The following is a 72089-nucleotide window of genomic DNA, read 5'->3' on the forward strand; positions in this document are numbered from 1 at the left end:
GAAGTGTGTGCGTCATACATGTGTTGACAGTATTTCTATAATATTCTCTACACCAATATCCCAACACAGTACATGTTCCACAGATGTACTAGTATTCATAGCTAACCTCGATAAACAACAAACAAGCACTTTATAGAACTCACAATGTTTATTAAAGAATAACAATAACAACACATGACATTTTCACACAATACGTCAACAACAAAATGCAACTTACATTCTAGTAGTGCCTCTCACTCGCTCACATCAGAAAACCTCCACATTTACGGTACATTTACTTATATAACATAACACACGGCAATTCTGACTAAATTTCAGAATATGCTATTCAATACTACACTACATATCATTCAATTCTCGGGCTGGTAGGGCTGTATTATGTTTGTTGTAAATGCCTTGTATATTCTTCAAAAAAGTAGGGGATAATGAATTTTCAATTGGGATAGGAAGTGCAAACGTTAAGAAACGTTTCAAGGACAGACACGTTATGAACGCATCACCATTTCCCTCTATTACCACCCCTAAACACAACGCACGATATACACGTGCACAACGTAGCATCCCCACACACGTGCATGGGGTCCCATTTTTTATTCTGACGTTTTTCCAAGGTCGGGAAATCATTTAGAACATTAATTTTGACACTGATCTTGCATCACACATTTCTTAGTGTTTGTTTCTAGTCGTTTGTTTTAAATGAAAATCGTATATACATGAAAATTACATACCATACACCAGTCATCTTTCCATAGCGGCTACATTCTAAATAACTATGGTTGTAAGGAAGTGCAATTGTTGATACACTCTTAAAACATTCAATAATATCATGTCAACATTGATTGACCTTCGATAAGTCTCTTAAATATTTTTAATCGTAAATTAAAAAGTGAAGATCCCCTACTTTTTTTGAAGAGCATATTTGGGTATGTGGGATACATTCTATTTACAGTGTATAGTTCCAGGTTGGCCTGTGGGATCGTGAAAGTGTGAGTTGGGGAGAACCAGTAACGCAATCGATGAGTCGGCCATTGCTGCATCCATCGGTCATTCAAAATCCATCAAATACCATATTTCCTCCACTGAACGCCCTGGTCAGTAAACATAAGTCGTAAACATTACAACAGTGATATACACAGGCAGTTTGATGGAGGAAATACGGTAAACTGTTTCATACTGGAAGATTTTAGATATTGGATGAGCGTGGTATTCCAATTTCTATAATTATCCTGATGATAAAAGATCTAGTCATTTCCTGACATAATCCTCATATTAGTACACTCTGTCTATGCTGCAACCATACATGGTTTTATATTTACAATATAAATACACTATGCTGGTAAGACTGCTGAATATACAAAAGAAACTCACATATTAACAGTGTGTTCTAAGTATGTATGTCGTAGAAATACAAAAATAACTGCATGATCACTAAATATTGCATAGTTACAGGATGCGAAACAGAAAAAAACACATTAAATAATACAATCGATTGTTTCAGTGTATCTTTCAAACAAGCAAACCTCTTATTCGTTGCATGTTTATTCGGAAGACATTTTCAATTCATGCTTATAATTTCTCCACCCTTCCCCTTTACACAAGATTCGGTCTATGACAACCACCTCGTAATATCTCAAGGGTAGAGTTATCTCCCTTGGAAGGGTGACGTGCCCTTGCCGCTCAGTGGCAATATGGGGAATAATTACAATAACATTTATAACAGTTACTTTATCGTCACGAGACGATCGGATTGTCGATTCCAGAAAATCAATAAATATATACATTAATTCTGGTAGACATGACTTCTAAGCTGCTAAAACAATTTAATATACACATGATTGCAAACACTGGACAAACCAATCAGACCCGTAATTATCAATGAAAAGCCTGGCAAACTACAGGCAACCATTCTCTTGTCCAGACAAGAGAATCCATTTAGGTATTGGAGAAATACCTTGGCGTCATGGAAACGACAGCTTTAAATGTAAATATGCAAATTCACAATACATAAAAATTACGTCAACTCATAGATAATGTTGGATTGTCAGATCAATATGTTAAAGTGTGTGGACGTGTGATAAATTAATTGCTAGAGAATACTTTTGATTGTCAGATCTTTGAATGACAACTTGTCATGATTTTTAACACACCTTGACTTGAATTATGTTAACGTCAAAACACACTTTTTTCTGTAATTACGCACACAAATAATCCACTTGACAGGCGCTTCAATGTCCATCTGCAACGCACCTCCCTACCCTTACCGCGTGAACGCAATTCTTTTTTCACCTCTAACAGAGAAGAATGACTTCTTGCGGCTACGTGTTTTTCCATACTCCCTTCCCTCCACATCCCCTCCCGGAACCTGAAAAGCTCGGTTCTTAAGTATTGTAATCGCTACGCCTGTGTCGGACGAGGGCTGTGACAGATGAGTCATGCCGAATCAAGGTGCTGTGACTAGGTATGACACAACCTGACATATCGGGGTACTTAAACTGATAAGAATATTACAACCTATCCAAAAATAATTTTTTGTGAAAGAATTGGTCGTAAAGATCATAATAGAGTGAGTTGAGATTAAGGTCACTTTGAACATTATTTAATTTCTGTCACGGTGTGTCAGTTTAACGTGGGAAGGAAATGATTCAGGCATGCGGGGTTTATTAGTTGGGGGAAATCCAGGAGGATTGTATAGAGCAGAAAAAGCATGAACGTCTATCAGGGCGAACCTCTTTTTAGAAACCAATACCCCAGGAGAGTGACACTGTACATGAATTTCAGCGTTTTAAATGACTTCGTCAAATAAAGTTTTGCTACAGATATTTTTTTCTTTAATGTTTAGTGTTCAATGCTTGTTTTAGAAACAATATAATGTGATAATTATCAAATGGAATTCGAATTAATCAGGATTTTCGAAACATTCGTGGACATATTTTTTGCAGTTTCACAAGTCCATATTGATTTGAACTTGCACTTAGTACAGTTATTCCTTATAGATCCTGGAATTTCAGGAGAAGAATCTTTCCTTAAAAGGTTCATGTAACATGGTTTTTGTTGAACCTCTCTGTTAAGCTATATTTCAGGGACAAGGATTATGGAAACATTCAACACAGACACTAAAGCATATACCTACACATCGTTGCCACACATATACACATTCACGCGTACTACACATCATACTGTACATTAAGTACTGATGAATTTGACAACACGTACTATTAATACTGATATCACGTATAGGCATCACTTAAAGCATAGTATTAATGTTTACAGAGATGGAAGCATAGTTGGCCGACAACTTAGGACAAGATGAATAACGATAACCCGTTGTTTGTAAGCAAACTCCTAATAAAACTAGTTAAAAGTCTTATTATCACAGACGGGACATCTTAGCATTTCAGGCAATGATGTACAAGTACTCATGCCTTGTTTTACTGAGCTATTTAAAATATAAATATTAAATGTTTGATATTTTAATATTTTATCCGTATGTTGGTTTTAGTTTATATAAAAAAGTAATAACGATATGTCCTAAAATATTCTCCTAAAATCCCTGAAATCCTGGAATGACCATTGTTATGCTAAGTTAGAGAGGACGTGTTTCATTGTAATGGTCAGTATGCTACAAAAAGCATGTATCTGACTGGGAAATTTGTAAAGGTGATTGTGGTAATATTTGAACAATCTTGAACAATCTATTTTTATGCCAGAATGTACTCGACAAACTCGCCATCAAACAAATGCTAGAAAAAAATCCAAAAATATTTTGGCATATTTCCGAATGGAAATCATATGCATGCTACCATGCTGAAAACGACATTGTCTCAATAAACTGAACTCTATTATTAGCAAGACGATAGTTTTATTTACTGGAAACGTTATGTTTCGTGTCTACCAGGAGCCTATACACTCACGGATTTCAAGGTACACACATGACTTAATTGCTGACCTTTTGATTTCTAATACTCAGAACGACATGATACAGTCAAACGATCTCCACATGTGTAGAACATTAAGGAAGACAAATGCCACTGGTTTTTGAGATAATTACTCACACACGTCAAAATAAATTCAGTGATGGTGTTGAAAATGAATTAACCTTATTTTTATCAGCACTGGGAAAAGTACACCGAGAGAAATTGGGCGTTTTATATGGAATGACAATGATGGATTTTAGCTACACCCGAAGTGTGACATTCTCTGAGATTTGAAATACTTTAGGGTTACACATACTAGTAATTCACAGAAATGATGTAAGATGCAGCATGTCCCCTTTCTTCAATTAGGACACTGGTTATGCAACTGTTGAATTTTATAGACTATTTACCGCAAATATCGACATCTCTCAGGTTAGAGAAACCACGCAATCACTTTTATAACATTCGAAAACATCATTAAAATTGTTTTTACAAGAAGGATAATTTAGCTATCTATCTATCTATCTAGACATAGACATGACATTTTGAATCAAAGTCATGAGCTACTTAATAATGACACCTTGCTAATGAAGAATACATACATTAAAAAAACACTGTAAAATCTAGCTCAGTAAAGTCCTGAGTGAGCCTAATCCCCTTGGGTGAGATTAGTTTTATGCCGCTCTCAGCAATATTTCAGTATCACGGTGGCCTAATCCGTTTGAACTGTTAACTGCTGGAAAGACTTCAGATGATGAATGTTGCCTGTGACAAACTTTGCCCCTGGGTGAATTTCCATGTCATCTTTTGTCTCTTCGCAAGGGACTTTAAAGTAGATTGACGTCTTAAGACACAGATCCATTTCGCTTGACTGACATATCCATTGTGTTAGCAATCAGCGGGGCCGGTATTGACGTTTAGACATTGTAAATGACTGAAGGGAACATCCTTTGAAGGGAGAAGCCATTATGGGTCTCAGTCAAATGTGTCATCAAGTTTGGTAGTCATATCATTTACATTCATGTAACGGTAATTAGATCACATCACAGCTATGGGAAGTTTTCTTTACTTTCGACCCCGATTACTTACTCGAATTTAATGTCAGTGTAGGGTTTATTTAGTTATGTTTAGTTCATATTGTTACTATATTTTCAGGTAGGGATTAACTCGTGTTTTTGTCCATTCAATACATATTCGTTGTATTTGTAAAACTTAAACTAAAATAACAATGAAAAAGCATTTCATTATCTGAACAACCGGTACCTGGAGAAATACACTATAGTTTGATAATCTCAAGGTTGTCCCTATTTCATTGATAAAGATCAATATATTGTTTAGCTAGTTATCAGTAGCTAACCAAAACAGTAGAGATGCATTTTTGCCTGTACACGTTGCTCTTGCCCTTGCTCAAAACGTCAGTCTATCACAATGCAACTTTCTGCAACAAATACTCAGTTACTGAACCTGAAAGCAGTATGAGAAAAAAGATCAACTGGATTCAGAGTCAGTGTAAGCGGTGAAAGTATCACCTGGAATATTAGTTTCCTCACAACTTGGTGTTCAGAGCGACTTCATCGTAAGTCGGCGGCATTGGGTCTTCGTTGTCAAATACGGGGTTGTCAAGGCCGCAGGGTTCAGTTCCGGCGCTAGGATTCATATTAAAAGAAAGGTCACTTCCTATGCTACCAATACTGCCATTAGAGACTGTATGGATGACAGGCGTACGGCCATTCTGTCGGGAACTGTCCAGTGAGTTGTCGTCATCCGAATCTTCAAGAGCGAGGCTAGGATGGCTTCCAAGCGCGCTGGAGAGGGCGATGGCAGCGAAGCTCTCAAGACCCGGATATAAACTGCTTCGTCGGCGTTTGCCTTTAAAGAGAAATGGACATGTTTTCAAAGCTTGTGTTTGATCATAGTATGCAATAGAAATACATTGTCGCCTTAATTTACATAATGTCCCGTTTTCGTTAAATGTTCACATCTGTGCACGTCAGAATCACAGTCAGAATGGATAACGTGGTGGTGGTGGTGGTGGATAGAGTGAGTGAGTGAGTGAGTTTAGTTTTATATTCAGCAAAGTCAAGGCGAGGGACTCCAGAAATGGGCTTCACACATTGTACCCTCACGGGCAATCGAAGCAGTGCCTTCGGCACTCTATCCACTAGGCTACCCCTTAAGTGAGTTTAGAAATGAAGAGTGTGTCTTAACTTTGGTCAACCAAAATGAATCAGGTATAGTCTTGTAATGGAGACACTAAATATCACCTGTTGGTCGGTTTGTATCCTCATGCTTAGATAAGTCTTTCCTTAATCCGACAATGCTTTTCTCGAATTTCTGGTCAAGTATACCCTAGACGATAACTAATAACATAGCCAGTGTAGTCTGACACCATCGGTTTGACGTTGACCTTAGTGTTACTGCAATGTACATACCCCCTGGTCCACACATGTTGATTTCACTCTCCGTAGCACCATGCTTCCGACAGAGACCCTGTAGCTGTTTCAGTTCTATCTGTAGAACATAATCATTGTCACTGAAGAACGATTCTCAGCTTTATCAGCAAAACAATGCCAACACCAAGGTCGGCAGGGGATACATCACCCAAAGTGAGATAATAGATCAACGAAAAACAGAAGTAATTATCATGAAACTGCATATCCGTTCGCAAATTTATATTCCCAAGGGGAAGCATAGTTTTATGTGATTAATAAAGATATGATTTCTCTCTTGTTAAAATTCGGTTCGTTCAGTAGTCCAAGGAACCGCAATCCTCACAGGTATCAGAAAGTTATGATCTTGGCTTCAAATCCCAAATACGCCAATGTAATTTTTATTCCGGTGAGTTTCGTGTTCAGAGAGACGTTAAACAAGTTTGTTCGATTTTTAGACTTATTTTTGTACTGATTTATCCTTGTTTACCTTGTATGATGAGGACTTGTCGTTAAGATCTTTTGATTTCTTGACGGACAGCCTCAGCTTCTGTTTGACAATCTTAAGCTGCACGTGGTCTTTTTCTTGGATCACCAAAACAAAGCCTGCAAACACACACGTTCATGTAATTAGTCTTGAAGCACGTAAATATTACTTGGCTATAAATTCTAAAGGTGGGAGGTGAACATGGATTGATAATTAAGTTATAGGGTAAAGTTGGTATTACACAGAATAACCTTCCCGAGATTTAATACTGCAAGGGCCAAAATCGTGGATCTTCCTCCAATATTGTTATTGTTTTCAAGCAGCATACACGCGCTCGTTGATTCCACGAAGTCATAGTTTGGGCCTCGCGTTTAATTTAAGCTGACAGAAACCGACGAGATATTTAAAAAAAAACAGTAATCATTATGCAGTAATTAAGGTTTAACCTGTCCACATCCATCAATCATTCTAAAGAGTCTTACTGTTTACTATCCTGACAACTCTCCAGGGGAGGATGAAGATGAGGATTGTAGCAGCTTCAGTACCCGGATGTGCCCAGATACCCTCGTAAAAGGCGACGTCAAGACACCAGGACACCGTGACGACAAACACGTCGAAACACTGTCATAAAAAGACCCGGAAACAATAAGCACGCAATATATTGTTTAATGTTTTCTTTCCGTACACTTCCCTAAAGCTGTTTAACAATGTGTGAAGTTGACTTATGACTAGATTAACGCTCTCATCCATTCACCGATCCAACCAGCTCACTAGTCCTTTAATTCACTCACCCACTCTGTGAGATCTAAATGACGGTTAAACAGATAAACTTTAGATATTTCAGCCGCATAGCCTCAATGTAACATTGTCATACTTGATGTTCAGCAGACAACATCACGTAAGACATGGTCAAAGTGGTCTTTTCAATGGAATTTTTCAAAATCAAGGTACTTTGACTGCCAACTTGCCGTTTCAGACAACACTGGCCTTGGGCACTTACCTCTAGTTTGTGATGCAACAGCTTTCTGCCCATGGCAAAAGACTTCAGTAAAGTCTGCAATGAAAACATGCCAACATGTAAACATGTTACATCATCGCCAGAGAATCTCGGTTATCTGCCAGCACCTCAGGGGAAATAGCCAACAGACTTAGATTTGAGGAAGAACGATACAAATTATGTCGAATACACATTACATAAAATACACTGAAACCTAAGAAGTCCAAACGCCTTAGGGTGGTCGAGACAAAGGAACGCCCGGTGTGACAGAAATTCATTAATCGGACAGTTTCACTGGGAACAGTATCACTGTATGTCTTCGCCTAACCTTTGCAGTAGAGGCACCACCTGTGTGATGTAATAAAGAGAACGTCTCCGTAGTGAACGGAAGGCGTAGGTTCTATCCCGGGTCAGTGTCTTATCGATCCGCGATACTTGTTGTTACCATTCCTGGTGCTAAAAGGGTAAGACAAGAACTTCTCTCAGGACAAACACTCTACCATTAGAGCACAAGGATTGCCATACAATTAAGTGAGTGAGTTTTACACCGCATTCAGCAATATTCCAGCAAAATCACAGCGGGGCACAGCAGTAATGGACTTCACACACTGTACCCATGTGGGGACTCGAACCCGGCGGCCATATAAAAATAATAAAACGAATATAAAAAGATGACATACCTCCAACAGCAGCATAGAGAGAATAGCCATACTCCCCAGATGGAAGGCGTGTGTGAGTTCATGCAGTAGAGTATGGCCGTGTCCGTCGTCTCCGTCAGAACCCCCCGCGGCTCTCTTAGCCCTTCTGTGTATTATTCCCGATTTCAAAAACGGATTAGCCATGTTCACCTTCAGCGGCTCACCAGAAGAATTTTGTTGCGGTACTGTACCGGAAGTGGTCGTATGTGCCGGCACTGTGGTTGTTGAGACAATAGGTAGTCCACTCTCTAAATTGGTCACAGGAAGGCTTGGTGCTGAAGTGTCCGTGAAATGCGTGAATGGAGCCGTATGGACCTCGTGTCCACCTTCATTACCATAGTTACTGAGTTTTTCATAAATCTTTTCCAAATTTATATCGTCGGGATTAGTCCCGTTTAAGAGGGGAACATGTTTCACTAACACAACCGTGAGATCCTCGTCCAGAACTTGCCAGTGATGCAAGTCCTCTGAAATAACAAGGCATTATGTTAGTGACCATATCTTCATTATTACTTCCGGTAGCATCTTTCCAGTGCCATCGCAGGTAATGTTGCTTCATTACTGACCTGCGTTTGACGCAATGGTTATAACTGTTAGAAAGACCCATGGATATAGAAAAAAAACCCACCAATTTCGCTTCAGCACCACGTAGCTGTTGAGTGTTTTATTGCCACATTAACAAACTCAGTCATTCCGATAGATCTGGATAAATTGGACAGATGTTAGCCTGTAACAGTAAGAGCTTCGTAGCAACTCTTCATCATGTGTCATGCCTTGTCATGTTGGGTCATGTCCTGTCATGTATACACACGCCACTGGAAATAAAATCTGTCATATTGCTGACCACAGCATTAAGTAGTACTTACTTTCCCACCAACATGTAAGGGGGTTGTGGTCACATGCGGTTGTCAGTCATTTTATGTACACTGTTTCCACACCGTACATTCGTGTGTTTCTCAACATTAGAATGTGTTTGAAGGATGGACTTGTCATAATTGTACATGGCTATGAAACATATAGGGAAATAGACAAAAAAAAACCCCAAAAAAACAACCAAAAAGCAAAAACAAAAAAACCCAAAACAACAACAACAAAAAACAAAACCCAAAACCAAAACAAACAGGGATAAAACCAAATCTATGGCATTTTGTATTTCGTCCGTTCCTTAAAGTGCAGGCAACCTCAGGGCTACTTTTTGTTAAATTGTTCGACTATTTCAGTCTTACTTATGAGCTGTATCCGAGGATATGAATGATGTCATCTGGGGTCAAGACCACTTTGAACGGTATCGCAATTATATAACGGGGTCAAATGGTGGAAGACGTTCACTTCGAAGCAAGTTAAAAGCATAGTTCCAGGTGGGCTTCGCCTCGACAAAGATATGTTTCTTGTTTAACGCCGCACTCAGCAATATTCCAGCCACATGACACCAAATGAGTGACATCATGACCATCGGCGTTTGCAACTGGGACACTGGGTCCATGTCACCCGAGTCTCCGGGCCTGATGATAATCACGGCGGATCTGGTTCTCATCTGGGATCTACGATCACACGTTTCGTGTCCCGATCCATAAAGCGTTCGTATCGCTACGACATTCGTAAGTCTATGATAAACTATAGAGTTACGAAAGGTCGTAACGTAACGAATGCTTCGTGGATCGGGTCCCTGGGCCCCGTTTCACAAGCGACCGTACAGCTACGATTGTCGTAGATCGATGTTAAAGCATGGGAGTTACGATCAACCTAGCGATACGATCGTTTTGAGAAACTCGACTCTGTCACGTAGTAGGGAGAAAACAGTGGGTTGAGGCGCACAGGATAAAATTACCTTTCATAATAAGAATATCACAGATGATTTGGCCGATGACACACGCTGCATCCAGCGCCGCCAGGGAGCACACCAGTATCAAACACACGTGAGTGTGCAGGTAAGTGGAGAGTCTTTTCCTTGCCCTGAAAACAAGAGAGGGTTTGGATGAAACAGGTTCATATCTTGGATACCTACGATGATTGTCTTTCCCAGACCTCGAAGGAGCATGCTCATTAAGTGTTATCGAGCACTTCATCTCGTCATCTGAGGACACATTGGTTGTACGTCTCAATTATAATATGTTATTTCTAAAAGGGATATATTATCGTTTGAACTGCTCGGAAGCACCTTTGAAAAAGTGGTCAGTTTATTTTTCAACGTAGGCTAAAACACACTGTCAAAACATGAATAGGGAGAAACAAGCAGGGGTCCAGTTTTCGTTATTAGAAAGCGAGGCAATGTCACACAATGCGGTCACGCTCCAAGCTTAAGAGACGCATCGTGTCTGATCTGTACAAATACAAAGATTTCAAATCCCTTTCTCTGAACACTATTTTTTCCATGTCAAGAGAAACATAAATAACGATGTTTGCCGAGATAGTCACATATATGATTTAACAAGAGCTGTGTTTATTTCAAAACAAGACGTTGGGAACATCTTAAGCAAACAAGTTGCGTATGAGGTGTTTCAGTGGCGATGAGTATCAGCAGCTGGTTGCTGGACACACACCGCAAATGTAACGTGTTGACAAACAAATCTAGACAAACACATAGTTGACTGTGAAGGCATGACTTGGGCAATGCACTTGTGACAAACATGCATAGATGTTTACAGAGTGACCGCAAACATGTTAAAAGCGTTGCTTTTATGTAATATTAATTTTTAACACTGTCACTTCGAAGATAATTGCAGAAAACATTAACTGACGTCGTACAGTTCGCAAGGATAATGAATCTGGGTAGTATGAAAGCTTCTGATAATATTTTAAACTGAAGTTGCAGCGAAAAAGTTGTTTCTCATATGTACCAAGAGCTAAGAGCTTAAGCTTATAAACAATAGTTAAGTGGCAAATTTAGGAGAGAAGTCATCACTATCAATACAGTCAGAGGGTATTGCTGTTTACTAACTGTATAGCGAGTGACGGCAACTATAATGATATACTGACCACTTGTAGGTTGTATTCCACTTTATGTTCCTTGTATCGTAAATCAAGGGCGCTGATCTACTAGGGACATGTTATATGATGTTGGTTTACATTTTCAAGATGAAATCCTTAAGTGTTTGTGACAAGAGGTTGTTACGAGTTGCCATATTTGATGCTGAATGAGTGAGTTATTTTACGTCTTTTTAACATTATTTTAGTACTTTCTTGACATTGAATGTAAGATAAAAGTCAAAGGAACAAAACCGTTTTCATAATCTTGATGAAAACCAGGCCATAAGATTCCGAATGTATCATAAGTATGTGCTGGCTACCAGATGAAGTGCTTTTCATCTGTATCCGAAACGTTGGGACGAACGTGACGTCAGTTAATACAGCCCACGTGGTCATTGGAGGGACGATTACTTTTGACTCAAACATTCCAGCCGTTCGAACAGATTTCTCAAAAAATACTTGGGACCCGCGAAGATTAATATTGATCTTTTATCCTTGTAAGAGGCGACCAACGGGACTGGGTAGTCAACTCGCTGGCATGGTTGACACATGATATTGTATCTCAATTGCGTCGATGCTCATGCTGTTGATCACTAGGCTGTCTGGTCCAGACTCGAATATTTGCAGACCGCTGCCATATAGCCGGAATATTGCTGGGTGTCGAGTTATTCAGCAAAATATTTAAAAATTTCATTCCATGGATATATACTACTCAGGTTTTGACAGGGATTTATTTTATGTCAGTGTACTTGAGAATTAGTAACATTATTATAAGAATAGGTAATGTGGAAACATAAACATCCCAGTCAATAGCAGACACATATATAACGGCATTTTTTCATAAAAATTATGAATGAAGAATGGAATTCAGACTATGCGTTGAATGTGACTGTTGCATTCAACGATATCCACGGTATGCCACAATGCCGTTCATCACATCCTTAAATCCGCGTGAGATCCGACCTTCACCTTGTCTAGTAACAGGGCGCAATGCCCTCCGACCTGTAGAGAATGACGTCGATAGTATGGGTGTCTTATGTCCATGCGTCCGTATCAGTTATGTTGGTGTTCAGCTAAACGTGTTATTTTTCTGAAACTCGACCCGGTTGAGTGACATGTGGCTGACACACGACATAAACAAGTTGACATATTGACCACAAGGCTCCTTGGAACAACAAGTTCATTACACCTAAAGTTAAAATTTCACAGCGCCCAAGCGCTCTTTTTCACTCTTTATTCTTGTGTGGACATTTACTCTTCGCAAGTGGCATTATTACTATTACTACACCTAGTTTTCTGAAACATCTTTTCGTTTGTCTGCTTTGCCTGGTGAAGTAAATTGGCTCCTTAATAATTACATTGTTTAAAGCATGAATGGCGACCGGTACCACCAGTTTACAGCTGCAGTGTATTAGTGGAATAACAGTATGATTTATACATAGGTATATATCTCACAATAATGCTGCCTTCTGGTCTAAACACTTGTATCGAAATGTTGCGAAATATATTTATAACTAAAAAGGCAATTTATTCTTCATGGTTTTTACCTCCTTTGGGTTCTAAAAAAAGTTAACAAAAGACATAGTGAGAGGTACTGGAGATGTAAAAGTCGTGCATATATTTGTTCGTGTAAACTTGATTGCAGTCATAAAAAAGTACTATATGCTTGATTGGTCATTCTAGTCAAAACTAACAACGCTAGGTCGTTAAAACCTTGCTCACGATATAAGACAACAATAGTTCTGTTCACTGATTATATAAGAGTATAACCATTCGTAATGCTGGCCGTCAAACAGACAGTTGACCACAACGAATATAGCAGCAACTTTAACTACCAGAACGTGCCACCGGACAAAAACAGAAACATCTAAATTAAACACGCACCTTAATCCCAAGAAGCATACAACTAAACCATAACACTCTCCCATACACTGTAGACAGAGATGGTTAATCGGTGGTTTGGTTAAGCTCAAGACAACCTAGAAGGTCACGGATATATGTTTACTAACTCGCATAGCATTCATGTTTAACTTCCGGAGGACTATCTTAATTTACTTCATTGATGGAGATGAAGCATGCACTCAGCAGCTTTATTTTGAATTCTAACACAAAAAATACGTTTCCAACGTAAGCAAACACATAAGTAACAATGTGCTTATATTAGCTTACACGTGGGTGTGGCAAACGGTTTGTGACAAAAATAGAACACGCTGTATTGTTTTATCAAAATGAAACCATATGACCTTGGAAGAATTAAAACGGCATTATAATTCCGTTTTATTATTCAGATGCTCCCAAAACGCTTTGCAATGTTGTTCTAGAAGCTTTGGGACGACTAATATGAATAGAAACAGGCTTTGCATGCCTTAGCAGTTCTTAAGGCCTGTCATGTATGTTTACTGAGTACGTTGAATTAACTAATATATCTGCAGCATGTTATACTTTCAACACACTCGAGAAAAGCGTAAGAGGATCTTGAGGAATATGTTGACGATTTTTCTTCGGCATCAGAGGAAGATATACTTTCATGATTTTTATAACTTTTTCCCTTATTTACCTGAATGTGCAGCTTTACCTTACACGAGTTTAAAACTCAACAGTTTAGCAATAATTTTAAATAGTTGTTTGTTGTATAACGCCACAACTGAATATCACCGCTGTGTGGAATCATTCTGTAGATCAGATAGTCTACCCAGAGAAAAACAGTAATCTGCACATAATGATGAAAATTTGTACCCCTAATGCTACAAAACGCGATATAGTTATAAAGTTCATTTCATTGTATGAAACGAGTAGCATGCAAAGATTAAAAGAAGCAATTTTAAATTGGCACACGCATCTTTCATAATTGCTCAGATGGATGCAATAACACAGCACTCGTTTGTTACCTTTTCACCAATGGAACCTTTTGAGGCGCCGCTACTGGCTGTTGGCTCTCATTTTGAGGTCGACCCCGAAGCTGCCTCTTTCCCTTAACTTTACTCTTTATATAGAGTGCCATCGACACTGACCACGAAACATTGTCCACTTTAACTGTCAGTTCACATTTATATCTCTAATTAAATAAAAAACGATACGGCTGATGAAACACATTCATCCTTTTCACAGCAAGGATAGGCAAACTGAATATATTTAGCTCATCAAAGAAAACATTTGCACACTAGCTTTGTGAACAAGTTAGCCTCGATAACTTGATGCATGATTCGAGCAACTGCTGATGCAAATGTACGGTAGGTGGACATGCGAATATGAAACGAAAGTAATGACTGATGCAATCACTACAAGAAGGTCACACACGTGTTTGTATTGTTGAAATTATTACATAAACATCTGATAAGTGATATTTTTCATATAATTGTATGATGTAGCTGTACCGAGCTGTCAACACGTTCATGTGTCGTCATCAGAACATTTTTCATAAACACAGTCAGTGTCTTACGACGTGAACCTTGGTCAATGTCCAGTCAGATAATCAAGCGTCACACGTCAGTATTGTTTCCGGTGACATCTGACCTAAGTCACCAAGTGTGGTTTGTTGTTTTTCAAGGTCTCCAGTCACATGTTGATGTTTCATCTTCTTTTTTTGAAATAAACATTGTTGTGTTTGAGGATGTATCCTGATTGCATGTTGTTTTCAACGCAGGTTCACCATTGAAGGATGCAGCTTTACTTGTCAGTTAACCAAAGCTGATTACGGGATGAATGCAACTAATTCATGGATTAAAGCCACGCTTTCTTTGGGGGAAATGTGACTGTATTACTGACCAAAACCTATGTTTTTACATGCTTTAAGGTAATATTCACGTCACAGTCTAATTTCTTTTCGTTATGGAAACATTTCAATTACGACAAGATTATGAATGTATTCATAAGGAAACATGACACGCTACGTCCCAATAAATTGTTCTCATACTCTACAACTAGCCCTAAAGGAACGTGAAGTATGTGTGAGAAATATTCATAGGTCAAATAGGTGTATGTATGTATGTATGTATGTATGTATGTATGTATGTATGTATGTATGTATGTATGTATGTATGTATGTATGTATGTATGTATGTATGTATGTATGTATGTATGTATGTATGTATGTATGTATGTATGTATGCATGGATGTATGCATGGATGTGCTAAAATGACAGAAGATACCCAACTAAAGTGACGATTATATGTGGAAATAGTTCCACATGCCAGTATGACGAAAATAGCGATAACAGATATATAAATGGATTATCACAAATTAGTGATGGTACCAGGTGTGTGCTAAAAGGTGAATACCGGGGTAATATGGTTTTAGGCCGCTTTCAGCAGCATTTCAGCAATATCACGGCGGGGGACACCAGAAATGCGCGTCACACATTGTACCTATGTGGGGAAACGAACCGTGTCTTCAACGAGGCAAGCGGACGCTCTAACCACTAGGCTACTCCCGCACCCGTGGACATTAGAAACTGTATTACTAACATAATTAAACTCGACATTCAAATGAAGAATACTAAGTAAAACGTCATACCAAAACAGATGAAACTCTCTAACAGAATGAATTAAAACAATGGCGTAAAACTACCAAACGAAACAGATACCAGACTCGCAAATCCACTCTCCTACCATAAGGTTTCATCCAATGAAGCAGTATTTATGTCCAATATATACTTTATCTGCGGAAATCATACGCAAAAAAATATATCCTTTTTCTTGAGTTCAACTACGGTGGATGAGAAACAGTACAAACGCATAAACCAAAATGTACAGTAAAGAGACAGCACAATAGCCATGGGTACGGAATGAGGCTAAAAGAGAATCGTTAGTTAAAATGTCACACGGGATCTCCAGAGTACATTGTCGTAACTTAACTTTATGAGAAAAGTTCATTTTCTAGGACTGTTTCCTCCTCACGAATCCAGCAATGATGGTGACTACCTCCTTCTTTAACAGGCTACATGACGTACCATGTTCTGTCCATACTAACCCTGTTGCTTTTTTACGTTATTCATTGATGATTACATGCATAGGTCGTGTCATAGGTCACTAAATCTCTCTGTACTTAAGTCTACAAGTTGGGACGTCCGGTTAAGGGATCACAGATGTCTTCTCAGTATCCATTCAGCGTTGTTGTCATTGTTGACATTGTTGTAGACCGAATCTCATTATTTTTTCGCCACCATCTATCTATCTATCTATCTATCTATCTATCTATCTATCTATCTATCTATCTATCTATCTATCTATCTATATACATATACATATACATGCACACACGCACGCACACACACACGCACAAACACAAGCAAATCCGAGCAAGAAAGAAATCATTATACTCATTACACAACACTTTCCAATTCAGTAGTATGTACATGTATAAACATTCTGACAAATTTCGCAATAGGCCTTTTTTAAAAACTTTAAAATAATTCATGACATCAATATTGATACTTTGACCAAATGTCGAACAGTTCACTGAAATAAAACTTTATAATCATGTGTTACAACACTCACATATTCGCCAGTATGACATTCCTAATTTAAATATGATAATGAAAATGAAACAAAAGTGTTTCGTCCCACAAGGTTCAGGTTACTGTACCTTCTGATTAATGGCTTTGGTTGAGGGTCGAAGAAGTCTTGAACTTTGGTAGGATCCCTGGACTTTTGATCACTTATTCTCACTTCACCGGTTTTGGAGTATCGTCCCATCTTTACTCACTGTCTACTCGCAAATGGCACAATCACGTTGTCAAGATACTATCAAGATGACAATAAATCAACCATATCGCCATTTATCCATCTATTTGCTTAGACACTTGGATGTGTCGAGTTTTTGCAGTGGCCTACAGCCGCTCCTGATACGTCAAAACGTATATATGATAACTGGCCTTAACGTTACCCAACACACGAGCAACAGCAAGTTTGCATCCAACGCGGTTAAAGAACACGATTGACACTAGCTCTAGAATTTGATCCATTTTGTTTGTTTAAAAAGGTTCCCAGCACGATGTGTCCTATTTTCGGCAAAATCACAGGCACCATGCCTGCATACTAGGAGGCACCGATGTTTAAAAATAACACACCACAACTAAAACTGGTTCAAAACGCCCAGCAACCAATCACTACTACAATGGGTGTCGCTTAGATAAGCAAGCTTCTTCTGACAGTATCCAACAGGGTTTGTCCCGTAGTGACAGATGAAGAACCTGTGAGGAGCACAAGCCACAAAATCCAGCCACACCAAAACACATAAATTCACCAGTCATATAAATCCATATTCATCAGATTACAGATAGACCAACTCCGTCTTGTGTAAAAAACATTTGCTCACTTGACAGTTGTAAAAAAACGTCTTTGCTTCGTGTTGTTTAACTTTGATGTATACGTGCAACCAAAACAAACCTTTACCTAACCATTTCACTTAATCCAAGTCCTGAACATGACCCCACGAAGGAAAATTTCTAAAAATCCGATTAAAGCTAGAAGCAAGACCCTGTTGGACATGGCCCACTACTGTGCAGTCAGTAACCTGTTTGACTGAGGCATATTTTTTTCGCCGGCAGAAGCTGTTTGCCAGCATCTCTAATGCGGGAAGCGGCGGGCCAGGGCCCCACTCGCTACGTTGTCAATACTTGCCTTGTTTTCCGGCTGTTAGCAAAACAGCTATTGATAACTCATTGGTGTTTTTAATTAGTTAGGTTAATCTTAAGTCATTCTGTTAAATTATTAATTGAATAAACTATAAACTAAGTTAATAAGGAACACGCATGTAATGAAGTGACGGATGTAAAGAACTATTTTACTCCTGACAACTTGATGTATATTTTAAAAGTAACGAACAACCATTATAACGAACTACATTAAAGTTAGTGGTCTCTTTAAGTCTTTGAGTTCGTTATAACCGTAAAGTTACTGTAGTTTAATGATCAGGTGTCCTTCAGTAACAGTTACAGTATGAAGGCGATCACAACACAGACGATAAATTGAATTCTAACCCAGTACACCGGAGAGGTTGGCAAAGATTTTATTATCCACCATTTACCTCCATACGCATTACTCAAGCATTGTGTAACATGTGACCGACAGGTGTAGCGTGGACGTCCCCCCCCCCCCCCTCCCCGACACTTTCAAGTACAACGTACCTTGGTATTATGGACTCTTGTTTGAGGACAAGTGTTCTAAGATATTCAAGGACAGCCGATATTGACCGTACAAACTTATTTTTTGTCCTGGCTTTATCTGAAAGACCATGGTGACATCTTTGGTTTTAAGGGTCAGATCGACAAATGTTTTACCTTACGATGAACTTGCGGTCAAACATAAAAGCCTACTGTATAACCTTCAAACGAACGTAACTGAACGAGAAAGGTGTTAAAACTTGAAATACCTTGTTTTACTATAACATAATACTTTGTCCCATACGCAGATTCAGCATACATCGTATAAATAACATCCATACGTAACTTGAGTATATATGATATGAAATGATACGCTATTGGTAACTTGTGACTACATCATATAAACTGGTATCCCGTACGTACGTTGAGCATCATATAAACGTGTACCCTACAAGTACCTATTGTTAAATCGCAATCACTACCGACCCAGGTACTCCAGTTTCAAAACGACATTAATGGGTTCACTATTCAAAATTTGACATAAGTTGAATTACTTGAGTTGCTGCAACACACCAATCATTTACATCAGTATCCAATGGAATGTGCGCACGTCCACATGAAACCCATGTGCGTGTAAACTGATAATTTATACGTAAGATATACATTGACTATTTGAACCAAGTGCCCCTTTGATGCTGATCGCTGTTCCCAGTATCAATCACTGGATTGTCTAGTCCAGACTCTGTGAATACACAAAGCCATTTAGAAAGCCGACAAATATAACGTACATTTTTGGGAGTACACTTTCTCAGTAACCTACAGATTCTAGTACTTTTGTTGGGTTGAGTCTCATCCGGGATTCAAACCCACACCCTGAGAGTTCGAATCCCGGATGGGACTCAGACCAACAAATGTGCTAGAATCTGTACTTTACGAAGAAAGCGTAATCGATAATATAACATATAAAACATTTTTCTCGATTAGATACTTGCTACCAACATACAGCTGGCATGGTACTGAGTTCGGTATTGAAAAATAACTAACAAACAAGCAAAACAACGAACAAAAGCGCTGACGACACTACGCTAACAAACTAAGCGTATATATCCCGTGTGTTAAGCTTCTTATTCAAGTGCGAAACAGTGCAAATCATATTCATATTTGTGAATCGGCAGACCATCACTGGGTAATGATATCGACATGACACTATCTGCGTGACATCTTTGAAGATTTATCAATCACAGATGTACGAAGGTTCATTTTTGAACAAAGTCTTCCTCAAGTGGTTTTTTTAAGGAAATGAACTCTAGTGAAACAAAAAACATATTGAACTATGTTGAATATTCCTTTGATTTTGGTATTTTGTTGTTTAAACATCCTCCAAATATGAAGAATGAACTATATGTCGTACATACACACCGGGGAGATATGATATAAACTATAATCTGGATTATCCGTGATAACTATTTCTTTGATAGGATGATTCTTTAAAGTAATACAGCAGATATCCTGGTTGATAACTGCATTACCACACGGACAACAATGCGCAAACATTTGAGTAATTCAATAACTATTGAAGATTGTTAAATATTCATCTCACTGAACTAATATGGATTAGTAGTAATAATAATACTAAATAATAAATGGTGAATAATAAATGGAGGGGGCAAACTCTAAACGTCATTACGTGAGATGATTACGATATCTTACAACTGGTGCTATTACAATTCAAGTTATGCGACGTACAACCTTTACACGTATCCTCACGCTGTGAAACAGAAACGAGACCCCTGACGTCATGTGTAGCTACGTCACAGTGATGTCATCACTGACGTCATATTGAAGTAAAGTTTTGTTCAAGTTCTATACACGTATGTGTAACATTTGTCAAATTATTTGAAGAAATATGAATCAATTAAACTTAAAATTGATTATATTGTCCTGTGTTTTTTTTAAATATTGTGTGCAAGTGATCGTGTACAACTTATGGACGTTTATGGAACAGGACAGTGGCCATCCTGACATAAGTCCTTGGTTATCGCGGTCAGGCGATCTTTGTAACTGATAAATCACATAGCACCAAATCTTGCACCTGCTTTTCGGGCAAACAGTAGTTCGGATGATTTACTGTTACAGAACTGTATCGCCTTGTATCAGTTTTATAACCCTCCTCTGAGAACCATAAAATTTGGTTGCACGTTCTCTTCTTGTTCCGCCATGACGGGGCTTATAGTTCAATATGCTCAACCGTCTGCGTATGACTTTTTGAAGAGTGAGAAATTATACACACTCATGCATTTGTCAAAACACATGTGAGAGATTTATTGACTTATTATGTATATATCTTTGCATCCATTTAATCTATATTTTGTTGTGATTTGATTATCACTGAATTGTATAAATGTCTTGCGGAGCACAGTCTAGTGTTTGATTTCATGCAATATATCTTCAACGACTGACGTTTTCATTTCGATTGCTGTCGCATTTAGGCACAGATGTCCTTCATATGCCAACAACAACGTATATGTGTTTTCCCTTCACTCATGGCAAATACGTGATGCAACATCTCAATAGTATGTTCTTCCTATATCAGTTCAGAGAGACGAGACTTGATACTGTGTTGTAATCTCTTTTTATGTACGTTCATATTAAACGAAAACGACCAAATCCTTTCGGTAAAAACCGTAATTGACTGTTAAACTATTGGCTTTTCTCTGATAACACTAATCTGGTCAGTTGTATGAGATCATACTTCGTCAGAGGTCAACGTATACCCCACATTGTCTTTTCTATGCAGTACCAGCGTCGTCCATTGTCCAGAGGTTGACCACTTGGTGACAGCACTACAGGTAAGGACCTCCTCCTGTGTTTGGTATTTCGGGGTCGGTGGGATTGTCATTTATCAAATATGTCATTCACAGTATCTGGTCAAGCTGTGATAGTCTTAAAAGGGTCACTACGCTAAGGTCAGTGATCAGTCCGTGCCCGATTCTAATCTTGCAAATAACATTAAATGTACGCCCAGTTATTAGCTTACATAAGGGCAGTGAGGTAGCCTAGTGCTTAACGCGTTCTCTTATCACGCTGGAGACCCGGGTTCGATTCCCTACACATACTCATTCACTACAGCCTACATAGACACTATTGTCGGGACCTAGATAGCACTAATGTCAATTAACACAGACAATACAAAGATTACACATTAAGTTACTCATCTTGATATATGGCGGCGGTTTGTAAAATAATCGAATCTGGACCAGACAATCCAGTGATCAACAACATGAGCATCCATCTGCGCAACTGGGAACCGATAACATGTGTCAACCAAGTCAGCGAGCCTGACCACCCGATCCCGTTAGTCGTCTCTTACGACAAGCATAGTCGTCTTTCATGGCAAGCATAGTCGCTTCTTATGGCAAGCATGGGTTGCTGATGACCTATTCTATCCAGGATCCAACCTTGAGAAACAGTTAATAGAACATCATTATGGTTTTGGACAAGCTGGGGTCCCAGTTATCCAAGCCTTCTTAAATGGAGAAAACCCCATGCATGTGCTCCGTTGCATGTGATATTTTGACATATACGCTCAGATATCTCAAGGAATTATAACATAATCCATCAATGATTGGCTATCATAACTGTTTCCGTTGTTTGTCCAGATACTGGACAGACCCTGCTGTAGTGGTCAGAGGGTCTTGACCGGGGAGGGGAAGGTCGTTGTCTTGATGACCGGTCGAGTCATTCCAACAGAAGTGGAAAGGTGGTATTTGTACTCAACCTGGCTGACAATTAACATTAAGGTTATAAAAGGACTGATCGACAAAGTCACTAAAACCCTCGTCAGTTCTGATACCAACTGATTTGAAGTAGAATTATCGATCTTAATTCATCTCAGTCCACGGATAGGACAAATGATGAGCGTTGACTCTACTATATCATTTTCAAAGATGACTAAAAAACCGTAGAAATATCAGGTACAGTTCTTCCAAGGGATAAAAAACGTGTTAATATATATGTATTGTGCTTCTTTGCCAGACAGTGAGATATTCTCCCGCAGGGTGGAACGTCAACTAGTTTGATTATAAATGTACTAGGTTACATACATGTGGCACTGAGCTCAGCTGGTAGTCACATGTACAACTAACCGCTACTGATTTGGACATATACATGGGTAAACTGGTTAAATGCCTGTTGTCAGGGATGTAGGATGTTCGACTGGGAAACATGGAAACATCGACCCGTATGCAATTTGAGTGAGTGAATCTAGTTCTACACAGCTTACAGTAATATTCCAGCAATATCATGGCTGGGGGCCCACAAATGGGCTTCACATACTGGGGAATTGAACCCGTGTCTTTGGCGTGACGCTTTAACCTCTAGGCTACCCCGCCGTCGCGGAAGGCAGTTTGGACTGTATGAATCAAATAAAATATATGGCCGGGTTCGTTTCACAACTGACGGAGCAATATGACCATATATATGCTGGCAGAGCAATATAGACTGTACACATCACTTGACTGGAACAGCAATATGATCTGTTAGAATTAAACAATTCGCAGAGAAACATGGACATAGAGATTCAGTCACGTACAGAGCAATGGGAATAGCGAGTCTGTGAAATTTACCATGTATTCACTAAAAAATTTGGACCTTTAGAATTCCTGGGAAATATTATTTGTCACCGCCATTAAGGCACGGTGGTGGTGGTTGCCGCTGACACCAAAACACTAGGATCTTTAAGAAGGTCACGTCACACCGCGAGACCTTAGTACTTCCGTTGACATACAACGTTCATGTACACTGTGTACACTGGTTGTACACTTTGTCCGGTCTAGTAAAGTGATACTTGGTGTTCGTACAATTTGGAACCAGAACTGATTTTTAATATAAGTTTGTCACCGGAAATCTGGTACCGGTAATAGGTTGGGCCGGCCTCGAATAACGCAAGATGGCGCGCGCAAAGGGGGTCGGGAACCAGCTTGGTCCCGGTAGTAGTGCCTCTGGACTTACAGGCAGTAAAAGCATAAAATTCACCTGGTGTAAAAATGCAAGTTCTTATTCAAGAAGCCTCGCGTGACTTACAAGGACATTAAGCACTAACTCCCACTGATGTAAAATGCATGTTCTTATTTAAGAAAAAAAACCCATGATGTAATTAATTCATGTTCAGTATAATATACAAAAGGACAAACCATACCATAGGAACCACGATAAAATACCACTTAATTAATTACCCGTGGAATATGTATACGCTATGTCTGAACATTTAGCATGTAAAAACATATGCAGCGTTGATATATAGAGACACGTGTCAGCATCTGGCCTAGAAAAATGTAACACGAAAATACATTTCACAGTTAAGGTGACAAATTGCTTCCATGGGAAGCATAAATATTCAACCAAAAAAGTAAGACATACTTTCCTCTCGTATCCGTGATGAATGTTAAAAGAGAAGTTTACATTTATGGTTAGGAATCGTGATTCTTGGTTCAGTACTACTAGGGCTAGGACAAGTTGGATAGCGGCATAAATCACTGTAGCCTTGCTCCTTCGCTGGTGTTTGCTGTTCCACGCTGTTCAAGTCACAATATTTCCTGGATGTCCTTCTGGAGAGGCTACTGTATGTCCAGTCCTTATCTCAAGTGCAGCGTGTAAACGGTGCAGAGGGAAAATGTTCCATGTGATAAATTGCACTCTTAAATTGTTTTTCGCCAATGTTTTGAGTGAGAGAAGTAAGCAACATGGTTGTGGAACATCGTTTCCTGAACTAAATGAACGTGAAATCCTTGCAACCTTGTAGTGTTTTCGGATTTTTAGTGTTTATTAATAAGTGCTTTCCAGGAAGAAGATGTTTTTTCGGCGTTTGTTGTACTTTATTCATCTTAATACATACATGCACCGATAAACCAGTGAGGGAGTGACTACGTGAGAATTCTAACGAACGTGTCTTTCTTTAGTTATTTGTTTAGGCAGCAATAACATTACTCTCTTATATCAACAGTTTCAAGCTAATGACAGGGGATATGTTTGTTTTAGTTAGTATGTTTTTTTCCTACATATTATGTGCTATATATTGTCCACTAAGTACATCAAAATGTAATGCTAATCATCATTATCGAAAAATATTTTGAAATACATTCTTTTCAGGAGACACTTTCAAATTACAAAACAATAAGAGAAAAACAGTGCGCATATTCTTTTCGATAGGTTAAAACAATAACTTTAAAATGGTAATTTAGGTTAATCGGTTGCATAATTAGTCACACGAAAATGTAAAGCATTTTTTTCTCAGTTCATATATCATAGAATGAACTGATAATTGGATCTTGCTTAAGGTTCTATTCAAATGCAAAAGATATTCCATGCTATACTGTTTATCCCGTTTCCTCCAGAATGCCGTTGGAACAGTGTTAACGCTAAGACCAGCATTGAGTCCAGACAATGTTAAGGAATTATCATTTGCGGGCTGAGGTTGCTTCGTACAATAGTAGCCGTGAGAAATCGCGTAGCGATACAGTATAACCTGTAAACCGTACACTGACCGATCCCTCCGCATATAGTCCGCACAGGCAGGCACGTTTGAGGTGAGATGTTTTCGACATTAATAGATCTAGGTATACAGTTTGATAGCGAACAAAATTACCCTCACTATCATTTCTGTTCTAATGGTATCACAAGATGGTCAAGCGAACAAGCCTCAGCAGAGAGTCCAGGTCCAAACTGGATGCCTCCATATCGGCATTCGTAACTACACGAGTAGTTACGAATGTCCATACCGGCCGTGTTGAACTATGGGATTGAGGCGATCCGATTGGGAGCTGACACTGTGAAGAAGCGTCGATAAAATATTCATTGACGATACGCATTGAACGCCCTTTCTATGTATAATATTTCGCGCGGTGACAGATCTGTGCCGCAGGCTGTACAAGTCAGGAAGACTTAAACACATATACTGCAACATTGTAACAATAGCTAAAAAGCAGAAAAATACAGCCACATATTTTACGGCTCTATAACTATTATTTGTGCACGTACCTATATAAACTTTCTTTCAAAAGTGATTTAAACCGGTCTTGTAATTAATTGAAAAGTGACAATGTGTTTTTTAAAAAAATAATGTTGTGCTCTACAGTGTTTATGGGTCTATTCGGAATATGAAATGGCACATGTAGTGAAACTTTGTAGATATAACGCAGCTTTTAGACAAATCAGCAAAGAGCCTAATCACAACGCTTCCCCCATAAATGTATATATATATATATATATATATATATACATAAGTATATATCAGTAGTTCACAGCGACGTTGAATTGGTTTGGTTGTGATAGCATTATTTTTACAATAGAAGTCTATGGAAAACAATAGGCTGTGTATAACTTGCGGAGAGTAATATTTTGCGACAATGATTGAAATGCTATCACAACCAAACCGGTTCAACGTCGCTGTGAAGTACTGGTTCTGTCGGAAGTAAACGCGGCACAGACTCTAGGACATGCTGCGTCGATCTATCATACAGGTAGCTGGACGCGTGTTGTTCATTAAACTCAAAAGTGTCTCGCCCCTTGTTCGTCCTCTGAAACCCTGCCAAGAGATTGCGACTCACATCCACGAATCCTGACAAGGTGTCCAGACAACAAGTCCGCACAGTCGCCCCGGGAAGCCCCGCAAACCGTGTACTTCAAGTGTCTGTTAAAATATTGTCAACTGAGGAAGGAGATATTTAGATGTTTCCTGACAAAATGACAAGCGCGACATGGGGACGTCTCGGCCATTTTACACCTATTAGTATCATCCTTCAAATCTGATGCCTTTCCACAGTTATCACAGTAAAGTTGCTCATAATCATGATCATAATCATAATCCCACTTCCGGATAGTTTTTGTTACCATGGCACTGTTCCAAATTCCAACCAGTAACAGAACGTTTTGTTTCTAAGGATTCTAATATATACAAAAAAACAATGTAAGGTACGTGTTAATGCCTTATTATAAACTGTGGAACACCTAGCTTTGACGAGAAATATGTTTATCAGATGAACCTCAGAAGAGCTTAAAATGAATTTTGATGGGAAAATAGATGCTGTGCCTTTAAAACGTGAATATATATTTTGTATTGGAACAGAATAATGTGATGAAAGTCAGCCAACCAATGTCACGTGATATGGCAAAGATGATATCAGTTGTGTTAACATTTGCCCAAGGGCGCGAAATCTGGTCGATATACAACCAAGAGTTACCTCCCCTTGAGCAATATTCCCATTCGCCGCTAATCTGTTTGAGGTGAGGCAACTCGAGCACTCATGCAACAATATCTGTACGAATCATATTCTACTGATACCTATGTATATCTTATGAGATTAGGTTTTACAACGACATCATAACGGAAACAGTGACAACCTTCCACCAGGCCACACAGGTGTCTTCCATAACATTGCGTGACGCGTCAGAGGCCGCATGTCTGATCGTAGATCAGGGAGCGTGATGGTTGCGCAAGGACTGCTTTACAAATGTTTTGGGTGTCTGTCACATGATGAAGAGCCTTTGTTCGCCGATCAAGACCATTGTCATCGCACCAGTGTAAAAACAGATACATCATTGCTACCCTCAGGCGAATACGGCTACTAGCTAAACAGTAGCATACTTGTACGTTACTAGCCTCGAGGTGTGTGTTTATTTGTGTTCGTGCATGCGTGTGCGTATGTTTTAGAGATAAGTGAGTCACCATTAGTGAAATGTCTATACACTTTCAAACTAATTAATTGTTGCAAGAATAATTTTCAAATACTGAGTAGAGGTTCTTTTTTGATAGTTTGCCAACATAATTTTCTTTCCTCTTTCCGTTGATTAGTTATTGCAAGACACCTGATTAAGCTCCATGTATAAGCTCAACTTATAATCTATCCCACAGACAACCTTGTTAAACCTGATTGGTATATCTAATATATGTTGTTCAAATAGTTGCAGTTTTCTTAATAATTATCGGAAATTGAATGGAAATTAAGACAAAGTAGCTGAGATGATTTCCCAGCTGGTAAATAAGTATTGAAAACAATACGACCGAAACTAAATTTATGAAAATTATCTTTGCAAGAGTTTGTCAACCTGCAAGTCCATTGGAATTTCACTAATGATGTCTCAGTTACGACCAACTACTGTATGCTTGTCAGGTTGTTATAGACCACTGAACGACCATATCGCAACCAGTTGAACCGGCTGAACGTGGTTTAAATGCCATGGATATAGATGGTAATGTCAAGCACAAGCACAAGCACAAGCACAAGCACATAACGTCCGTGGACCTCAGACCGCCACCTTCAGACGCTTTAGCTCTCGACCTACTACTGATGGGAAACTATTGATATGAACAGGTAGGATTCGAACCTTCAATCAGAAATAAACAGCATTGGTAACACTGACCTGGGCCCACTTGCACAAAGCGATCTTAGCGCTACAATGATTGTAACTCCCATTCTCCAATACAAGATTGAGATAGTCGTAGAGCTAAGATCGCTTTGTGCAAGTGGGCACTGACTAGTGGTTAAAGTGTTCGCTCGTCACACCGAAACGCCGGGTTCGATTACCCACATGGGTACAATATGTGAAGCCCATTTGTGGTGTCCTCTGCCATGACATTGCTGGAATATTGCTTATAGCGGCGTAAACATATACTCATTCACATATACTCATTCATAATGTGGTAGGTAGTCCCTAACTGATACATGTGTTTTTACCAAGACTATGTTGCTGATAAAGGAAACAGATATCTGACTAAAAATGTTTCCCTGCAAGGTAATGACCGCGTGTACACAATGCATTCATTGCATATCCTATCGCTATCTCATTTGCAAGAACATGTCATCGATACACGACACTTCCCTTCAACGTGGAAACATGCATTTTAATATGTTACACATTTAAATCATTTGACACTTTTATGAAAGGCGTTCACACCATGCATTACAATGTAATATTTAAATCGTTTTTTAATTTAACATTGAATTCACATATGCTGATGTGTCGCTGATCCCTAATTTTATAAGATTTATGTTTCAACAATGAATTCCCAATGAAACTGACATAGGTTTGGAAGACAGCCGCAACAAAGAGAATAAAGTCTGTGTGGCGATGCATAGCCCTTGTAGCCATCAATCATTCTAACAAGCTGAGGACAGTTTTGACATTTGATTGACTGCTGTCAGAGTTTCATAAAAGATAACGAAATAGCCGAAATAGTAACCTTGAGACGCATGAAAACACGTTAATGAAAGTAGGGTATGGAAACAAACAACAATATGGGCCATACCCAGTGACATCATAATTTGACGCTACAGTAGAACTTGTTCTTCGGTGAGGTCAAATATATATACTCTACCTGCTAAAGGTGGCGGCATACACTTATTCGTTTACGACATTTTGGGGGATTCCTTGTGGACGGTTCACGTCCAGAGTTATAATACTTACAATGTTTATGAAGGAACCACGTGCATAGGCTTACCATTGTTACCTCGAAATTACTTGGTCGAAATTAATTTAAAATACACGTGGATGGCGTAAACTTTTTTGTCACTGAGTTTGTCACTATTCCAGTTTCTGCAATATTCCAGGAAAACAATATCAACTCCTTATTTTGTGAAAATCATTCGATGTTTGATAACAGGAGCATAGCAATCTTTAATCCGTCCGACATATGAACTGTTTGATCAAGGAGCCCATGTAGTCTATAATCAATGAAAGAAAGACATGCAGTCAATCATCAGTTGTTTGGTCAATGTTAAGCAGCAAAGAATTCATCCAAAGAAGAAAATATCTTTAATCAATCAAACACTTCATTTCTTTAATCCTTTTTTCACGATAATAATTTTTATTTGGAGAAGGTAAGAATCATTTATCTATTAAATATGTCCACTCTCAAATTAAATCAACCAATCAATCAGATTTATCACGAAACAAATTTAAACACTCAACCATATCATTTCTCCTTGGATGAATATTGCTGGAATAATGCTAAAAGTTCCGAAACACCCAACTCACTCACTCACTTTGGATGAAGATTAAAAAATGGAGGGCAAGCAATCATCCTTCAATCAAACATGATTTCTTAGCATCATGAAATTGCCATGAGGACAGAGCAAGGGTCAACGATGATCAATGTTTACAGTTTTTCAGCGTTTTGTGAAAGAGACAAATGCTCTGACATTTTCGCATGCAAAAACTTCAGAAATACTGATGACCGGAGTGCAATCTGTCAACGTCTCCTGTTTCTATTTGGACAGAAAGATTTGACGTGTATTCCTTAAGACCATCACTTAATATTGTCATCAGCCTACTCCAGGGTAAGATTCAGATACATCATAGGGCAGAATTTCATGTCGCGCCGCACTGGCTACCTCCTACTGAGTAATACAAGATCTCTTGCATAACTGATCTCTTGCATAACTGAGACACGGCAACTGGTAACAGGAACATAGCTTGGCGCGCCGCATACATTAAAATATATTCAACAAATCGCACATGACATGCACGTTAACATGTGACTTTTATATCGGATGGGAAGGAATAAGGAACAGTCAGTACTGACTTTAATAATTGTGTTGGGGCAGTGCTATCACGATTTAAACATGTTTTTTCTGCTATTATATGCCAGTCATTCCTTAGTTTGCAATCATACAAACTTTCATAGGTATGTATAATTTGTTGCCGTTGGTTATTATTCAGATATTCATTGAATTAATTTTAGCTGATAAATATTGACATGTTTAGTGGCGCAAATGCAGCCGGACAGACAACTGATTACTATTTTTTCAGCGAATGGCAATGATATGTTTTTAACCACAAGGCTAGCCAGCCGTACCCAGATCTAAAGAGAATCCTTTTTGGTATTTCTACATCTATTATATGCCGGCATTGATTTCAAAAGTGTATTAAAGGTCTAATTTTACTTTGACGGAAAAGCAGACACTTAATTCTATGTTCATATTCATGAACAATGTAGCTTTTTAAAACTCGGTTTGCGACTGACTTGAGGATGTGCCCAAATAGATTCCAGTGCTTCCTCTGCTAACTTCAGAAAGGCGCAAAACCCTCCCCATTTTATTTGGCACCCAGCTCTCTCATTTAATGCATTGCCCTCCTTATCAATACAGTAATTGATTGCTGGAGATCAGTGGTGACACCAAGTGTTCATGCACGAACAAGGTAAACATGTTCCTACAGGCAGCACACGCTAGTTACATGAACGTTACACTCCCTGATGTCAACACACATACTCATGTCACATGATCATGTCACATGATGGTGGGATATATTATCATTGTACATTGTACGATGTACATGTTGCTGTCCGGCGTAACGACGATATCAGATCAGATTTATCTTAATAGCCTCGAGCGATGTTACAATTTGCTTCGGTGGGAACTAAATGATATGCCATACTGTTTCAGTGAACACTCGGCATTATCATTGATTTCCATGATGCATTCATGTAATTTTCACCTGCATTGTCAGTGTTAATGTCCAGTGTCCAAGTGTAAGAAGGCGCCATATGTGCCTATACCGATCTGTTCCGACATTCGAAGTAGTTATTCAAAGGCGTTGACGTTGTTTGTTATCTACCTTAAGAATCAGAAAGTATTTATCATGTTCAAGGTTTCGGCATGTGGTGAGTGCCCGCTAAAACCTGGACAACAACTTACTGTGTTCGGTCCAAACAAGTCACGTAAGATTCCTCAAAGGGATTCAGGTCTAGGTTTATAATTATTCAAGACGTCCTGATCCAGTGGGCGACACATACACCTTACATCATTGTACGCGTGAATTACGTAAGTGACAGCTTTGATATAGACTTACTACAGTGGAAGTCCTTTAGTTTGCCTTTGATGCTCTTTTGTATGGTGTTTTTAAAGTGGTATTATTTTCAAAGCAAGGATACCCTACAAACATGTTTCATAACTTACATCACGTATTCTTGATTAAGGAGCAAGAATCAGCCCTGAAAAGTCGTATAAAGAATAAAAATTTTGTTATCCCTAAAACCCTGTCATGTAAACATATATCACATTGACTACTTCATTCCGTAAATATGTCCACCACGTGCAGAGTGAAACCTTGTTACTCAGGACACCCTGTGTGTCGGACCATTTTTCTGAACGTATGTCCACACTGTATGCAGTCGTACACAGACAACATAGACGGCAGTAAATAGTCCTGATTACCTGCTGAAACAGATGAAACTGTGAGCAAGGGGGCTGATACTGATGTACAAGTCACTGTGAGTTTCTGACAACACCGGGTATCTACGAGAAGGGAAGGCATGTCCAAATACACAGTTGGTATTAAAATTGTTGTCGTGCAGAAAGTCTTTGCCATACGACAGTCTAGTACAGACAATCCAGTGTTTCCATATGACTCTATACATATACGGAACTCTATTAACTATTTGCCAAGATACGATATAATTTCTGAGCTGCATAATCTGTAAGCACAACTCATTCATTCTGCAATCCAAGTATGCATATTAAAAAACCCCAACAACATCAAAATCTTTGGCCATAATTGGCACTACTCAGTAATTAGTGCAGCGTCCATTTTGATTAACACTGTGAAAATGCACTCACTTGAATTTGGCGTTACATCCATTCATTCTTATATCTCATCTAGCCGGGACCAAACACTCTTCAACAGCGAAACATTGTGAAAACAAAGGTTTCAGACCTACACCGCACTGCCAGACAAGCATTTCAGTAACGTTCATACGTTGAAAAGATGCAACGATTTAATCAACGTCACGTCAGACAAGGGGTTCGTGATTGCTTCTGTTAAAAGAAGAACGCTTGGACCGTAGGAGGAGTTATATCACAGTGTACAGTGTGACTCCTCCTCGCATACATCCTTTAAGCGTTCGTTATAAATAGCAGTGTTGTTACCTATTCCTAGCCAACCTAAAGAAACACGACCCAGCCAGCGCGACGTATCTGGAAAGGATGCTACAACGTCACTTTTGTCATGGCGGAATGGTCTGCATTTTACACACATGAGACATCTGCATGTAAGATGGAGACATGCATTTTGTAATTTTGTGCGGTGAAACTATTGATTTAAGTGTTTTTACAAAGGATGCACTTTTGCATTTTCTAAACCGTCTGTCTTCATTTCGTATTGATAACCGTCATCGCGTTGCTAGCAGTAACTGCACCAACAATGTGCTACTTCACATCAGTGAGTTATATTCTAGTCTTTAAAATGTCTTCCATACATCTATAACAGAGGATAAGTTCCTTTAAAGTATTTGGCGTACCTCAGATAATCGGTAATATCATTACAGTGCATAAAAGCCACCAAAATATTTCCAAAATGATGCGAAATCTTGTCAAAATCACGTGCAACGGCAAATCAGTTGTCTGAAGAATCTAAATAATGTATTTTTAACATTACCAGAGATTTCTCAAAAAAGGTATCTTACAATTAATAGCACCAAAGAGTAGTCGCCAAAAACGACGTTCCTGTTGCTTATGACTTTTATGAACCTGAATAATATATTCATGAGATTATGAAACACTGTGATTACAAACATCCCCGAGCTCTCCCATAAACAACATTCTTACGTTCTAAGCCCCGCGTCCTTCTACTCATATAGAAAATATCCCGGAAACTGTTGACAAATTCTTTAACGTATATATTGGGCAGACAGTGTTCTTTAATAGCACATTTCCTTTCCCCAGTGAGGCCGAGCGCTGCTTACAGTGTCCTTGAGTGACGTGTGCTGACGTTAACACACGAACGTCGGAGGCGGTGTGATAGATGAGTATGTACATTGTTTTATACGACGTTCTTATGCAAAAACAACGCAGCTAACGTGTCACTGTGGTATTCGCGACATATACCTCTTTATGGTTAACGAAATCCCCTATATCCCCTGTATTATTTCCGCTTAGACCAAGACGTTAATATCTTAAAACATATCTGTTGGTTGCTAAATTCAACCCTGCTTTATCAAACATGTTTGTTTGTTGCTTTTGTGTGTAATGGCTTGAAAGTGTGTGTGAATTAATATGTATTCAGCAAAATATGCAAATGTGTTAAAAGTACTGTTACAACGCTGCATTATATCTTTCATCGCTTTCTGACAGATATAGTCCAACGATTGATAAAGAAAGGTTTACGTACTGTTTAACATTACTCTAACATGATCAATTTTAAATTTAATCTAAAATCGCGAAAGACAACCTGTCGTTCTTGAATAATTATTCTAAATTATTAAACAACATTTAGACCGATAAGATCATTTGAAATTATTTAGATATCCTATTTCCCAAGTATTTCGTAACTAAATCAACAAGATTCACGTTATATTTCGCGAATCATCCTAGACTGATCAAATCAACATTTAAAATCAATATATGATAGATTGAATAGTTTGTGAAAATAGAACTAAAACGACAAAAGCCTATCGACAATAGTAAGACGTTCTGCTAGATTAGCGCCGATTGTACGATTCTGAAACTATCATGATCATGTGTTTATGAAGCGATAGGATGTAGTAAGCCTACGATACATTTTCGAAAGACAACCTGTCGTTCCATGAATAATTATCCTAAATTAATAAAGTCAACATTTAGGCCTATAAATCATTTAAAATATTTAGATATATTTCCAAATGTAAAAACTGTGATATCAGTAATAGAGGATATATATATTTTGATATTACAAGTTTCCACAGTGTGACTAAATTCAATGTTGTGAAATTATCAGCCGTGAATGTGAAAAACTGGCAAAAAAAACCAACAAAATTACAAAGAAAGCACCTTGCTATCATCTCTAACCTTGCCATCAATGTCAGTACATTCACATCCATAGAGTACATACCTCACAGACATTACAGTGAAATGTTAATGATATACAGCTGAGGCAGTTTTATAATGAAAATCTTCACAAAATCTGATCATATATATCCTGAAAAGAAACCAAACTGAAGTGCTTTAGTAAAATATATTATCTGTTTTAACATATACGTAAATCATACCACAATAAACAATGTGACACCACATGGTCTTACCTTTTAAATTTCGACTTTGTCTTTACAGGAGGAAGCGACCCCAGACTTCCTAGTGATCCCATGCTCCCGAAGATCGAGCATGTTCCATTCGACTGTTGACCGCTGTCCATTGTGATGTCCCAAGCTACTGCAGGTAGCCACTGCCAAAACCTGTTTTGAATCCCTCGCTCAGGTACTGCCGAGGTCATAAATTAAAGGAAGTGATGTCAGCACACATGGAGTATATGTATGGTGTCATTTCTCAATTTCAAGACACTGGTTGAGCAAGACTTGACCCGCTGAGATTTCTACTCTAGTAGGGTTTTATTTATTTATTACTTCACTGACATGTTTACTTCCATGAATTACTTACTGTCAAAACAACTGATACTTTTCAAACCAATCTACACAGCACTTAGTTACTTACATTATACTTTTATATTCTGGAGCAAAAATGTTTTTATTATATTTTATGTATTCGAAAAAGAAATTATAAAGATATTTTGAACTTTAAATAGATTGTATGCAAGAAGAAAGTTACCTTAGACTAACATGGAGTACTCTATAGTGTAGCATACTTACAGACACGAGATGAAAACGACTGTACACAACTCTGATCTGTGTAATATCCTTAATTGTATTCCGACTAAGGCCACTTGCTTGTGTACAGCTAGATGCTCTTGTATACGCCTGCCTCTTCTTTACTATAGCACGACCGGTTTCACCGTCGGGTTGTGGTGTAAGACAAGGTTGTCTCATAGACCCATCATATTATATAGCATCTGTCAAAAACTGATGAGTAATGTATTCGTTGACTCTAGCCAATAGTCTTTCAGGGATTGGAAATACGACAATTTGTTTGATACATCCTATTATACCTAGTCGCTTCTCTGCGTATATATAGGGAGGGCCTGCTACTGGCTGCTTTTTGTCTGGTCTCTGGCCTATCAAAACCGCAACACGCCTGGTACTCTTTATTAAGGAAATACTCGTGTTTCCTTGGAATGACTTAAGAAACAATCAAAATTAATTTAGTGTCAGTCGTTTCGGTAGTTATCAGATGCATACTTTAGAATGCACATTTTCACTCATGTTATAACTTGCAGCAATACTTATAGTTTAGGTAAGACTGAAGTGTATAGTGAGTGTCTCTAATACAGTGACGTAAATAAACTCATCACAGGCATCTGCCAAAACATCATCCTGAGCTGTTCAGTTGGAGTTTCTCTTGATAACATAACATTCTCAATAACTTTCATATTAATATTTTTTCAAAGTCCTTGGCAACTTGAACAAGACATATTTCCAAGTCTGATGAATGCAACTGTCGCTGGGAACCATACACCATAGATTCCACTTAAGTAAAAGCAACAGAAATAGTGTCACATTCATAAGAAATTGTTGTACGACTCTATCATGAATATGTATAACTGAATCACCATAAAACAGTGATGGTTCCAGGTGTTCATTTGGCCATGAAACAGTGATGCTACAATGTGTTCATTTGACCATGAAACAGTGATAATTCTATGTTAGGGAGGCACAAGTCGAGGTTTAAAGTAATTGATTCTGACCAGTGGTCTGGGCTCTTCCCATAAGCTAAACTTACAGGGGACCTAATTACTCGTTCAATTTAAATGATGCTTATCTCTAATGAAGACAAATGTTACTCTTACATTTTTGGTTGTGGTTCGTGTTACCGTGCCAACGAAATCTGCTAATGCTGGAAATATATTTGAATATGCTTAATTTCAAATTTGAACAAACACCAGATCACTTGACTTAAAGCACATTTTTTAGCAAAACGTAATTCAGGTATTACCTTATTGTCCGCAGTGTTCAGTGCGGTGTTTCTTTCGCCCGAGGGTAGATTCGACTAATCATAGGCTTCTTTAGTAGTTCCCATAAACAGTGCTAATAAATGTGTCGACGATCAAAGGTAACACCAGGAAAGACCAATTGAGTACGTACCAAACATATTTAGATAGAGGCATCGAGTGTATGAACAACCATTTCTGATGAGTCTGACACAAACAGGTGACGTTGACGGGAAAAGAGTTCTAGTGACCTTAAACTACATTAGTATGCCCTCTTGACACCCGAACCCGTTACCCTTGCACCCAGCGATGCCCATTTCTGTAGTACCCCGCAGTGATATTGCTCTTGTATTGCCAAAAGCGGCATAAAATTAAACTCACTCACTTATTCACTCACTCGTTCTTGTGACTAAAAGGAAAGCAAATGACTCTTGCTCAAAGATTTTACTGAAGCTTTCTAACAGTCGACTTTGGATCACTCCAAAATTTCAAAAGTTAACGCCAAATTGGTCAAACTGAGGTAATACTCTGTTTTGATTTGTACGTGTGGTTCCTTGTTTGTATCTTGCAAGTGTTTCTGAGTCTGGACATGGGTAGACAGGATGCGTTCACCATGCAGTGAATTCTAAGTATCGCGGATTGCAATTTGATACCTATTCATAAATACATGCTTAAGATATAGTCCCGAAATGTGCAATTAATTAATGTGATTCTCTTCATTTCTACGCATGGCATGAATATGTACAGAATTTTCAATATTACTAGTTAATAGGAATTTCAACCTATGCTCCATTAAAAATTCATCTTGTCCGGAACCTGCGTTTCGGTAATTATAGTCTGTTGAGCTTTTGCACAAATTTCTTGCGATTATGGAAAGCGTTTTACCATTTTTACTTCAAGTGAGTGAGTGAGTCTAGTCTTACGCCACAAGCATCAGAATCTCCGCAATATGGCAATTTTCATTGTAAGATGAATTTCTCACATTATAGCTGAACTAGTAAGCAAGGGCATGCGTAGTGTTTGTTTTCCTTATTTGTCTGATTGGTGTAACATCTTCTACATGATGCGAAAATAGATCATGTGTTCGGGGACAGGTAATGTATACCTGTTCTGATGGTAAGACGTTATATATTTCCAGTTAATACATTGCAGCAATCGATGACCTTATCAATTCCCGGGACATTTATTGGCGTCTTCTTCAATGTTACATGCAATCATTACGTCATTGTCACTTTATCACAACCGCGTATGACATGTCCATGTGTGGACTGAATGAGTCAGCGGAACAGTAGCACCATTGTGCTCATGGGGACACCGTGTAAGAATATGTCACCACCAATCCGTGTTGTAGTAAGGAACAACTAGTGAGTGAGTAAGTGAGTTCAGTTTTACGCCACAGTCACTAATATTCCAGCTATATGTTTGGCCGCTTTCATTTAAAAAGATAGCGTTCGAGAATATCCGCTCTTAAATATGTTTTTATATATGATTGGATCGTTTCTGTTACTGCCATCTTAATGCTTGCATCAGCTTAGGCTTGATTACTAACGTCATTTTATGATCCTAAAATATCGTATGTTAATTCATAAATCGACGTTTCTAACTAAATATGGACATTTCGCTTGATATGCGGAGTACAAGGGGATGTTTTCGAGATTAGATTTACCATTTCACTAATTTTTATACTTAAACATTAACCATTCTCAAAACATAACTAACTTCAGTCAGTCATGGAAAAGGAGTAGAGGCTTAAACGTCTCCCTGCAGCCTCCCACACATGCGGTCAAATAGCACAGGCGTTGAGAGAAAAGACGTCAAGAAATCTGGATCCAACATATGTAGTTATCAGTCACCCTGATGGTGAGGTTTATCAGTCACCCTGATGGTGAGGTAGCCAGCGGTCATGGCAACGGTTGACCCATTGGATGTGCTTGTAACGAGCGAGGCTCTGAAAGTGCTCATCAGTCCAAAAGTGTCAGCCAAATGCATATCAGAGGCGTAAAGAGATTAATAGGACACTAACAGCTGAACTGCTCGGTTGACCTTTTTCAAAGAGCTCGTCGGGTCAAGGGGCAGGGACCAATTTACGATGTCCAATTGTGTATTAGACTAATTTAGTAGTGCTCCACTATTCTAATGCTTCATAGAAAACAAATCCTCATATGCACGTAAAAGACGCCCTTCCCCCACGTTTCACGTTTCATTACATTTGTGTTGAGAATTAGTCTATAGCACAAAAGTCGGGGCACTATACATGTGAAAAGAGTGTTATGCCAATCCTTTGATGCGTCAAAAATAATCTGCCCAAACCTTCCAGGGGGGCAGTGGCAATAAACAAGTTGTTCATCAATAATATGACATGCACGGAGTCATAATATACAGTAGTTTAAGCACTACAATACCAAGGATGCAGATTTACATACATTTCCTTCCAAACAGGGTCAATGTGTATTTGACCGAACAATGGCAAACAAACAAACAAAACAAAACAAAACAAAATGTTATTGGCTGAAACTAGCCTTATAAAGTAACATAATGATTATATACTCCTAGCTCCTCTGATAAAGTCACACTGACGAATAATTAACGTCACATGTTAACATGCAGAACGGCCACATTAGGTAATATGCCATAATGAACTTCAGAAAGTAGAAGATTTATTTCAGACTAAATGTCTCTTTTGGGTTACGCGTCAAGATTTAAGAAACATACACGTGCATTGTCCTTGCTCACATAATATTGTCTTAACGCTAAGACAACTTTTGTTAAACGGGGATTACAGGTGATTTGTATCTGGGAAAGGATACCCGTTGGCATGAAATATGTTTAAGTGATAAAATATTGACATTAAAATCCATGAACTGAAGAAGAATTCACGTAACCATGTCGCTTGTGTTTAATTGTTCTACGCCGCTTCTATAAATATTCAAGCAATATTAGATTACATGTAGTTCAGTTCATCAGTGTATAGTATAGTATAGTAGACAAAATAGGTTAGGGATATTGGTATTTTTATGACGGATATTTTATCAGTATGTCAATCAGTAAATACATCATTATTCATAATTTCAAAAATTTATAAAAATATCCCTAAGTATTTTTGTCCAGTATATTTCCATCACTTTGGTGTGACCAATCGTATTATAGGAACCCGTGTTAGAACTGGTCTTCAGTAACCCATTCTTGTCGTAAGAAACGACTAAATGGATCGAGGACTCAGGCCCGATAACTTGGTTGAAATATCCCAAATATGTAGATCGGTGCTCATGCTGACGATCACTTGACTGTCTGGTCCAGACTCGAGTATTTACAGAACGCCACCTTTAACTGGAATATTGCTAACTGCAGGGTAAACTAAACTCACTCACTCACTCACTCACTCACTCACTCACTCACTCACTCACTCACACACTCACTCACTCACTCACTCACTCACTCACTCACTCACTCACTCACTCACTCACTCACTCACTCACTCACTCACTCACTCACTCACTCACTCACTCACTTTGATTGCAGGAATCAGTTTCTGTGGATAACCATCACTGGTTCTTGTTTGGTGTAGATGTGTACTATTCAGAACTTCATACGTGTAGTTCACGTCCATATGAGTGAGTGAGTACCCACATGGGTACAATGTGTGATGCCCATTCCTGGTGTCCCCGCCGTGATGTTACTGGAATATTGCTAAAAAGCGACGTAGGACCATATTCACTCATGAAGCGAGTGAGTGAGTATAGTTTTACGCCGGTTTTAGCAATATTCCACCAATGTCACGACAGGAGAAACTGAAATTGATTTCACGCCTTGTACCGATTTGGGGAATCGAACTCGAACTTGAGCATTCAGCTTAAGAATGCTCCAAACACTAGACTACCCGAACGTCGCGATAATAGCACTCCGCTTTAAACCTTTTCAAGGGATGCCTGTAGCTGTTGTGCAATTTACTGAAAGGCGCAAAATAAATTTTACGCATATTGAATGATATAAATGTATGAATGGAATATCTAAAATGATAACTATTCTCTTATATTACTTGTTACAGTATGATTACCGATGTTGAAATGTAGTTATATGGATAGTATATCTGGGCGACCAGATATTCTATTTCAAAATATCAATTTGTGATCATGTTTCGTTTTCAGTAATTAACGTCTTTGGTTGTCTCGAACCACGCTTAACTCGAGCTTTTTCCTGGTCCCAACGTGTTTGATGCAACAAAGTTCGACTATTTAATAAACCCAAAATGTTACGCACGTTGTATTATTATAATGACAGAGCAAGGTCGCACACACTTCTCAGTGCAAACATGGCAATCGTAGTTTAACCATGCACACGAATGATGCCTTGATGTGCGGAACACATTCTCCAAAAGGACAAATACACCATTAAAAAATACGGGATATTCCATTTTGCGAGTATACCACCAACCCATACCAATGTATATGAGAAAAAGTAATATATATCCATACTGATGAAACTTTTTCAAAGGAATGGTATAAATTGTCACATTTTCCCTTAGTTTCCCTTCATCGTCCGTTTCCTCCAAGGCATTTAATCAACTTTGTAAATCCAGTATCTCCTACTTTAATAGATTGTGAAATACGTAACTCCAGAATTATTTAGTTATATTTGAACATCAAGTGCGCATTGTCTTCATGTGAATGGTCCAACCCTGGCGTCACTCCTACTGTTTCGGGTGTCAGATATATGATTGATACACCTTAGAAGATAATGCAATTTAATCTTCTATACCATACAAAAATGACAGATGAAATATGTCTCACCTGACCACATACGCTCCCATGCAATGAAGTTATATTGATGAAGGAACGCCTGTCAAAAGTTATCTACAAGCAGTGACATTGTTTCCTTAAAGTCGTTACTAGGATGACGTTGTAAAAATATGTCCTGCTACAACTGACGTCAACTATTTCAATAAACTATCAGGTCCGCCCAAATAACCGAATGAATGACATGCGTTTTTCTGTTACCATAACATTTGTGTAAGCCTAATTTTTTAACAGTTTGACGTTAAATGTAGAACGGACCTTGACGGGAAATACTGAAAGTCTCATTATTTGAGCCCTAGGGGGTTCCGGGACTTCCCAGCAATGTATGCTAATCAACGTAGATTTTCTTTATCTGAGATCTCCGGTCCGTATAACACGTGTTAGTATTATAGTGTCAGCGATGAATGGCCAATGCAAACAGTTTTAAAAATGTCCTAACATTGTGTAATCAATTAGCAGAAGAAGTCAAATCGAATTCTTAATGCAATGATTGTGTTGGAAGCGAAGTTTGTTTACTATGGACAGGATCGTGTTTGCGATGATAATACTTTGACAGGTGTCTCCCTATTTGAATTGTCAAACATTTCTGTGGAATTAGTTTAAGTGAGGTTCTTGAGAGGCATTTAGAAGTAGGTATTCTAATATAAGACAAAATGTTATGGGCGACTTCTTCTATATTGTTTACATAACGTTTCCGGGCTCTCAGCGCCCACTATTGTATACCTATCTGACACACTGGCTTCTATTGCTTAATCCATTGTAACAACACCATGCCGGCTTTTGAACATTTTAATTCTCTTTTATCTGTTGTTTTTAATTGTATATACATGCTGAAAATCATCACTCTGGCTTCATTCACATTGCTAATATATATCCTTTTTAAGTGTTAGTTAGCATCCACCTGAGGAAGGGGCAAGGAATAGCCCAGAAACGCTGTGTAAAAATAAAGAAGAAGTTGACATCCATACCATTTTGTCTCATGTTAGTTTGAGTGGCATTTTAGAAGTTGTTGGAATAGAAATGGCAAAGCTTCATTGATGATCAACTTCTTGATTTTCACAATAGAGACTTTTAAGTATTGATTTTGATGCCATTTTCAAGTATATCTTGAAGAACCGGTATGCTTTGTCTTGTACTCCAAATGTGGTTAATTGAGAGTAAACTGACCTAGAACTTGAATTTATTATTGAAAACTCTATATTGTGAAAAATATGATCACTGACAGAGTTTTGTTATTTTTATTTCTGCTGAATATACTATTTCCGCCATTCGTTATATGTATCACATATTAACTATAACTGACGTCGTCTTCCATATTGAGCAGAACAAACTGCTCAGCCAATGACTGTATACGACCTGTACAAATTACTTTAGCTGTCAAACCATGTTTAAATCTTATCACTGTACAAGTTTCTTGCGTATGATATTTGCTGAATATCTTTCATCAAATGTGGAAAAATGGCTTTCATCCATTTTGGCGGAAAATATATAAAAAAATGTGTACCCGTCGTTAGAAACGACTAATTACGTGTATAGGATGGTCGGGTTTGGTGCCTTTGAGGCTGGGTGCATTCGAAACACGTTACTGATCACTGTTTTGTTCAATGTCCTTTATCAGACCTAATTACTTGATGGGGCGGTGAGGTAGTCTAATGGTTAAAGCGTTCGCTCGTCACATCGAAGACCCGGGTTTGATTCCCTTCATAAATACAATGATATTGACGTGATATTGGAACTCATTGACTAATTACTGGATTATCGTCATTTACGCTGCAGCAATGTTGTGAGCGGCGTTAAAACGACAAGAAGTCATACAGAAGGTTGGAAAGTTGACCACAGTGAACTGATTACATGGAAATTCACAGTTCCTCTGAAATCTGAAATGCTCACTGAAAAGTGTTACACTATAATTAACGCACATGAATTCATAATGATATTCTGTGCACTATGTTCTTATATTATTGCTCGAGTTCACGGGCATGTTTGCACAAAATTATTCTTTCTCCGCGTATTTTTTTGTCACCAACGTTTTTTTAAGTGTTACTCCCGTGCCCTGTTTTTTTACTGCCCTTATTCTGCACAAAACATTCCTCCTTTTTCATCATACATATCATTAAATCCCTTTATTTACATAAATGTCATACCGTTACACCTGAGTCATAAAATGCAATGACGCGTTTCATAGATAAACATTTTCATTAGTGGACTAAATTAAGCTTAAAGCTTAATCAAGACGATTGATAAAGTGTCTGAAGTGCACAGTCAAAATCATATTCTCTAAATGGAACAACGTTTTAAACATATTATCTCAAACAGTGATAATCGTCTCTCGCCCGCAGAATATTGTTAAAGTAATATTTGGTCCTGGTCAGTAGGTAGCTTCTTAACTCATGGAAGATCAAGGGATCTTATCCTTAATTGCGAATTAAATTCAGAAATACATGAAAACCTGGTTGAACCGTTTGTTTTGTGCACCCTTAATTGGATATATATAAATGTATATCTATTAATCAAATGAAGCCTTCCAACACAGCCTTGCATTAATTAAGCGATCTTTTTATTTTTATGCAGCTTTGAACAGTGACGTTACCATTTTTTTAAAAAATAAAAACATATACAATATCACAGGGCAACAGTGACGATAACAGGTGTTTAAATAAAGAAAACCAACACCAACATGACGTTAATTTTATATTGTCATAAATATTATACATTCCAAGCGTTGCAATAATTATATTTCCATGTAGACATTAAATTGTTAATTTTGAGACAGAGCATTGTTGAGGTCAGCTCTTCAAGACAACCGCTATGCTTTTCCCACAGCTGTTTCGTTCTCGGCGCCTTTCTAATGTGCAAGACGGATTGCTGCTCTCATATGTTCGCATCGATCAAAGTTAAAACTTCAAAATTTGTAGGCTTCTTGGCTTTTTTGGTTGGCATAATCGCAAAGAGCAGGTTATAAATGTCACATTTGTCGTTTTACTCACAGTTAAAAAATCAACTAAAACTACGACTATGTAGCTTTCCTTCTTACCTAATTGAATAAGAGGAGACAAAAATCTGAAAAAAATATATTTTATCGCCTTTACCTTGATTAATAAGTTGTATCTACACCCGAAGGGTTAAAATGTAAAATGGAATTAGTGCTTGTCGGTGGTTTTGTTTATTACTATGAAATGATTCAGACTGACATGATGAAACAATACGTCAATGATGTACCTCTGAAGAGAGGACAACAAAAGAAATTAGAAATGAGTTCATCGATGGTGAAAAAAAACAGATATCTTTTTGTCCTAACCAATGTTCTGTGGAGCTGTTCCTTCGTCAGTTTTCCTTCCTTGGCATTTGCAGGTGGTAAAATTTGTGAGTTAATTAGTGAGTGAGTAATGAGCGAATTAGTAAATGAGTGCGTAATTTAAGAGAATTCCACCAATATCATGCCGTGGAACACCGGGAATGGGCCTCACACACTGTACTTATGTGGGGAATGAAACTCGGGTCCTCAGCGTGACTAGGCTACCCCACCACCCCGTTAACATGTGACTCAAAACTGGAAACTTGTGAACCTGTATGATGCTTTCGAATATGGAAACAGTTTTGGCACTTGTATTTTAAGGAGAGGCGGTGGGCTTGTTAAGTAGATTAAGCTTTCGCGATGAAGACCCATGTTCCCTCTACCATGTACTCAAAAGCTGCAACTTTTACCCCAAAACTCCCAGCTCACTAACTATTTTAAGCATTCCCGACACCAGAATGAGTGAATTTAGGTTTTACGCCGCACTCCGTAGTATTCCCAATATATGGCGGCGATCTGTGAATAATCGAGTCTGGACCAGACAAACCAATAATCAACAGCATGAGCATCGATCTACGCAACTGGGAACCCACGACATGTGTCAACCAGGTCAGCGAGCCTGTCCACCCGATCCCGTTAGTCGCCTCTGACGACAAGCACTGCCGCCTTTTATGGCAAGCATGGGTTGCTGAAGGCCTATTCTACCCAGGACCTTGACATTGAATGAATGAATGAATGAATGAATGAATGAATGAATGAATGAATGAATGAATGAATGAATGAATGAATGAATGAATGTTATCTGCCTATGAAGGCTGACCAGGGCTTAAACAGTTGAAAGGGATGAAGTTTTTCCAAATATGTCAATTTCAAGGTTTCTACTAAGCACGTCACGTGTATCATAGGTTGCAAGTATTTAACTGTTTTACATGTAGCAGGCTTAGGAACGCAGGCATCCACCTCAAAAAGAGTCCGAACAGAAGAATTCGAACATCCCGGTGTCCATATACCTTATTCAATATTATCCATTTATCAGGTTCAACAGAATTATACAATTAACATAAATGATTTGAAAACGAAACTTAATTATGTTGCATGTATAGTATCAGGTTCAACAGAATTATACAATTAACATAAATGATTTGAAAACGAAACTTAATTATGTTGCATGTATAGTGCTGCCTCCTATGTAACCTTGACTGTCACTAATTCCTGCTGTAATGGGGTAAGCGAAATAATTTGATAAGTGACCTGATGACTTTTGATGTATTGCTTGAAGTGATTGGTTAACGGAAATATATGTGCATACATGACACACCTGGCATTCAATCACGTTGAATGTCACAAACAGGCTTGAATCAGTCATCAATATCCCCCATAACCGGTTTTTCTTCAGATGTTACCACATCGAAGACGTGCCCCCTCCTTTGTGACAGCTGCACTGAGCACGAAATGCATTTTGGCTCATTTACGATACAATGTATTTTCAGACGGCTCCCTCAATCTCAGCTGTTACTGGTGAAAGGGAATAACTCGCAATTAGTGTTATAACGGGTGCCCGGGTCTGGTCGGATAATGAGGGGTCGGGTACCCGAGCAGGAAATTTAGACCCGTCACAGTCCTAATTTCTACAATATCATGAGTTCGAGTTTGTCTATATACAATGTACCTGAAGGTTTAGTTAAACTTATGTGCCAAATAGAATTGTGTTGACGTTGCTAAATCGATCTTGGCACCACTACTGATACTTTAATAAGACTTAACACCGGTTTCACAACATCTGTACGCCACGCTTGATGAAAAAATACTACATCAGTTTCATTTTCCACAAAGTCAGTGAAGGGGTTGTGTTACTTGATTGTCGGGCCAGGTCTTGATTACTGGAACCCATACGTCCTCCGGATAGAAAACAACAACACAAAAAAACTATATATTTTTTGTAATTTGGGTGATTGTCGACCGCCACTTACGTAGCATGTATGGCCTTATCGCGAGCACTTGGTGTAATTACTGGCGAGGTGTGTATTTTGTCTTTTGTAGAATCTTCCTTAAACATGTGAGTGGTTGGGTGAGTGAGTGGGTGAGTAAGTGGTTGGGTGGGTGAGTGAGTGAGTGAGTGAGTGGATGAGTAGGTGGGTGAGTGAGGTTTAACTCCACTTTTAGAAACATCCCAGAAATATCGCGTCGGGGACACCAGATATGAGCACTTGTATATTTTGTCTTTGGTAGAATATTCCTTAACATGTGAGTGAGTGAGTGGGTGGGTGAGTGAGAGAGTGTGTGAGTGAGAAAGTACGTTAGAGAGTGAGTGAGTGAGTGAGTGAGTAAGTGACTGAGTGTGGTTTAACGCCACTTTTAGCAATATTCCAGCAACATGACAATGAGGAACACCAGAAATGGACTTCTTCACAATATCACAGCGGGAACACCAGAAATGGGCTTCACACAATATCACAACGGGGACACCAAAAATGGGCTTCACACAATATCACAGTGGGTCACCAAAATGGACTTCACACAATATCACAGCGGGGACACCAGAAAGGGGTATCACACAGACATCGGCGGTGGGTACAACAGAAATCTGATTCAGACAATCCAACGGCCGGAACACCAGAAATGGGCTTCAATCAATGTCACAGCTGGAACACCAGAAACGGACTTCGTACATTGCATTTCCAGCACTAGGACCATTATGCGCATATGGGATAGGCTGGTTCGGTAGCATTGAGCCTTCAGGAACACTTTAACTTGGAGTTTTAAATTGAAAATTTAGATTAATTATAGTCACGATTTAAGGCAACTTAGTCAATACCTCTGATACCAGCCAGGGACACAATGGCTGTCTGCACATTAATTCTAATTCATCACTTAGAATTATGTCACACATTGTATATTTTTCTTCAATAAGGTGTTCCACGAGTTACGCATATTGATTTCTGATGAATTTCATGTAAACTGCCACACGACTAATGTCAATGATATTCATTCTGTTCGCAACTTGACAGTACAGGTGGTAATGTTTCGGCTGTCAATCTCCCCCTTCACTGCCATACAGCGAAGAAACACTTAACTACTGTGATGAAACTTGGTGTTACTGAATCTAGGAGATATTCATGTTCAAAGACAATCTTGTAAACATACACAAATGGGCACAGCTCCATCAATATGTAATTAAATTAGATTATCTGCGAGGACAGATGTTTATTATGTTACATAAGTAATGTCTCATTACGATGACGATAAAACATTGTTAAACTAAAAAAATGAAATAAACTAATTTTAGTTTCACCTCAGTTTAATCAAAAATGCTTATTTACCAAAAGTGGTATTTGTGTCCAGTGCGGCAATGAACATATACTCGACTTATCAACAAAACTAGAACAAATGTACGACGTGAAACGTCACCTGTGTGTATTCATTTTCTATATTCGTCCTGATACAACTGGCATGCATAAAAAACATAATCAAAACTAAAAACAACAACTTAACGTATTGCCCATACGACGTAAAAGTCACTCACTCGCTCAAGACACTACTGGTAAAAGAATGGTAAAGCACTACAGTGATACTGCCAGGTGTTCTCGAAATCAGGCCGCCGTATATGTAATACCAGAAACAAACATACCATGAAAAGGATCGGAATCCCTGTGAAAACCAAGTCACTGCACATCAAGACCTAGACGAGTGGCACACCAGATGTATATATCACACTCAGCTGTTACAGACATACTCTATCTATATGTGAAGTGTTATTAAATTTACCCATCGAAGATACCAACACTGCTTCGGAATAATTTATGATCTCTCTGTCAGTTTCAAGGGGTGGCTATTAAAATTTTCACCTAAATATATCCATCGCATGACCATTTAAGCATAAATTATCACGTCCAGGTAAACACTGGTGTGTAATAGCTGATTTTAAGCCATGGGTACGAATGGGTAGGATTTGGTAAATGACACTAAGCAACGTTCATTGTAATTCGACACAGCGTTAATTTCATAGTCGTCGAGGGAATAGTAAGATGGATACATCAAAGAGCGCACGTAACATCGACTCGTCAAGGAGTAGTTAGATTATTATTGCTGGTTTAAGAACACGCGTAGTTTACGTATATGCGGATTTACTGCCAGGTGTAATTGCATACGGAAAATAAGTTAGTGCATTTAGTAGCATGGATGCATCAACAAGCATACGTAATATCGACTCGTCAAGGAGTTGTTAGATGATTATTGGTTTAAGAACATGCGTAGTTTACGTGCGTGTACGCGTATATATTGTCGCGCATGCAGAACATCGGTTAGTGATTGAGTAATTCTACGCCGCTTTTGGCAAAATTACTTCTGTGAAACGATTGTTTCTCTCAGACGTGATTGTTTGTGAATATGATTGTGTATGCAATAAGTTACTAATTCTGCTTATTCTTAAAGTGAACACATGTGCTTTAATTAGCAGACGAAGACCACTGATCATCGTTGGTTTTATTTTGTATATTTCAGCATTTCACGGTATCGTTCTGACATTTATTAGTAGGAATATTGCATATAGAGATAGTGAGTGAGTTCTATTTTACGCAAGCATCAGCAATTTTCAAGCAATATCACGACTGGGGACGCCAGAAATAGGGAAATCGAACCCGGCTCTTCGGCGTAACGATCGAACGCCTTAACCACCGGGCTTCTCCATATAAAGATAAAGCAAACGAGTAACAAACAGTAGCTGAAGAGTTGTACAGGTTGGCTGCAGGTATAACTTTCTAGTGATATTTTTTACAAAACTAGCCAACTACAAAAATGCATCACTATATAACTCAGTCTGGTATATATTTATGATTGAGTACACACAACAGACTGGTACCGATACAGAGGAAACACTCTTTGTTTGCTTACTGGTGTGATAGTCAACGCCGCACTTGCAATAGGAGGCGACGATGTGTAAATGATGGAGTACGGAACGGACAACGCAGTAATTGCCTCATCTCTTTCTTCATTTAGACTTCTTAGCTTCTACCAACGGAGAACTCAAATTTGATAATTTTTGTTTAGATTAAAATAATAATGATAATAATAACTGACCAGTAAGCGTATCAGATCCTTTAAGACCACACCAGTTTACTGTACAAAGATGCATTATGCTCTTGTAAAATCGTTACTAGAGCCAGAAAAATATGACATGACAAATCTTTGAAAAGAGCTTTATGTACATTCAGAATCTCCATGCATGATTTCAGTGTAAACCCTGAACGTAAATGTAAAATTTTAAATCCGAGTGAAGTTGCAAGCCCTACCGCGACCTGCGAAAAAATCTTTCAAACTTATGTACAGGATATGAGGATCAACATTTTATGATAAATCTTTTAAATTCTAAAAATTATGATGTTATTATCTCTGTTGCACGTTTCTGACAATATATTTATGTTTAGAGGTAAAAAGTGATAAGTATGTAAATTTTGAAAAAAAATGTAACTGTACTATGGGTCGTGTGGTTTAAAATACTGAATAAACTGTCTGTCCGTCTTTTCGGTTTAAATACGTTTGTTTGTTACTGTCAAATTTCTACATGCTCAGAGTGAGTTATTGAATTATTGAGTGAGTGAGTAGGGTTTGTGAGGTAGAGTGGTTGAGTGAGTGGTTTAATGAGTGAGTGAGTGGGGTTTAACATCTCATTAAAACATTTTCCAGTATATCGAGGTCTATTCATTCGAAGGTGGTAGCATCACAATGACAACAAAGTCAAATATTTTGCGGAATTCACTAATGTCAAATGTCTGTTTTGTTACTCTCAAGTAATCTTATTATGAATGTTTTATAGCTGTACATACCTGTCCTTATATCAGAGACATATGTGTCATTGCGGGCAGAATTCGTCACGCGAAGACTGCCGTCCTTGTCTACGTCAACCCGGTGACAGCTGTATTAAATGAGCTACGACCCACAGGCCGTCAAAGATATGTCCATCTTTTCAACGTTTCAGAAAACATTTTTCAAGGTTTTGAGCATTAACATTTTTTCATGAATGGACTTTCTTCTACAATCCTTTTCTGATAAAATCAGACAGTTATGTCCACAATCCCTAAAGCGTTTGCCATGTAAGTAATAAACCTTAAGGTCCAATGTGTCCGGCTAAGGACAGATGGGATACTCAACAATCTGTGCCGATCTTGAGAGGTGATCCTATGACACAGGTAGGCTGGGTGACTTGGTCCTTAGCGTGCATAGCGATGGCCTATAATATTCATCACTGGATTGTCCAGTCCTGTCTGGATTTGTACACTGATTGTAATAAAAAGCTAAATTAGAGGCAAGAGAGCGTCGTACAACGTGTTACCTTTTCTCCATTGATCATATGCATTAAAAACCCGAATAAACCACGCAAATATGTCTAACCTATAGCCATAACAACATAAGAGTGAGTGAGTGAGTGAGTGAGTGAGTGAGTGAGTGAGTATGGTTTTGTCGCGCTCTGTGGAATATTCCAGCAACGTCACGGCGCGGGACACCCAAATAGGGCTTCAACATTGTACCCACGTGGGGAATCGAACCTGGGTCTTCAGCGTGACGAGCGAACGCTTTAACCATTAGGCTACTCCACCACCCCCACAACAGAAGTATATAAGATTAACTATAATTTCAATGTTGCATGATATGATTCAGAGCCTAGATTTTCGAAGTTCTCTTACGTTAAGATAGTCGTAAGTTACGGTTAATGTGTATCACTTACGACTATCTTAGCGCTTAGAGAGATGTGAAAATCTGGACTCAGAGGCCCAAATCGAAGTTTTGATATGCCCGTCTTACTGCCGTGACGTCAATCAAATGAGGAAGAACTTTTCATGGAGCTTCACCAAGGAAACATTCAGTTCTATGTTATGTAAATACTGACAACCCTTCGATGTGAGTGAGTGAGTTTAGTTTTACGCCGCACACAGAAATATTCGAGAAATAATCGAGTCTGGACCAGACAATCAACAGCATGAGCATCGATCTGCGCAACCGGGAACCGATGACATGTGTCAACCAAGTCAGCGAGTCTGACCACCCGATCCCGTTAGTCGCCTCTTACGACAAGCATAGTCTCCTTTTATGACAAGCATGCCAATGGGTTGCTGAAGGAATTCAATGGTCCCCTTCGTTGTGGTTAAGCATGCATTTGTACACGTGGTCTGTATGTGAACGTTGTCATCTCACTTAAGCGCTGGAAACCCAGACTACTCTCCTGGGCAGTCCATATTCTGCTTATCTGTCTGTCATCTCCAACATGATAAAGGGTGGTGCAAAATAACATCGGCAAATAAAGACAACAACGCATTATTCATAAAGTGAACACATGTAATAGTCTTTTTCAAGCATTTGTTTGCTTGTTCTTTTATGATGTCAGACTTATGGTAGAGTCCTGTAATTCATCGATTCTCTGATCCTGTGATCAACATCAAGAGCGTCGATCTTACTGACGTTTGATTAGCTTGAACAACGAAGTTTTAATATGTGCCATGATGATGGCTTATCAGGGTTAGGAATAATATTTATCACGGCATAATTATTTACACCGGATATGCCCACTGAATTTGTCAAGTTGGCAATGAACTTTCATAAGAAATCTGCGGTAAACGAAAAGTTTAGTGTTGCAATAGTGATTGTACATAGCCCAGTGCTTATGAATCAGTCAGCGATGATGTTTTGTGTTCGTGAAAGGGAGAACATACCCTGCCCACTCTGTCAGTCGTCACAAACACAAACACAGACAAGTCAACTGTTAACTTGAAAAACCAAAAGACAAGAGAAGTATAAATAACTGTATCAACATGCCATTGTCCTCCATCAAATGTTTTTTTTTTGAAAATTTGAACTTAGAACCTTGAACTTAGCAGTGTGTATCATGCAACTTTTAACGAAGACTGGCAAGAGGATTTTTGAAGAGTAGAAAAAATACATTTTGAAATGTAACCTCCAAAGATTTAAGCTGAAAGAATCTTTCTCGACCGCTCCCACACCCCCTTCCCCCGAAGTAATATTGTGATGATATTGTCGCACAGTCGTCTGGAGGGTGTCTCGCCACTCTTTGGGCATAAAACTAAATATACTGAACAGCAAAAGAAACGCAACTCTGGGTTTTTGTTAAGTCTTAAAATAGAAGGCATAAACATGAGCGCTTACTTTTATGATAATTCATTTTGTCGAAACTTGCGTTTCTTTTGCTGTTCAGTATATAAAACAGATGAGGTAGTCTCACGCACGTGTACAAGCACGAAGATCAGAAGAAGGTAACGGGATATTTTATGGTGTATTTCATCGGTCGCTGATATACCCAAAGCCCTAGTTTCTAACCACATTGCGGTACTTTGGTATGCGATCAGATATTCCGATTCGTATTCATACAAATCAGTGAGAGAACAGTCGAGGCCATTGGAATGACCTCTTTTTTGCCGATTTGACATTATGAGAGAGTGAAAGATTGGATTTAGTTTTACGCCAGCGCTTTTGCAATATTCCAGCAATATCACGACAGGGGACACCAGAAATGGGTTTCACATATTGTACACATGTATGGAATCGAACCCAGCTCTTCAGCGTGACGAGCGAACGCTTGAACCACTTCCCTACCGCCCCATTTGACTTAATGCCCAAATAGTACATAAATGTTATCAGTGAGGAAACCATGGTCTTTTCCAGTATTTCTCACGTAGCATTGGCTTAACTTTTGACAAACTGCCATCTCATGACACTTATTTAGCTTTTCCTATGGTAACCATATTTGGCAACAACACCCAGGCAGATCAGTGAATGTAGTTTTTCTAAAGGTTTCTTATGTTTGTTTAAAATTCGAATGGTTTGACAGTTCTTTTCTGAGGTTGAAAAATTCCGAGTTTTGGGGAATCTATAGAACATTAATTAAGAAGACTTTCTTTAAATATTAAGAAAAACCTACCTCAACTGTGCTGCGGATTTTGGTTTCTCTTTGTGACAAGTATTTTTGTTATGCAGCAGCTGGACATACGAACAGAAAATATTTCTGAAATATTTTTATTATGAAAAGCTGAAATCCAATGCAAAAAGGAAATGAGCATGTTATAGAGTTTTCTTAAAATCTAATAGTAGATGCATAGTTGAATTGAATATTGTACTGACCGTGTGCAATGTTATATGATGCATTGTATTGTTGTATAGAAGTTTGTATGGTGTATTTCGTGTGTGCATGGTCCTGTGCGTAGAGCACAGGTCACAAATCAGCTGAAGTTAAGCCACGATGAGTCATTAAATGGGTGACCGTGATTGGCAATTTGACTCTTGTGGTCTTTTATGTAGTCTGTCCTTAGGCAAATGAGTTTGTTCAAAAAGGTCCCTGTTAAGCCATAGAGAAAATGGTGGTGTCCGATGGGAAAGGTCAGGTGACTATCATCTCACGGGCAGCTTCGTATGTACTGTAACATGTCCACCAAACAGTTTTCGCAGTTTTCAACTTAACAACCAAAGAAGATCCAAGACAGTATATCTGAACCAAATTGCTTCTCGTCACAGAAATGTCCATTTTTCAATTACATCTCATTCTCATGACAACCCTGAACATGTAATACTGAAAGGAAATATATGTCACTGGTCATCATCGGACAGCTGCAAGGTGTAAACAATACATCCTGTATATGGACACTTGCATTATCGTCTAAAAGTCACTCTGTCTGACGTCAACGACGACAGGTGACCCCTGTGGACAATCCATTGACCTCGCTGCCTTGAAGAAATCTGAATGTACTTCACTGACCATAAACTATTTACTCAGACAGTCTGTCAGTGGTGAGACTATGAACCGTAAACCCGACTTCCTCTGGCCATATTCGCTCTTTATTACAAGGACGCATCTGTGCTGTGAATGAAAATGCCAAGTTTGGACATTCCAAGTTCAATGGGGTTTATCTTACTTAGTTGAAGGCGTCCCCGTTAATTGACTGTTGTTATCACTCTTGTTATCTGTAATGACAATAGTAAATCTTGAATATTGTTTACGTTTATATTGGTGTGATGCATGTTTTGTAGGTAGTCTCTCTGATATCACTGAGAATTCGGGTTATGTGACATAAAATGTATACATGTCCCATCTCACTGAATTACATTAACCGAGAGTAGTTTTGTCTGTAATTTACGTCAAAATGACACCATCGATCGGGGGCTATGAATTTGTTTTCAAAATTACACAAATTGTATTTTTACATAACTGAATAGATATGTCGTTTTGTGAATTATTCAAGAAAGTGGTTAAGAAATACGAAGGGATGTCAAAAAGTAGTGAACACCACTACGACAATGATATAAAAGCAGCTGTTTTTATGTTTTATTTGTCTACATATATCTGTCAACCCCAAGCAAATTGAAAAGAAACAACAGGTGTTGTCTACAGAAATGGTACAGTCATTTAGCATATATTTTTGTGTTAGATTTACTACCTATGTTTACATTATGTATATGATAAATCTTGTGTAAATAATCTTTCTGAACTTGCATTCAACTGTGGATTAAGACAGGGGGAAACTATCACCTTTGCTTCTTCACTTTTGTGAGTTGATACAGAGATAAGAGAAGAGGGCTTAACGGTGAAGATTCAATGCTTCTATAAGTTCTAATTACATGGTAGCGATAAATAAGATAAGCTGATCTTGTTTAGATCTCTAAAATATTTACACTGAGGCTAATCGTTTGCGTTTTTTCATAATGTCAAATTACCTGTTAATCAACAGTTTAATCACAAGTGTGAGTAACTCATATTATATATGGTTTGAATCATTTATGTTTTCTTGGGGTTTAACTTAGTTCAAATGTTCAACAGGCACTTATCTCCAAAGGTTTTCTCTGTAGTATAGTAGAGTAGCAAAGTACCGATTCTAGTACTTTTGTTGGGTTGAGTTCCATAAGTGATTCCAACCCACACTCTCACACACAAATCCCAATTACAACATATGATACATCTGGCCACTTCCAAAATGACATTGTGTATTCATCGTGTAGAGGTTTGTAATGTGTACAAACTGTGAAATGCATAAAAATCAATTACATGTAAAGTCATGTTTAGACTTGTTCGATAATTTGCTGAGGTTGTGGAATTTTGGTGTTGGTCACATACTGTAGGTATGTCACATACTGCAGGTATTTAAACGGTCTATAGATAATTTCCTTAGTAGTTGTTGGGTGTGGAATTTAAATGTCATTGCAAATGAATATCACACTTTGTCTATCCTCAGAAACAGATTTCATCTAGTGTCAAGGTCATGAATGGGCCACTGTTTCAGTGATGACCAGGTGCTCTCGAAATGGGTAAAAATAGCAGACGTAATGTCAACGTGTATGAGGAGACGGGTAGATTTCTATTGATTATATAACGTTTACGCCAACTGCCACCGGTGAAATATTGGCTTTAATCAGTCACCCCAGAAAAAGGAATTTACCAGCAGTGTGCACATTCAAATGCGGCTCCAGAAATCTTTGACTTGTTTTTGTGAGTTAAAAGATATTCTATCTCGCTACGGTTTCAATTATATTTGGCATGATCCACCACATCCGGGTATTTACCGATCAGGAACAATAACTCGCAGCAGACAGTGATGGTATATGCTCATGATATAGTTACAATTGTTCAATCGACTGTGCTTTTAACAGAGATTTCTTGTGAATGTGGAAAGAGCTTTTATTGCTTTTATTTCATTAATTATTATCATAATTATTCATCCTTTTGGCACGATTCAGCTGTACTGTGAGATAAGCAACGATATTTTGAAAAATAATGTCAAACGCGGTACCTCACACATCATGTATGAATGAGCTCCCTATGCAAATAGTTGTGTACCGTGCACACAGGAAATATGTGTTAAATGTCACAAAACAGATGCCAAAGATGAGTTCACACCTATAATTCAAAATTTTAAAGAGCAATTTGTTTAAATCATCTCTTTGGAAACAAGTTACATAAGAGATTACACTTGTAAGCGGCTAATGAAATTTGTATATGAGGCCTTTCGTCACAAAGCTTATGTCATAAACATTTCAACACATGTACATCTTCGTCATCTTGATCCAGATATATCAATCAATGAACTGGCCAAAGGGCATTCTGGGCTTGAGCTAATAAAGCAATATATCTGTTTTTGTGTGTCAGTTTGTCAAATTGGTAAGATGACCTACAAAATCTGACAATAGTGTTGCGTTCAGGGCTCCAACAAATGAACACTAACGCCTGTTCTCCGAAATAGCATAGCTCTGGGCAAAACGGAAACCTATGATTCAGAGAAAGATAATGAGCAATGGTACTATACTTGTCAATACTCAACAAAGAGATGTGAGTCTGGATACATACGTTCCTGTAACATCCACATTTTAATGGTAAATGTTACCAAACTTGATATCTTTAATCCTTCAAGCATGTATTATTAAGCATTTCACTTTATTTCATTTCTTTTAGCATTTTGATCTTTTCCCTGATGAAATTTATTTAGGTAGATACCACAGAATTGCCATTCTCAGGGGTGATGGTTTATATTCTGTATTGTCAATAGAAGTTTATATTGTGTATTGTCACTATACATTTACATTCTGTATTGTCATTATCAATTTGTATTCTGTATTGTCAATAAAAGTATATTCTGTTTTGTCATTTTGAGTTTATATTCTGTATTTTCATTATAAGTTTGTATTCTGTACTGTAGGTCCACATTCTGTACTGTAGGTCCACATTCTGTACTGTAGGTCCACATTCTGTACTGTCACTATCAGTTTACATGCAGAATTGTTATTATTAGTTTACATTATCTATTGCCATTGTCATTATAAGCTTACATGCTGTATTGTCGTTATAAGCTGGTTTCCTGTATTGTTATTATAAGTTGGTATTCTGTATTGCCGTTATAAGTTTACATATATAGTCATTATCAGTTTACATTATGTATTGTCATTATAAGTAATTGTCATTATAAGTAATTGTCATTATAAGAGTATATTCTGCATTGTCATTACAAGCGTATTTATTGAGTTATCCAGTCCACGAGAATAAACTTAAGTTTTAGTTTAAAAAGCTAGATCTGTCTTACATTGTCATGTGAAGAAATGCCCCGACCTCTGCAGTAAGGAATATTGGTCATTATCGGAAGTCATAGTCTAGTCTTTGGTATTTCCCAACATTTCAAAATGTAACACATCGGTGGCAAAAATGTTGCCAGGTGCAGTTTTGGTATAAGAAGTTTTGGGCACAATGGAGCATTGTGTTTGTATCAATATTTGCAAGGACTTCATACGACCCTTCATAAGACGATATTTCCACCTGGTTACATGATCTAAGAAATTTTTGAGAGGAATTTAAACGGTTTTTTGGTAGATATGTGGGGAGGCATTTTCAAATTTGACGAAAATTATGTCTGATGCAATTCCCTATTTGAACGTGCGCCATACAATGCCGACTATTTTCAGGCAACCAAATGACCAGCCACTGCGTGTGTTTATGACCGGTGAAACAGTCTCTCTTTTGCTTGTTTATGTTGAAACAGCTTTGTGGACGTTCCTGCAATGGTGAGCGAACACAGAGCAATGGACAAATCCTTAAAACCATAAGAGATCCTCCAACATTCTGATGAATACAGGAAATATATGTGTTCTGGACTTGTCAAATAGCATGACAATATGCAGGTTTTGATATTTTGGCTACAGCCTTATGGCCGAACTTCCTTTTGGTCGTCATATACACCCCTGAAGATCCGGGCACGTCGTCGTATCTCAGTTTCGAAGATTGATGTTCATGCTGTTGATCACTGGATTGCATAGTCAAGACTCGATTATTTAGGACCGCTGATATACAACTGGAATGTTGCTGTGTGACGAAGTAGGCAACAAACAAACAAACACATGCTATTTAAGAAGCTGCATACAATCCTCTAAGTTTGTTTCTGTCTCTGTGGATTGTGCACAGAATTTCCACATGTTATATTAATAAATATATGATGGTAATAAGCCGTTTTATTATTTTCTTTCAAGAATTATCCCAGGCATCTCACCGCTGACTTCAGAAGTGTTTCAATCCGTTAACATTTGAAGCGATGCCGAATAACTCAAGTGCCATGTTCAGACTAGTCAATAACCGAGGAGCAAATTGTCACAAACGCAAGTCACACTTCGACAAATAATCTTTAACCTTGCAAAATTGTTTTCAGGTTTTGTTAAAACAATGTCCGTCTGGGTTCAGCCATTCTCAAATCTTTCTTATGGAGGAATTTTCTCCCTTGAGTTGCAAGACTAATAAAATCTGTGACACCCGTTGATTCACAGACGCATCGTTAAAATATGTAAATTTTGTGGATTCGAGCTAAAACCTCTTTCGGCGTAGTATTGAATGGCCACATGATTTAGATTCAGTCAGATGCCGAGTTTGCCGACTCTTGGCCACCATGTCAATTGCCGGTCACGGTATGTTCATCATTGCATGGTACATTACATGCTGGACTAGATGTAGCTCGTCATATTTATTCATCAAGAATTTTATCAGTTTGAAATTAGCTGTTGATGTCAGCACTATCAGTGTTTTTGACAGTCACGATTTTCTTTATGAAGTGCATCAAATGAATCAACAGTGTTAAGAATGCTGTCAAAAACTTACACACACGTTTGCTATATTGCTTTTAACATGAGCCTGGACAGCGAACCCATTACCAAGTGCAAAGCTAACCTATTTTCAGCATTATGGCTGTCGTCTGTTTTTAGCTGCTTCCAGTAGCTTTTCAAATCGTATATCACAAGCTCTTGCGAGTTCACCTATCTGCAGGAGATGTTCCTGGATGGTGTCTTTCTGTATGAGGTCATAATGCCTGGGGTCTTTCTGTGTGGCTCATTTTCTGGTGTCCCCCGCCAGGATATTGCTGGAACATTGCTAAAGGTGGCGTAAACTCAACTCACTCACTCACTCACTCACTCACTCTTTCTGTCTGATAATTTCCTGTTTGTGGTCTTCCTGTCTGAGGCCTTCCTGGTTGGGGTCTTTCTGTCTGAGGTCCTCCTGTGCGAGGTCTTCTTGTTTGAGGTCTTCATGCCTGTTTTTTTCTGTCCTAAGTGTACTTGTCTGGGGTCTTCCTACTTGAGGCTTTCCTACCTGGGATCTTTTTGTCTGAGGTCTTCCTGTCTGGGGGTCTTCATGCCTGAGGTTTGTCTTAGGTCACTCCGTCGTGGTGTTTCTGTCTGAGGTCAGTTGTTAAAGCTTTCCGTTTTCACGCCGAAGAACAGGGTTCGATTCCTCACATGGACACGCTTCTAAGCTTCCCCCACCCCCCAACCCCTTCCACACACACACACACATACACACACAGTCGTAAGTCGTATGTAGCTTGATCCTTTTGTATATACTGAAGAATATATTTTGATGACAAAGATTGTAAGGCTTCTCATTTGAGAAAAGAAACAGTTACAAGATTTATGTACGGTAAAAGGTTTTTTTTCTCCTTTTTTTGTGTCCACTCCCACCCCGGAGCTAATCTTGTGTCCCTACGATACTAGTTTCGTTTGTTGTTGCAATATTTCAGTTGAGCTTCAGATACTTGTGGATGCTGGGTACACGAAATATGATACAGCAGTTGTTTACAAACGTGTGTCATTTTGGCTATAAGTGTGTATATAGATGCTGTTTTACGGCTGTACGTGTTTGCTGTGGACGTATGATTTATTGTTTACTTGTCTGGGTACTTGTGAACATGATATATAATTGAGACCTAAGGCATGTCATAGGACACTGACATGAAGGGTAGAGGACATTGACTTTTTGAGGAATGTGTTTTGCCAATGTGACACATTTTTTGTAAGGCGCTGGGTGGTGGCCTTGAGGCGAGGCTGGGTGTCGGGATAGCGTTGAACTTACTGGACCTGCCCCAGGTCCTTCCCAAACCAATCTTACCTTGCTGCACAGCTGTTGTGCTGATGAGGGCGGCGGAAATACATACACCTTCATTGGAAATGCGTGAGGGGTAATGCTGCCTCAGTAGTAGACTGTTCAGTCTGGTTTGGCTGTCTCTATTTCAGTTGACGTTTGTAAATAGTGTTTTTCAGTTCAAATCATTTTAGAACTTTCAAATGGATGTTTGTAAATTCAAACTGAACACTCGCCACATTTACAACGTTAACGTTCACGCAAGACAAATCATTTTTCTCAAACTGTTTTTCAACAGTATACAGAACGCAATCTACCCATCACGGCAGTAACCATGGCAACGGCACGCATTCACATCCGGTGTCATCGATGTACGTTCACAATGGATTACTCTAACCTTGTGAATTCGTTTAAATTCAAAGCGCCTAAATATTTCCTTAATTTCCTTAGCTTAAACAAAAAACCTGACATGATCTTGGATACACACACACACACACACACACACACACACACACACACACACACACACACACACACACACACACACACACACACACACACACACACACACACACACACACACATACACACACATCCTCACACACATCCTCACACATCGTATGTACATCCTACATACATAAATAATCGTTTATATTTACATGGCCAGTTACTTTCATCTAATAAAATGCACACATATCCATGACCCTGTCACTTGAACAGTGATGAATTCATCACTTCATAATAAAAAGAGAGTAATTCTTCAAAGTAATTAGAGAAGAAAGAGTGGGTGAGATTTATGGCGCTTCTGACAGTACCTCGGCGAGCGATTGGTTTAACCTCAAAGCTGCCTATCCATCTCGAGAAAATCAAACAAACATTAGAAATCTTTGCCGAAACATCCTACTGTATCATGCCTTTTTTGTCTTGTTTTCACCCAAAGATTTTGAGGGCAAGAATTTTTATGGTGTTATATAAAACTATGAAGATGTAATTTAGTGTGGTAGATGTGATGTGTTGAAATCAGTTTATCAACTTAACAACGAAATGGAGAAGCATTAACTTTGTGTACGCTTTGCAGTGCTTGTGAAATCCGACATCCTTGACAACCAGCTCCGGTGGCGTGTGGACCTGAGCACATAACCCTGATTTGACATTGGGCAAAAAAGCGTCAGTCAGGTGAAAAATATTCTAAGCTTGGACCATCAAATCACTCATCAAAATCACGAACACCCTTAGCTTCACCTTAATTATATTGCTTCTTATCCATAGCTGTGGGGCTGTGGACTAGCCTATAGTCTGTTTGCAGTGAAAACGTACCCATGAATTTCATTTTAAACATAAGTGTATATAGAATTAAGTGAAATTACAATAGCGAATCCTCATAATTTTACCTTGCCAGTTGCACATATTTAGAATTTTATTCACCTTAAGATAAAAGTTGTTTAACGAACGAGTATAGTTTCAAATCACTATCACTGGAGGTTGTATTACAGGGGGTGCGCATAGTAAATGAAACACCGAGAACAAGTAGAGTTAACGCTCATCACGCACCGCACGTGCATTTGTTTAACTGTTGCAACTACTGCGCTTACCCCCTTGTAATACAAACCGATTTGAACTATGATCGCTTTTCAAACAACTTTTATCCAAAATTGAATAAACTGATGAGATATAAACCTGCAACTATTAGGGTAACATCACGAGGATTCGCTATCTTAATTCACTTTCTTTGATTTACATTTTTGTTTTAAATGAAATTCATCGGTGCGTTGACTATGGTGGTTGAGCGTTTGCTCTCCACGCCGAAGGCCCGGGTTCGATTCCCCACATGGCTACAGTGTGTGGAGCCCATTTCTGGTGTCCGCCGTCGTGATATTTGTTTAGATGGAATAGAGCTAAAAGAGCCGTAATGCCCAACTCACTCACTTACTATTCTTCGATGAAGTTTAATTCAGCAGAATAGTGGAATGCATGGAATGACGCCATTCACTTTAAACTGCTTCCTACTCACCCACTGATTGTGTTATTTATGCTGAGCCATTTATGAAAGAATGCCATGGTGATGCTTACAATGGTTTTGAAAGAAAAGGTAATAAAGCGTTTTAGACAGGCTGAACTCCGGGCAACCCCGCAGAGCATCAAGGACTTATATAAACATGTATTCCGCTGACTCAGATGCGGAAACTATCACTAATGTGCTTCATAACTCTCCCATGCTTGAAGACACATGATACATCATCCCATAGAGGGATTACCCTCTTGTATACATCGTTTCACTGTTGAGCATACATTGTCTGTTATCGTATACTGAAGTATGGAATCTTTTAAGGGACATTGGCGCGTTCATGAAATCACAACAACAAGCAAAACGGGTAAAAATTAACCAAAACGCGGTCATTTGTCCCATTGTCGGGCTTTCAATGATTTTTTATTCATCTGCAGGGCGATGTAATGGCAACATAGTAACAATTTTCAACGTCAAAATATGTCATGTTACAAGACGCGGCAACCTTACAACGACACAATGTCCCTTCCAGGATTCCATAAAAAATCGAAAATTTTATTTTGTCAGTGTTCCCTGTACCCCGCTACAGTGGTGTGCACAATACATCGCTCTCAGACAACTGCGCGAAATGGCGTCGCCTGGTGTATTTTGGTATTTCTTGCTGAAACAATGAACTCATCTCGATCGACTCTGCTATGGGCAAAGATTCCTTATGGATATGGAAAGAGTTTTGTTGATTCCATTTATCCATCAAGCGACAAGAAAATACCTAACAAGTCGTATTCCTCTAATAATGGTTGTAAAATGAAATTTTCTTAGCATGTGCCGGCAATGCAACGTATTATGTGAATGAGACTAAATTGTAGAATTCACTGGTAATTTTTTGAATAATAACTCATCACATAAAGAGTACAGAGTGAGTGAGTGAGTGAGTGAGTGAGTGAGTGAGTGAGTCACATAAAGACAACTAGACTCACAGGGAATCAGTGCTCAAAGCTGGGTCAATATGTGTTGGGGAACCCGCAATTAACCCAATATATCACTGAAAGCAGTGTATGATAAATACACTCATATACATCTTTGGGAATAATTTACCTTTAATACTGCCTAATATATCTGTGAGTAGTAATGACTAACAATGTAGCAAGTATATATGTATATATCTCTGAGAGAGACGCTCCTGTAATAGAGCCTTCTAGTTCATGACAGCAGTATACCTGTGATTCAACTTCCAACATACCTGAGAATAACTGACCTGTAAACAGTCTGAGAACATTAAACCTTGTCATATGTAGAACAACATGTAATCTACACACAGGTAAATAAAACTGACAATGAACTAAGTGAAATGCAACCTTGAATATCTTATCAGAATTTGTTAAAAGTACACAACACAAAATATTAATGGTATGTTTACATTTAAATCGGGTTATACGCCACTGGTAGAAATATTCAAGCAGGGCTTCACAAAATGTGACCATGTGTGGAATCGAACCCAGGCCTGACGAGAGGACGCTTAACCACTAGGTCACCCAACCACTCCTTACATGTGAAGGGTATTGATATTACACTTGGATTTTAAAGAGTGACATACTTTTCCTAACAAATTGAAATATCAAAATATCCCAAGCAATAACTATTTTTGGCGCAATTGCCATATCCTGCCCAGTGGGTGATTCCACTTATAAACAAATTCAAGGACTATTCAATTATTGGTCTGAAAAACAAAACCCCACGGGGACGTATGAATATTTGCATCGCGAGTGTTATTTTGTCACCGAGGCGTCAAATTCAGGCCATAAATGTATTGAAAGTTTTCCCGAGGCCTTGACTGTCGTAACATTAACCAAACAACTGAACAAGTCATATGAGGCTTTTTGAAAACTTGTTGAAAACGTTGTGAAATATAATCACCCAAAGCAACGATAACACGTTTTGAAAGCTTCAATGAAGTCTTGAATGTTATGGCCTTTATCGAACAAATGAGCAAGTTTCATGTCATGCTTTTTGAGATCTTGTTAAAACATCATACTCGAGTGCACCTCGGAAACTGTGAAATCTAACACCCAAAATTACGGTGAAACATTTTTGAAGCTTCACAGATGTCTTCAAAGTTGTAGCCTTGATCGAGACTCATATTACGAGCTCATATAATCTTGGTAAAACAATATGGCCGATTGTAAGCTCAGATGTTGTGAAATGTAAACACCCATAGCTTCAGCTTTTGGAATACTGCTCGTCACAGAGCAAAATACCGTCACCACACTCTGTAATATCATTAACACAGAGCAAAATACCGTCACCACACTCTGTAATATCATTAACACAGAGCTCAATACCGTCATCACACTCTGTATCATCAACACATCTTTAAGACATAGCTTCGTCTCAGTTTTGAAAAGACGAACAACCATTTCACCTCAGTAAGAATTCCAGAAATTATTTTCGCTTGATTCTCAACTATGGCAATAAAACGGCATGATTTATAGCTAAGTATTAAAGAGCAATTAAACTATTATTTTTTTGACAGTTGAAAACATAAGTGAATTAAGACATATCCACCCCCAGGCGTCATGAATATGCATAGCTGTAATTACCGGCGAAAAAAGATGGCTGTCTATTTCCCACGTATGAATAATAAGCTGCAAGGTCAGTTCAACCCTTAATGACCTTTGAAAAACTAATGTCAACCTTATCATTGCTCCAGGATGATATATCTGTGCATGTATACAGATTCCAATGGGCAAAAAATCTGGACAGTTAGACGGGAGCGCTGTTTCCATTTAATTTTTACAGGAATGTAAATAAGAAAAATATAAACAATCCTGAGAGTGATGACCACAGATTTCCTGTGTACAGAAATGCCATTTTCAATTTGTTTATTGAGAAATGAGAGAAATTCTGATCTTCCTCATTGATAAAGAAAAACCTGATCTATGTGAAAGTTATTATATATACATAGACAGCAGTCCCTTATGCCTCGCTCACATTTGGCCTGTGATGGGTCTACGGCGTCCGTACGCTGCCAGTAGCTCCACTTACAACAGGCGGCGATCATATGATTAACGCACGATTCTGCGGGCGTCGTGGCCTCAACGAATTTGTCGACCAGCGTAAGCCCGTTGCCTGTAGGTGGCGTTGCACGGGCACAGCACGGAGGCCGCAAGGTCATCGCACCGTAAACGCACGATTTTTTTAAACTGAAGGATCGTAGGATCGAGGGATATTCTCATCGCACGACTACCGCATCCGTAATATCTCCGTACGATTTCTGTGCAGCCTCCATGCAGGTTTGCCTCGGCCTGCCCGTAGACAATGTAGACAATGTGATGACAAACGTCATAACCCGCGGTCATCTACGATTCCAAAAAGAATCGTACGGCTCCGTCATCGCAAATGTGATCCAAGTCTTGCAAGAGCATTACACCATGGGGGAACCGAACTACAGTGAAAGCAAAAACTGTTTACCCGTGTTTCAAGACTGGACATGGTTTCGATAAATAATACACTCTGAATTTTGAGGACCTGAATTCATAACCTACGTGTGAATCGTAAATCAACTTTTTCCCTTCTTGAAAATGAGAATTCGATGTTGGTTATTTCACTAATATTCAATATTCTTTGTTTCCGTTGGGTGGGGTGGACCATCGACCCTATGTACAACATGTCCATACATTATAAGGAACTTATATGCACGTACAGCAAGGCGGAGATTTAGGGCATGAAGAACGTACCAAGTCAATATCCAATGACAAAAAACTAGCATGACAGGGTAGCCTGTGGTTTAAAGTGTTTCCTCATCATGCCAATTCTCCAAACGAATGTTGCGTTAATCCTATTTTGGTTTTCTCCGCCTTGATAGTTTATACAATTGGGTATTGGTCCAAACTAAGCCCAGTTATGAAACCATTTTATCACAATTCACAACGTTAGATAAAAACTGCCAAGCGATTCTACGAAGCAAAATGCTACATTGTAACTTGACTGTTGATGCCGTCAAAACCAGTATAGACGCCCCTTCACACTTATTTCGAATTGACAGGAATCATGGAGAATCAACCAAAAAAACCGCATTCGGAAGCGAATGTCGAGATAAACAATTCTTTCAAGCGTAACAAAAATACGACTCACAAATGCTATCAGTCTTTTCAGTGACAGGTGGAAACGATTCAGGGACGTGCTGATGACGTCGGGGTCATTTGAAGTGCATTCGGGACGTTCTGGCTATATTCCATGTGTATTCGAGGTACGTTCGAAGTGTATTCCAACTTCAGACGAAATATTCCGATACTTCTGAAGCATATTCCACCTGAAGTCCATCAATAATCGAGATACATTCCGACTCATTCGAGGTGCATTCGAGACATCTCGACAGGATTTGGGAGTGACTTGTCATTTTTATTCTTTCTCGAATGTAATCAGAATACTTAGAATTTAATAAGGATGCTTAGAATGCAGTTCGATATATTTCCTCTTCGAATGTACCTCGAAATTTTTGAGCATGTTCAAAACAATTGGGCATGTTACAAGAATTGATCCAAATACTAGTAGTTGGAGTGCATTCAGAATGCAGAAAGAAGTTTTAAATTCAGTTCGAATTTCCGTAAATCTCCAGTAATTTTCATTCCAACAGCATTCCGGCTCATTTCGCCTCAAGTGTGAAGGGGGTTTGAGTATTTCCCATATGTGATATGTTCTTGGACGGCACAGTCAACAATATTGCGTCCATTTGACATTGGATTTTATGTCCTTAAATTCCACTGTTCGGTACTACGAGCAATGTGCATGGAAACAGGGATAGTGAGTGAGTACTTTTTTTGTGGGATAGAATCGATAACAGGTAGTTGTCGACCTTGATTCCCTTCGATTGCCAGGAACCATTCTCAGAAAAACGTAGATGCTCTTGATTATGGTACTGTATTGACTGGATAATTTTGGCAGCCTTTATAAAAAATATAGTATATTCCTGTCCAAACAAATGATTGGGACACCTAGGAATTGTAGTTCATAATACACCCTACCCCAACAAGCAAGACAATGACGTCTCGGCAATGACGTCAATATCCCATCTGACCTCCAGTGGCCCCCAGACAGACTTTAACGCAGGGTCTCGGCAATGACGTCGATATCCCGTGTGACCTCCAGGGGCCTCCGGACAAGCTTTAACGCAGGGTTTCGCCAATAACGTAAATATCCCGTGTGACCTTCAGCGACCTGCAGACAGGCTTCAACGCAGGGTTTCGTCAATGACGTCGTCCTTCTGCACGGATCATTGGATGTATACTCCCAATGGTCCAATTACGCACATTCCGGCAGCTGTATGTTATCATGTAGGTAGTTATCTGCTGTTACGGCGTCCCAGTATCGTCAACACCTTTGACGTCACTGCTACTGTTGTTTGATGTAAGGTGCTGAGATTGCAGTACTCCTGTGAGGTGGTCACTTATGGTCCACCACTTCGTTGGACGAATAGTGTGTTCGGGGAATATACTTTCGAAGGTCAATAACCTTTCAGCCTGGATATTACCTACATCTGACTGTATAACGATGTGTACATCATTTTGAAATCATCCAGTGTTTTATTTTGCTGCATAAATAAATATTACATAATAACACTCTACTAACATACGTATGACGAATGTTTATATACTTATGTATATACGTAGATGAATATATGAAGGTGGCATTAACATTGAAACAACCCTCTAAAATAGCATTAAACCTCTTCCACCACCGAACGTATTATCCACGAGAGTAACACACACCACCACCCCAAAAACATCTCAGCGTGGTTCTTTGTTGCCAGTGGTGAGGCGGGACGTTTTACCTTTCCCCCAACACCTGGTGCTATCACCTTTATTCAAAAACACCGTCTCACAGATCTACTGTACTATAATTGTGATTAATTTTGTACATAAAATCCGAAATAAATGCCCTTCTTCAAAAGGTCGTGTGATGAATGCTTTATGACTATTTCATAATGACAGATCGTCATGTCTTCTTTTAACTATCGAATTACACCTACTGTCAGTATAGGTAAATGAAAGCAAAGAAACAGCAATAAAAAGCAGAATACTCCAGACACTTCCGAACCCATCATGTAGATAAACAAATTGTCCAGAGTGTTGCTGTTAAGCCCGAACAAAGAGTTTGTGTTATTGAAAACGGTAAGAATTCAGTAAGGTTATTTGTGTAGCTTGCGTTTTGTATGTCATCATATACCGTACAGTGTTCATGTTATCAACCGCTGTTTGCGGCGTAAAAATACATTAAACGTTACAATGTTTTGCAACAGTTAATGATTACCAAGCCAAAACAGTGTCCTGGCTTGACCCAAGTATTTTCTTCAATTTGCATCAGATTAATATTTCATCAGTAATACGTGTACATCAAGCATCGATCGATTATCACTTGCCGTCGTGCATTAATCAGCTTTCTCGGAATGTTTTTGGAGCATGATATACATTATGTGACTCAACCTTTAACACCTTTCTGCATAAACTGAGTAAAAGCTGAAGGGAAAAATCTGAACTGCGGCAGTTAATGTTTGTGTCTTTCAGAGCTGAGAGTGTGCATGTTGTGACTTGGATTTACGGGAATAAACAAAGACTAGTCGCTTAAGAATAGGGATATTGTGCGTGGGTGAGTTATTAGTGTTAAACCGCGGCTGGACGGACCAGTTATAAAATTCATGTCATGTAAGGAAGCCTGTTGGTTAAAGTGTTCGCTCGTCACGCCGATGATCCAGGTTCGATTCTCCTCATGATTAAAATTTATGAAGCCTATTTCTGGTGTCTCCCAGAAATAGGCTATTGCTGGTATTTTCCAAAAATGCGCCATAAAACTAAACTCACCCACCTATATTAGTGTTAAACCGTGGCATTGTTGGGTGGGCTAGTTATTCATGTCATGTCATTTGTTTGGAGCTCATGCTTATTGTACAAGAGAAATATAGACACACGTGGACTCCAGAGGCTTGTAGACAATGGTCCTGAGGTGATGCTGGAGCTTTATTTGTGAAGGCAACGTTCATACATATTTTTGTACATGTTGCAGATCAAAGATCGATTCAGCTGTATTTACATGAGTATGATTATACGGCGCTTTAATTAATATTCCAGCAATGTTCAAGCGGATCCGGGGGACACCAGAAATTGACTTCACGTATGGAAACTATACGTGGAATTGAACCCGGGACTTCGGCGTGACCAGCTAACGCTCCGTCTGTTAGGCTTACCTCACATTTGAAGTCGTGCCTTGTGGTCCCAGTAGCATCTTGCATAATTTTATAGGAAATATTACTGTTTTTATCAGTAATTTTAAGAAGGATTCGTGGACAATAAACACACGTCAGCATTGATTTAAAATGGAGGAACTTACTTGCCACTGCCATGAACTATAATCAGACAGACCATTTTTCATTCAATATTAATTATAATGGTATAAATTATAAAGGTTGTTGGTGTAATGACTTTTACATATACTCATCACATGGATGGAAATGATAGCGTTCGTCTCCATAAGGGCATATTTCTGCAATGGAAAGTATTTGAAAGACCAAAAATACATAACCCACACTGACGTCCACATTTGTCCCAATACCTTAATCTGTTGTATAAAATCAGTGCGAGATGTCATAAACGCTTCACTATTGACAGCCTAGCACGGCCTAATTTAGAATTGACTTGTTTTCCCGAGAACGTCAAATAGCCATGTGTGTCTCCCGATCCAATTATCCATCTGAATTCCGAGGTCAGGTCATGATGAAAAGATCTCTCCGCAGTCGCTCTCAACTGCAAACCACAGCCAAGGATTTCACTTCTCAAAGAAACGCCATCGATCTCGGTGTTCAAAGCTAGCTGAAACAGTTGTGGATCGATACCTTAATAATTGCTCAGAGTATAAATCATTACTTTCTCCAATGCGGACGTGATCGCCAATTGAAAAGACTATGTATCAATCCAGCGCAGCATGCTTGGCCCAGATTCTCAGAGAACACGGTGATGCTCAGTGCGAGACAGGAACGGCCATGGAATCGGAAAGACAAACTTTAATATGTGCATCAAGGCTCTCCTCTCCTCCCACATGTGGACTTAACAAACCTGGATAGGTCTTTCAGTCTGAAAGAGACATTATCAGTTCTTGATAGGCGTATCTCCTGATGTCGTGTTGCGTAATTCCCTTGAGAGAATCACGATTATATCTGTGGGTGGGGGCGTTTAGTTTACCAAACAATCCAGTGACGAACAGCGTGAGCATCGATCTGCGAAAAGTGTCAGCCAAGACAGCCTACCCACCCGATCCCTTTTGTCGCCTCATGACAAGCAAGGGTTACTGAAGACCAATATTCTAACCCGACCCTTCATGGGTCATTATGCCTGTATGCCAATATAGCAAGAAATAAACATGCTTGAATATAATCGAACATCGCAGCGTCCGTGTACTTGACGGGACAAGGACATAACTCGTGCAGCTGAACTGGATATCAATATGTCCTTACCGTTAAACTTTGTTCTTGGTGCGTGGAAGTCGTTTTGTCATCAATTGCCATTATTTCTACATACGTTCACTCTATAACCGCTCTAAATATAAGCGAGAAACCCTTTCCACACAATGAGAAGTCTAGTACAAGCAGAGTCCATTCTGGGATTGTGACTATATCATGAGTATATATTTGCTTGAGCAGAATTACAGCTGTATGATGATGTTTGTAAACAAAATAAAGCAACAAAATTTAAAAAACCTTAAGACTTCTAAGTGTGTTCATGAATCACTACTGAATTGCAGATATCTTTGTACAGAATGTTGTTATACTCCAGAATGAATCAATGTTTGAACCTTGTTTTAAAGAAAGTATTAAAAGTTAATTTGAAAATTACTGTAAAATAATGCCAATAACGCTGGACGTAAGACACATGCACGCAGGAGCTATAAAGTTTCACATTGTCTGATCAATGTGTAACAGAGGAGAGGAATACAAATACTATATGTTCAAACACGTCCATCATTACATTAATCAAACTAAACGATTCCCCAGTTCATATTAATCTGTTATATTCTCAAACTGACGATCTCTCGTGTATATATTCCCTGTTCCACATGTAAAATACATTTGTTGTAAATATTGGGAGAAGGCGTCATTAAGTTGGATCCCATATATTTTCTTCAATGAATGCAATGTGTTTAATGCAACAGAGGGTGAGATAAGGCTCCATTATGTCGTTGCCTTAATAGCTCACTTGGCGCTGTACACGCGTCGGATAACTTGTCCTTGTGTACCCAAACTGTGGTGGTGGAGGTACATTACTGTTGATGTATGGCTAGATTTGTGTGAACATGCACTGCTACTATCCATCACGTGAAAGGAAGGTGAAAGGGGCGATATGCCCCCCACTACTGCACAGAGGTGTCATAATTAATTTCCCTCTTTCAGACTTGATAATCCGTCTTAGTACACATACAACTGTTGTAGAGTGTGTAAAATTGCAAAAGAATCATTCCTATGATTTAGTTTCTTAAAACATTTTTGCTGATTTACATCAGTGAAAACACGTAGAAAGTGTCTTTGATATTCTGAAAAAGTGTTTAGGAATATCTAAAATTATGTTTGCCACATTTATGCTTGCAAATGACATTTTTTAATTTTCTGTTTACACATACCAATATCAATTGCC

At 38.7% G+C, this 72089-nt stretch overlaps 1 protein-coding gene across 1 annotated transcript; it reads right to left on the reverse strand.

Moving 5' to 3' along the window:
* Positions 1 to 200: 200 nt before the first annotated feature.
* On the reverse strand, positions 201 to 14493 carry LOC137261419 (uncharacterized). Its single transcript, XM_067799167.1, has 8 exons — positions 14381 to 14493; positions 10354 to 10478; positions 8508 to 8992; positions 7831 to 7884; positions 7313 to 7451; positions 6834 to 6949; positions 6347 to 6425; positions 201 to 5783 (listed from the first exon to the last, which is right to left on the reverse strand). Exons 1-8 carry the CDS (start codon positions 14491 to 14493, stop codon positions 5461 to 5463), a joined length of 1434 nt encoding a protein of 477 aa, XP_067655268.1. The 3' UTR covers positions 201 to 5460.
* Between the last annotated feature and the right edge of the window lie 57596 nt (positions 14494 to 72089).

This window comes from Haliotis asinina, chromosome 14 (genome assembly GCF_037392515.1).
Source record: "Haliotis asinina isolate JCU_RB_2024 chromosome 14, JCU_Hal_asi_v2, whole genome shotgun sequence".
Classification (NCBI taxonomy): domain Eukaryota; kingdom Metazoa; phylum Mollusca; class Gastropoda; order Lepetellida; family Haliotidae; genus Haliotis; species Haliotis asinina.

Excerpts from the sequence above, each read along its gene's own strand:
- LOC137261419 (XM_067799167.1), bottom strand. The coding sequence starts at position 14,493 with ATGGCACTCTATATAAAGAGTAAAGTTAAGGGAAAGAGGCAGCTTCGG. Across the intron at positions 10,479-14,380 it reads AAGGTTCCATTGGTGAAAAG|GGCAAGGAAAAGACTCTCCA; the intron begins GTAACAAACGAG and ends TCTTGTTTTCAG. Across the intron at positions 6,950-7,312 it reads AGTTGTCAGGATAGTAAACA|GCTTTGTTTTGGTGATCCAA; the intron begins GTAAGACTCTTT and ends GTGTGTTTGCAG.